General features: G+C 41.6%; 1 protein-coding gene across 1 annotated transcript; it reads right to left on the bottom strand.

Moving 5' to 3' along the window:
• Nucleotides 1-15,431: 15,431 nt before the first annotated feature.
• On the bottom strand, nt 15,432-63,096 carry PDXK (pyridoxal kinase). Its single transcript, XM_030469652.1, has 11 exons — nt 62,931-63,096; nt 44,734-44,788; nt 36,618-36,722; nt 35,469-35,552; nt 33,475-33,521; nt 31,164-31,249; nt 30,311-30,356; nt 27,562-27,673; nt 27,120-27,256; nt 26,471-26,537; nt 15,432-25,765 (listed from the first exon to the last, which is right to left on the bottom strand). The coding sequence occupies exons 1-11, from the start codon at nt 63,021-63,023 to the stop codon at nt 25,653-25,655; spliced, it is 945 nt and encodes a 314-aa protein (XP_030325512.1). The 5' UTR covers nt 63,024-63,096; the 3' UTR covers nt 15,432-25,652.
• Between the last annotated feature and the right edge of the window lie 8,993 nt (nt 63,097-72,089).

The following is a 72,089-nucleotide window of genomic DNA, read 5'->3' as shown; positions in this document are numbered from 1 at the left end:
CTTCTAGGCAAGCATTCATTTGAACAAGTCAGTAATGGTGGGAGCACCACCAAAGCTGTATCTTTGCCTGGATCTGTGGTTTTCTCCTTGAGAAAACAAGAATATGTTGCAACTAAATCAGAAACTTGGAAATGCTTTTAAAGGATAATATGATTTTCTATTCTTAGTTTTGACATTCTTTTTTAAAACAAAATAATTGCAAAAGTCTCTTTCGACACATATTTTTTGCTTTAGGAGTAGTTACCTTTTGTTTTGGTTATTGCTTACCAGGGCTGAATTGAAATTGTAACAATAGGATACAATATTTAATATTAGCTTAGAGTTACAATACCCTTGAAAATCCAGCTGCCCAATATACACCACATATGCACTTGTGATCAGTTCACAATTTGAAGTACATGTGAAATGTAATGTGTATGTTTCATAATTATTCTGCACATAGGGTAGAACTTCAACATGCTTTGCATTGTATTAATGGCACATGGATAGTAGTCATGCCTGTCTGACAAAAGGTAACTAATTCAATATTAAAAATAATCTACAGTATTTTCCAGTAAGCACAATTACTCACTCTGCTTGGTAGTCAGAAAATTTCCAGAGAAAAAAATTCTTTATGGAAATAAAAGAATCATAGAATCACAGAATTGCTCAGGCTGGAAAAGACCTTCAAGATCGAGTCCAACCTTGTCCTAACTCTATTACCCTATTTCTGATGACCCAACACTAAACCTTGTCCCCAAGCACCACATCCAGATGCTAATGAACTCTCCTATCAAATATTTGGAGTTACAAGTTTAATTTCACAACAGTGTGCACTTAACTAAAGATAAATACACCAAAAAGAACATAAGTGTTAAAGTGTTTTTGGCATGAGTCAGGAGACATTTAGACACCTGCACACAGAGAGCATTCTAGGAAATATGAGACAGTTACACAAGTGACTTAAAAGTTGAAGAATTTTATAGAAAATAGTACAGGCTTTATACCTCTCTTTAACCAGCCTACAATCACAGGGATGTAGTGAGCAAACAGGAAATTTCATGAGGCATTTTTGAGTGTGGCCAATTTTTAATTTTTTTTTTTTTTTTTTACTTTTTTTTTCTTTACTTTTTTCCCCTTGCCCTAGGTTTGTAGGTATTGTTCTATTTCTTTTAGCTACTTCTCCTAAAGAAACAATGTTTTTTGTGTTGAAACACCTCACTAGTATTAAAACATGGCTCAGCATTCTCTCCTCACTAAATCAAATGGCAGATTTTCAAGCCAGGTTATAACAGGGCCAGTATTCCAGTATTTCATTTCCAGATAGAAAATAAAATCCACTCAGCCTGTAGCGAGCTCAAAGTACCTCTGTTTCAAGTCAGACATTACAGGGACCTAGAAGATTTAAAAAAAAAAAAAAAAAAAAAAAAAAAAAAAAAAAAAGAAAGAAAGAAAGAAAGAAAGAAAACAAACCTTAGACAAATAGCAGCACATCAGATTTATGCCAAGTGGCAAAGCAATGAACAAAGCCTGTTCCTTTGGAGCTTGAACCACCGCAAGCTCTGTTTGTCCTCAGCTGCTGGCGAGGTTCCTGCAGCACTGGGGCGCTGCAGGGGCATCCTGAGGAGGTAGAGGGGAAACTTTCCCTGTGCAAGCATCTCGGTGTCATCTCCCCTCCACAGGAGCTTGGGAAGATGCTAACGGGTAGCGGGAAAAAGCAGAGATAAGAAAAGAGGGAAGAGGGAGGGAGGGATTGATGAGGGAAGGTAAAAGCACCGCAGATCTTGAGTGGCTGAGCTAAGACGTAGAACTCCGCCTCTATTCAAGGTCCGGGTTTGGCAGCGAAGGGGGGGGAGTTGCCTGCTTTACTCTGAAGGACAGAGCATGAGCAAAGTCACTTATTCAGAACCAGATGAAACCCCGAAAAGCGTTGTTGCAGGCTCTCAGGAAGTTTTTGGAAATACGGTTCCTCAGGAGTTAGGCAAAGCAGGACTCGGCACAGCACTGGACATTGCAGCTTTGGCAGCTGCCAGGTAGCCAAAAAGGAAGAAGGGTGGACTCGGGATGCAAGAGGATGGTGGCATAAATGGAAGCTGTCAAGATGAAGCCTTTGCATTTCCTAGTTAGCAGTCATCTGTGCTCTCCTGCATCTTTATGGTTTACTGAGTGCCAGTGGGTGGGATGGGCTTTGAATGAAAAATAAAATAAGGAAAACACTTCTGAGCACATTGAACAGAAGATATTATTTAAATACCACTGGAAGTCACACAAAAAAAGCTGGTTTGAACCTATCCAGACTGTGGAATTGTAAAAGCTGCCAGGTTTTCACAGTGCTGTCTTTGCAACTGCAACCACCGCTGGCAAGCAGAGCCTCTGAACCTCGCTCTGGGCAGCTTGGCAGTCAGGGACAGTTCCTGGCAAGTGAACAAAACTTGTCATTGGCAGGCCTCTATCATGACTCTGGAAGGAGAGGTTATAAAAAGATGACTGTTTTCAGATCAATCGGGGACAAGGAGCTGTGCTTGCAAACGAGCCCCTGGTTGCTTGGCACTGTGGGCGAGCTGCTTCCCCAGGGCACTTGGCAAGGGATGCCAGTGGGAGAGGACTGAGACATCTGCTCTGTGTGGAGCAGGGACAAAGTCATCAAGGGTTATTCCTAGAAAAAGAGAAACCCGACATGACTCTTCCAAAGTAGCTGATGTGCTGTGAAACTTGTTATGAGAGTGGTTGTGGCTGTCTCCTACAACTCTGGTCTGGATATGGCAGTGAAGAAAAGACTGAGAAGTAAAGCACCAAAGGGATCAAGCTATTTGCTATGACTCGTCCACCTTTATTCACTTACAACCATCCCTTTTATACCTATCCATCCCCCTTTTCTTTATCCCCTGATGTTTGATGTTCTTATCTATCTGTATGCAAGCACGTACCAAACATATCAGTGACTCTTTTCAGTCCCGTCCATCCAAGCCAGCAGTGTTCTGCTTCTTTTCACACAGACAAGCAACCTTTTATCTATGACCCCAGGTACATATTTTTGCTTTGTTCTTCTAGCTTACTTTTCTACTCTACACCAGCTGGATAATAAATCATGCCTGGATAATAAATTAGTCTATTTGATTGCTGACAGTTTTATAACTTGTTAGTAGCTAAGCATTCCTCTGCTATCGCATCCTGCCTCAACAGATGCTACTCAATATGCAGCATCCAGTTGCTCTGTTCTCCCACAAGCAGTCCTCATTTCCTATGTGTTTCTGCAACAAAGCCATTTACTTTAATCCTCTCATTTTAAAGTGCCTGGGGTAAAAAAGAAGGTCTCCCAAGAAAAGCTTCATTTAAAATGGATTTTATGACAACTCCATTGGGTATTTTGGTCCAGTTAGCTCCTTATAAAGTGAGATGATTTCCAGTGACACCTGGATCCCTTTTTTCCTCCCTTAGGCACACAGTGGCCATTCTGTGCTCTTGCAGTAAATTTGGAGCAGGTTAAACACCAAAACAAAACACCTACAAACTTGTGGGGGAAGAGGCAATCTTTGGTTTAAAACCAAATAATTTTTTTAAACAGCAGCCTTTCCCTCATTAAAACTTGAAATTTATTAATGGAGGTCCCTGTCCTCAGCTGGCTCAAGAATCCCTCCTGAGCACTTCAGGGCTCTTATTCCCACCTAAGAAGAATTTATCTGTCTCTACATCATCTTCCTAAAAGACATCAGAGGAAAGGCCTGGGGGTTTTTTGTCACTGAGTAAAGCTGACAACTATTAGGCTTCCAACTGGATCTAGGACCTGTCTTTTTTCCCCATTCCTTTAAGAATGGGATCAGTTGAAGTGCTCAGGTTAATCTAGTTGTGAGAAGAAACAGCAAACATTACCAGATGGCTTCAATGACAGCTTCTTTGTTTAGAAGACCACACAAAGTCCTAATTTGATGGAGAAATTGTCAAGCTTTCCTGCTAGCAATGTTAAATCCCCCCTAGCCAGCCTTCTGTCTTGTCCCAGGAGGCCTCTGCTTTTGATTTTGGGTTTCAAAAGCTTATTCACCCTATATAAATAAACTCCTTGTCACAAACATATGCACATATTTTCACATCCCATCACCCAAATAATATTCAGCTAAAAATAATTTTACCCAAAGCATTAGATTCCTTGGACCAAAACCAGTTTGCCCAGTAAACTCTATATAACAGTGTTTGAATTCAACATCAGCAATGTATTCAGTCTTTAACAACACTAAAGACAAAAGGTTTAAGCCCTCCTCTGAGCTTCCCTGTTAATGAGCACATGCATCAAGAGGCAAAGGGGTGGCTCATGCTACCTGCCAGACTGGTTGCTAATGAACAGCCCTCATTAAAAGCTCTTCTTTTCTGTCCATAGTAGCATTTTGAAGGAAGTTCCTCTAGTAAATTAGTCTTGAGCAGAATGATCATTAGAAGGTGTAGGTCGTTAGAATATATCAGAAAGCTGCTAAAATACGGGCAGAGTTGAAAGTAGTTTTAATTAATTTAATCCCACACAGCCCCTGGGATGTCAAAGCGATCTGTCCCTATTAGTCCCCCTCGCCCTCCCCCCCTCTTCAGATTACACCTGCAAGCAGGAAGTCAGAGAGGCATCGGGATTTATCAGATAGAAAGTGTCAGGAGGCAATCCCCCTGCACCATTTCTGAGGGAGGTTGAGCAGGGAGCAGCTCAGGCACTCAGAGCATCCCACAGCGGGGATGCAGGCACTGACAGCGGGGCCACCTCTGCTCCGGTCACCACAGGATTCTCGCTTCAAAGCCTCGGACTTACATCCAGGAGGCTCCCAGGGGGCTGACAGCACTCACTGGCCCCTTGGATCAGCAAGAGCAGCACGGAATATGAGAGCTGGAAAGCTGCGGACCTGAGACCATCCGTAGGTACAGTGTAGGTCTAAGAAATGTGGACGGTGGTGCCAGAGCATCGTTCAAAATATATGCAAAGCTTTAGGAAACAGGCGGCATGGGACGTATAGATACAGAGGGGAAAACCAGCAGGGAAAACGTAGGTAGCTGAGGAAAAGCCCCACTCCTGCTCCAGACCATCCAGGGTGAGGTCTGCACACTGGAGCTGCGGCTTTCCATGGGCTGCACAGGCAGAGAGAGCAGAGTCACTGCTGTCCTGAAGGAGGTGACAGGACAGTCACCTTATATGCCCTTATATACTGATTTGGCTGAACTTCTCCCCATGGAAAACCTGGGAGATGGGAGAGGGGCACCTGGGAACCACTGATCATAGAATCATAGAATCGACTGGGTTGGAAGAGACCTCAGAGATTATCAGGTCCAACCCTTGATCCACTACTGCTGCAGTTACCAGACCATGGCACTGAGTGCCACATCCAGTCTCTTTTTAAATATCTCCAGGGATGGAGAATCCACTACTTCCCTGGGCAGCCCATTCCAATGTCTGATCACCCTGTCGGTAAAGAAATTCTTTCTAATATCCAACCTAAACTTCCCCCAGCACAACTTAAGACCATGTCCTCTTGTCTTGCTGGGAGTTGCCTGGGAGAAGAGACCAACCCCCACTTGGCTCCAACCTCCTTTCAGGGAGTTGTAGAGAGTGATGAGGTCTCCTCGGAGCCTCCTCTTTTCCAGGCTGAACAGCCCCAGCTCCCTCAGCCTCTCCTCATAGTGTCTGTGCTTGAGTCCCTTCACCAGCTTAGTTGCCCTCCTTTGGACCTGCTCCAGGACCTCGATATCCTTCCTAAACTGAGGGGCCCAGAATTGGACACAGTACTCAAGGTGTGGATCAGCAAGGACTGAGGGGCTTCAGTGCCGGGCTCACCCTGAGGGGCGTGATGGAAACAGGAGAGAGACCAGGGGTAGAATCTGTGAGGTTTCTGAACATCGAGGCACAGGGCTGAGACAAGGCAGGAACGAGGATCCTTTGTTTGCCAGGGAGCCAGGATAAGGCAGTGTTCCACAGGCTCCATGGGGAGCTCTAGTGTTCAAGGGGCAGCGAATGGAAAGGTGGGAACTCAAACTGGCCTCTCATTCCTCAATGTGGGCAACAAAAACCTAACTTCTCCACACAGGTACAAGGGGTAAGATGGGTTGGTACTGACTCTAGAAAGTTAGCTCCTTGTGCATGATGTGTGTTTGAGATCTGGAGGAAGAGTGATAAAAATTACTAGATTTTTTTTTAAAAAACTGAAGAAAGTAGCTCTGGTTTACAGTGGAAGAGTCTGGGAGTCTGCCTGATAAAAGAAATGTGAAAATAACCTCTTCCACTGCAGGCAAGTGGTAGTCCTTCACCCAGGTAACAGATCAATCATTCCAGTTTTTCAGAGCAGAGGGAATTCACTTGCCTTGCACTGATTATTTAGATATGCTAATATGTTCTCTGTCATAGCTACATGGTTGCAGGAAGCATCTGAGACCTTCAGAACTGCATCTATAAAGCCAGATGCTTAGTTAATGAGGTCTTCAAGAAACCCAGCTAACAGTAATTAAACAGATAACAGGTTTAACATTTAAAAGCACCAATTACTTATTTCTTTTCTTAGCAAATTATTACTAAATTAGAAATTACCACTGCTTTTCTCTGTGGGTATATTTTAACTCAAAGTGACAACTGGGGAAAAAGAAGGAGCTCCAAAAAGCTTTTGCATGTCACAGTTTTCAGTGTGGATGCAGAGCAGGGGAGGCAGGACAAGTAAACATCACCCAATTTTAAGTAGACTGATGAGTGGCTGGACATGGAAAAGATGAATTAAGAAACTGCAGGAAAGTATTGAAGAATTACAGGAGGATTGGGTGGTGGTGACTCAAGGAGAATAAGATCTAAGTGCTTCTAATGGGAATTACCAGTGTCTGACCAAAAAAACACCCTCACCAAGAAAAGGTGGTGGCAAAGAAGGAGAAGTTAGGGATGTCTGTGAGGCTGGAGCAGCAGGGAGGACAAATTCTGCAATATGCATTGGTGGACTTACTTGTTATCAGGGCTTCAGCTCCCTGCTCTGACATACCCATTTCCCACGTCACCTCAGGCAACTTGTGGACCCTCTCCGATTCAGAAAGCAGCTTTGCAAAGGAGAGGTGATCCCTTCTCAGCTCATTTCTGGGGTGCCCAGGTGCCTTGGTAAAGCAGGATAGCAAGTATGGGAGAGCAGGATTATAAGAAATTAAAAATTAAATTCCAAGCATACCAACGTTACAGGAAAACAGAGTGGCATGAGCAATATTCCATATAGACAGATCAAAGCAAACCCCAGAAACACAATTTAATTTTTTTTTTCCCTATTTCACTTTTCTAGTATTATTGGTACACCACTGAGATGTGATTATACCACTGGGGACTACTACTGGAGACAATAGTGAGCCTGGGGAATTTTGTGAATGAGGGAAGGTTATGCTGAAAAATGGGTTGGCTATTTTTTTCCTACCAAGTTTCCCATAAAGGATGAGACACCTACCTGGGAAAAGGAAGCAAGGACAGGATTCCTCAGCCATGGCCTCCAGGATTCCTCAGCATCTTTCCTGCTTTGTGTGGCATGAGTCCCAGCTGGTCAGAGCCAGGGCAGTGTCGGCAAGAAAGTCCAAAGATTTTTGTGGAGCCTCAAACAGGTAGATCAGTCAGATGAAAAGGAAAAGAGTTTCTTGTGCTGCCCAGTTTAGATCTTGGCCTTCCCAGCAGAAACAGCAACCAGTGCCAACCACAGGACAGGGAGCAGGTGGAAGTGAACATCAACCAAGAGGGACCAAGTGCTATTTACCTTCAGTTTTCTTTTTTTCAGTTAAGAAAATAAATTATGCTAAAAGCATGACATTCAATAAAGTAGCATTTTTTGTAGAGGGGCAGATGTTAAGACTAAATAAGGAGAAAAAAGAGAACCATAAACTTGTTCTAAAGTTGAGCAACTCATTGTTTGGCAGGGACAGAGCTGTTTATGCAGGGTCGTCTTGGAGAACCAGAAAGGACTGTATCTTGCTACTACCAGTAGTAAAATACTGAGAAAAACTCCTTTGCTGGAGTAGTCTGTCTAGAGTTGGCTACCTCAGTGTCATCAGTGGAAGCTGCCACTAACTGTGGGGAAGCAAGGCTGAAGGGTATTAATACCTTCACCTGGTATTGCTAAGTACTCTGCCCCACTGCAAATCTAGACCACTGGGACCATCATTAGGCCCTCTACAGCTGCTCATGTTGCCCTGTCCTAGAGGCTACATGGCCACCACAAGCTGGTTGTCTACAAGAAAGTTTGACCCCAAGTGCCCCAAAATGCATGAGTTTCTCTCCATACCACTTTAGTGATGCTAAGCATAGACAGCTACAGCTACTCACCAGCACTCAGCAACGTGGAGACACACCAGCTCCCATCAGTATGTGAGAAACAGCAGAAAATTTAACTGGAGTGAGTTTCAGCAGGTAGGCAGAAAACTTGGGCCAGGACAGATTGTTGATAGAATACCACTGATGAAACATTTCTACTTAAAATACTACCTGTGGCACTGTATTGATTGTTTAAAGTGAGAATTGTCTGGTGTTGAGGATGCTCTGCAGCACAGCAGGTCCAGGTGCTAGCACCCAGCTATAGTCACTGTAACTCAGTTATACTTCTCTGCTCCCCAGGCTCTCTGTGCCATGAATAACTCTGCCCTGAACTTCTTTAAAACTCCTGGTTCACACATGGGGCAAAACACCCCCATCACCTGATAAGCACATAAGAGCTCAGCAAATGGAGAGAGCCCTTGCTCCTGTCCCAAGGTCAGCACCTGAACCACTTTCAGGTGTCTGAGCAGAGCAAGAAGGAATGAATAGCAGATTTCTCTTCACTGGACATCATCTGAACAGCATTATTGTAGCACCTGAGCTACCTGAGCTACTTTCTGGCTGCAGCTGCAACATTTCCAAGAGGTAGCACCAGAGGTACCTTCCATGTGAGATGATGCTCACTGTCCATTTCTGGCTACTCCATCTTCCCCCCAGGGGCTTATAAACAATTTCCCTCAGCTGATCCCATGGTTCTGAGGTGAGGTAAAGAGCCCTTAAGAAATAGATTAAGAAAACCTCAGTCTTTTAATGATGAATTAAAACCAAAATCAATTTATAGTTGTTGAGGTTGTGAGTTAATGCTGCGGATTATGAGTCATTCCTTTTTAAAATGGAAATCACCTTGCAATTCTCTATCAGCCTTTCCTTGGTCTTCTGCAAGCCCACACAGTCTGTATGGCATCTAATTAAACTGGAACTTTGAGATGCAAAAAGGATAAAAGGACTTTCTACAAGCCAACTTTTGTAGACATGCTAGACTACAGCTCAAGAGAGCACACAGGACTGTACTGTGTCCTCCAAGTTGGTTCTTTAGGATAAGGTCCACCAATTGCTGAACCACAGCCTGAACTTGACTGCACAGCATCCTCAAGATGCGTGTCCCTGGGCTGACACAGCAAGCACCAAGTATCAGGATTTTCCCTGTGGGCTCAAGCTTTAGACAATGAAGTGCATGTTTTACACAACAAGGTCATATTTGATAGATAAGGGGACTTGAGGGAGCATTCTCAAAAAAGGGGGAACCTTTTACTCTATTCTAATTTGTCCTGTTTTTCTACATCTCAATTACAATGAAACTTGCTATTTTTAGATTAATTTTATATAGTCTCAGGCAATTTCCTCAGTCCCTCCCCACCCTGTTCTCTAGGACTGGCAGGTGACCTTCAACAGATACAGAGTTTATCAGCATCACATCAAAACAATTAGTCTGTTCTTCTCATGATAACTCTGGAGAGTAAGCTGTGGGCCCAGGCAGTACTAATTCCCCCTCATGCACCAGAATTTAAAGCTTGCCCAATTTATCACTTGTGCACATTCCCTTAAAATGTAACTTCACCAGAAAGTTATGAAAGTTAAGCAGTAACTGAATAGCTATAAGAGCACCCAGCTTGGTCTACAGCCAAACTGTTTTTTCTGCTGAAATCTGAGGGCCTCTCTGACCTTAAAGGAATTTGCTGAATATTTTGTGAAGGGACACGTCATTGTGTGCATATATATACCCACATGTTACTGAGGTACATGAGCATGCCAAAGCTGTCAGTACAGCTATGAGAGGCAAAGTGGACAAAGAGATCAAAATTCAAGGCTACAGAGTTGTTACCATAGAGCAAGAGACAGTCTGAGCAAACCTCCCTGAGTCACCTAATTGGGGTATTAAAAAGAGGACAGGCACAGCAGCAGAGAACAGTCCTTGACAGCAAGCTAGTCCTGTCTGGTCCAAAACCCGTGCCATCACAGCTGTCCTCTGTTTGCTGTTGTCATAGAATTATAGAATGGTTTGGGTTGTAAGGGACCTTAAAGATCATTTGGTTCCAACCCTCCTGCCACAGGCAGGGACACCAGACCAGGTTGCTCATAGCTCCATCCAACCTGGTCTTGTTTTAGTGAGGGAGACCAAAACCTGTGGAGGTGAGCATCCTAGCCCCTGACAGATCCAAGGAGGATATCCCAGGGCTAACCAGCTCTGATTTCTGCTCTACAGCTCAAATAAATGTTCCCTTTGACTTCGTCAGGCCCAGGGGACACTTCACGAGCATGTTAATGATGGCAAAAGGATTGACTCTGGGTAGGAGAAACCAAAGCTGGGCCACAGCTCTGCAATGCTCAAAGGGAGGCAGCAAACAGCAATTTGCTCTTTCCTCCCTTCTTCTGCCACCACTGCTCTCTCTGCCCATCTGTCCACTCAACCTCTGGCACTGTGGGGTCTGAAATCTGCACAGATGCAGCAAGGTGTCCATCTGGATCTGGTTGGTGGCTCAGCTAAAGCCTCTCTCCACATCACCAGCAGGATAAACTCACCTTTCCCTGGCTTCTTCCCACTTGTTTCTTCTTCTAGAGCACGACAAATGGCCCTCAACCTACTGTTCACTGACAAACATCTTGGTCAACAGGAATCAAGCAGAGCGTCCTCATGTTTTTCAGCAGTCAAGCAAAAAAAGCAAACCAAGGCTCAAGAGCTGCCTAAGCTCCTGCTTGTCCTGGTTTGAGCCAATTTTCTTTTTAGTAATTTTACTTTCAGTTAAGTCTCTGTGAAGGAGCTGCACTTGCTGAAATTAACAGCAGTGTCTGCTCCTAGGACTGATAACACTCAATGTTTGTAATTATAGCTAGAGAATGGTATGAGAACCAAGGCCACTGCTTGGTTCTGAGAAACATCTTATCCTCTGGAAATAAAAGAGAGGAAAGGGGTCACACCTGCAACCTTCCTGTAGGGAGGAGCAGACCAGACAAGTGAAAAAAATTGACTAAACGAAGTATTCCATCCCATGCATGTCATGCTTGGTATAAAACTGAGAAGTCATGAAGGTCAAGCTCTCTTCATCCACGGCCAGTGTTCTGGAAGGACTCCATCTGTTCTTCGCCATGGCAAAAGATAAGTTGAACATTTCCTACTTAGCTAAGGATTTAGTAGCTGCATTATTTCTTAGCTATTGCATCATTATTGTTTAATGCCTTACTCTGCTCTGCAGGAAACCATTTAACAGGCAATAGAACAGTCCCTGGGGAGCACAGGGGTAAATCAGCTCCATCTAGGCTCTCGCACAATATTCCCAAAGGCAGGGCCTCGGCAACAAGTCACATCCTTCCTTCTAGGTCCCCCCAAAATCACCACACCCCTGGCCCCAGGGAAAGCAAACAAGCCACATTTTTACTTCATTTACTCGCCTGTACAAAGCCAGGATTTCACTATCTGTTACAATGTGAAACACCAGAATCACTGCAAAAAGAGCCTTTACACCCTGAGCTGAGTCTTTATCCACTGCAGACTCAGGTGAGCTGGGGAGCCCACTAGGGCACAGCCTGAGGAGCCCTCCCTGCTTAGGGGAGCTGGGGGGAGACTCCCTGCTTCTAAGGCTGGGATGGAGAAAAGACTCTGAAGAAGACTCAGGCTCATACACCACAAGCAGCTGGAGGGCAAGGGACAGGCACCCTGTAGGGTGTTCTCCTGGGCACCTTCCAGAAAAGTGTTCAACAGCTTGATCCAGAAGATGCAAACAAGCCTCTCAGAGATGCTCTGAGGACAGGACCACAAGAAGTTTTTTTAAATGTCTGATGGGTTTACTCAAAGACCTTCATAGCCACACTGATTATTTTGCCTTCAATAAGGATCTCTCCTCCTGGTAGCAGGGTGGTTTCTGATAATTTTTCCAACATTCTCACGTGTACCCTACTCATCTGTGTGGGTTGATTTCAAACTTGGTAATGAAGGGAGTAAGGAGGTGTGGAGTGGCCTTTGGTTAATGAAAGCCAGGAAAGAGCTCTGAGAGGAGGTCAGGTAGCAGGTGGCACAGCTCAGCAGCATCAACCTGGCTAAAGCCTGGGGCACCTGATGTGATGTGTCAGTCCCCACCAGTGCCTGGATGCTGGGGTCAGTCCCCCCCCCCTTGCTGTCCTTCCACCCCCTTGGTCCCTGCCCTTTCATGCCTGTGCTGCAGCAAGGTGCCTCAGGGAACTGGTCCAGCTGAAAAGAAAACCCATTTTTTAAGTAGAGAATGTTTTCAGCAGGATCAGCTCCTTCAGCCAGCTCACCATGGGCTTCCTTGCCAGCTCTGGGGGGAAGGTGGTAGGGTGGCCACAAAAGCCAGACAGCTGATTTGAACCATAGGCACTGAATTAGCAGAGCACTTGAAAAATCCCACACACACCTGAAAACCTTTGCCTCTCACTGCCCACACCACCCTGACCCCTGCAAGGGATGGCTGCTTGCTTAGATACTGCAAGAACCTGAATTGTTCCAGTGGGGTAAAAAGCCAAAACTTCAAGAACTATTCAGTTCCAGTGACCAATAAAAGTGGACCTTAGATTATTTTACCATGTTTCCTCCTACTGACAAGGGTATGTGTTCTTTTCTAGTAGTAATTTAGCCAAACTTTGCTTAAATATTAAACACAAAACAACCTTTACCACCATGAGCAGCGTGTTGGGTTTTTTTTTTTTTTTTTCATTCAAACAGGTTTGCTGGATCAACACCATAGCTTAAACCAAACCCAGCTGTAGGAGCCCAAGCTGGAGATACCTGAGTGGCTTAGGGCTGTATTATCACCATCAACACCTGGGACACAGCCATGAAATGATGGACTTTGGGTACCAGTGGAGTGTTAAATTTCTCCCTGGATTTCCTGCGGTTGAGGTACTGCTGAAAGCAGAAGATTTAAATTGCCTTTGTCCTCGAAGGTGCAGCTAATGAGCATTATGAATAATGCCATGGCTTTCCAGCCCTCCTGAAGCCAGGCACCATACCTGGCTCATAATTCAGTTCAATTTGAAAGGCTGATGATGCTGTATATTAACCTCCTGTTCACTTTTGCACCTTTTCTTCTCATCCAAGCTGGTCTTTGTAATACAAGGAGCGTGACAGGGTGTGGAGGTAGTGGCAGCTTTTAGTACTTCATTATAATCTGAAATTCCTTGTGGTTATGTGGGCTGCAACACTCTTCTGTTCTGTTTGAAACAAATCTTATCAGAGGAAGAAGGAAAAAAACCTAAAAACCATGTGTTTCTGTGGCATCCTGTTCTGGGTAGAGGGCTCAGCTTTGGGCAGCCATGGTTCATGGCTGGAACAGCAATGCCAGGACTCCAACCCCCTTCATCCACAGCAGCACTTCTGGGGCATAAATAGGATGAACAGAGGTCAAAGGCAAAAGGTGGCCTTTCTGTAGCAGTTAAACTTTCTCTTCACAACCTAAGTTACAGACAAAAAGATCTGTCTGTTTCCTGCCAGTGTCACACACCCCTCCTATGGATTCTCCTGCTTTTATTTTGTTCCTCCTCTCTGCCTGATCCCTGTCACAGCCTCTATGCACAGCCAGCTACACTGCCCCCATCCAGTTCAGCTGACTCAGGTGATGAGCAATGGGATGACAGCCATCTCTATGTCATGACATAGCATTCAAACCCACAAAGGAGGCAGCAAGAACAGCATTTTCCACCTAACTCTCAGCTCCCTGAGCTGCCACCTCACTCAGGGACAGACGTGACTGCCCTGGTGATCTTCTGTGCAGGCACTTGTTTTGAGAGGATGCTCCTTTTAATAGGACATGTGAGGGCAGTATGTCTTGCATCTGCCACACAGATGTCCCAGGGGTGGGCATGCCCCCACTAACCCCCAGAATGTATTACTGGACCTGCTGAAGGCTCTGCTAGATCTCCCAAGGAGGAGGCACCACTCTTACAAAACCTCTCCTTCAATTATTCTCCTCAGCAAATTGCAAAGGACAAGAAGAATATGAAAGAATATGCTGCTCATGACAGGAGGCAGCCCCAGCTGGTGTGGTGCCCCATCTTTGAGGACAACAGGGCTATGAAGGGGACAGCAGCTTCGGCAACTCCCCATAAAACATCTGTTCAGATTGCTTTTCCTGCCCCTTCTCTGGCATTCCTTGTCTCTGCTCTCCAGCTGCCAAATTGGGCCATGCTCCCCTTTTCTCTGTCAGCTGGGGATGCCACTCAGCCTGGCCCAAAACACTGCTCTTCCCAGGGCTGTGGGGAAAGGCTGCTGCTGTAAATGACAGGGTAAAGCCTGGGCTGCTATGGAAGGGCTGTGAGGCAGCAGTGACAGTGCCCACAGGGGCTGCGCCTGCTTTGGAGAGGAAGCATTTCACCAGGACCCCCAGGGTTTGGAAGGCTGAAGTTTTCTGGCTGACTTAGATTATAGCATCCCTGATGAATGCATACAAAAAGCCTAACATTTTCGTTTTCTCCTGTGAGGATGGATTCAGTCAGATCATCATCAGGGCATTCAAGAGCACACCTACACTTGGGATTAACATCCACAAAGTGGCTGGAGTAGCCATGTATGTCAAATTGAGTAAATCAAGGCTGCTGAGATGGGACCAGTAAGACAGGCAGCTGTCACCATCCCTCTCCTCCCAGCCTGCTGTTTATGAGACCTAATCCAGCTGGAGCCAGCAGGCCATCCCCCCTTCTGACACCAGCCTGAGATCTACTGCCCATTCTAACCACATCAGTCACAGACGAGGTTTATTCCTCTAAGTGAGGTTTCAAAGTGTCCCAGCACAAGCAAGATTAAATGCTTTCCTTCTAAGTTTTAGGCATTCTTCACAATAATTATTTGAAAACAGACAGAGCTGCAGGAACTGGGGGGGCAACTGGGAGTTAATGGCAAGACTGCATCAGGGAGTGTGATTTCCTTGTGCAGGATTCCTGGGGGGGAATTGCTCAGGCTGCAGAGGCCACTGCCCTGAGGCTCCTGGAGGTGGAAGGCAAGCAGAGGAGAGACACAGCAGGATGGCACAAGGCTCAGCTCAGGGTAACTCCTAGGAATCATTTGAGAGAGAGGGGGAAATGCCAGCACGTGAATCCCAGTCACCATCTCTGGTAAAGCTGGGCAGTGGCAGTCCCAGTTAACTAGGGAAAGAGAAACATCACCTGGAAAAGAAAAAAAAAAACAAAACAACAAAAAAACAAGCCCAACAACAACATTTAGGAAAGGAAAAGTATTTTATTGAAAAAAAAAAATTACATTTCACTTATACACCATGAAAATACTGAGTTGTGTGTTATTTTAAACAGAGGAGGTTAAGACTTTCACAAGAAAACCACATTCTTTACTACAGTGTTACTCCACGAGATGAGGTTCTGGTGGCATCTGCACTGGGTGTTTTCACTAAACAGTAGAGCAGGACTGTATGTGCTTTGGGCAAAAACCCTAAATATTGGCCTCTTTCCAGCTGCTACTCCCCACTGAAGACATAACACTCACTTGGTCAATATTGAATTACTTCTGAATTAGAGACAAATTTCAAGTTTTTTAGAAAATTCACTGCTATCCCTTGCCTCCATTTTTAATGATTTTGATTCTTACTTCCCATTCAGCCAACTAAAAGCATGTGAAAATTGCATTTAGGCAGTCACCCTCCCATCTCCTGGTAAGAAAACAATCCTGAGAGGGATACATTGCATGAACAATCACTGACAGCAAATTAGAAGATGACTGAAGGGTGCTAAATCCTTCAGCGTTTCCTTCTGTCATTGTATTTCCAGCAATAAGCCCTGCAGTTTTCTTCCCTAGCAAGGCACGAGAATACATGTGCTGTATGAAACACAGGCCACAGGACAGCAGTACCCCCAGTGTCACCTGTCATAGGTGCATCACAAGAAGCTTGCAGTGCTCCAAGCCAGCTGTGACAGGCTACACTACACCACCTGGCAAAGCACCTTCTGAATATCCCTTATGAATGGGAAACCTTTGGTGTGGTAATTTCAAAAAATCTCTAGGAAAATAATAAACATTAATGCCACTTAAATTCTCAGGTTTACTTCTTTTTCCTTTCCTTTCCTTTCCTTTCCTTTCCTTTCCTTTCCTTTCCTTTCCTTTCCTTTCCTTTCCTTTCCTTTCCTTTCCTTTCCTTTCCTCCCTCCCTTCCTCCCCTTCCTTTCCATCCCTTTCTTTCTTCATTCATTCATTTATATATTTATGTGATTCCATACTGAAAGGGGACAGGAAAGAGAAGATCCAGACCTGGACAACTGACTTCATGCAAATGCCATCAAAGTGGGCTCTAAACTTGCTCCACCTGGATCTTCGAATGTTCTCTAGTTAGGTAACTGCTTTATTCTACATTATTTTCTACTCTGCTAGGCACAACCATCACTGAAATCAGAATGAACAGTCACACCAAATCTTTTAGTACTGCTATGTTTTTGGGGTCCAGGGGACAGGCTGGATTCACAACACAAAAGTCAGATTACTAGATCTGCAGCTCCTCTTTCAAGCTCGTAGCTGACAAGGACTTAATTTTTTCACCACTAGCAGTGCAGCTTTGCAATTAGGTTCTCCTCACGTAGCAGCTCACTGCCAGGAAAAGAGGCAACCCCCTTCTATTCTCCCCCATTTTGTTCGGATGCATCTTCCCAACCTCTCCTTAGGGATTTGGGCTGGAAAACTTCCCCAGGTTAAGCTTCTTCACTCCTGTTGGGAGCAGACAAGTACCAGTGCCCGTACAAGCAATGGGAGAGGAAGGTTAAAGTGCAGTTTTACGGTGCAGCTGAGCTGGATGTTCTATTATAACAGCTGGTAAATCTCTACTTCTCCAAAGCATACCCTAAATCATCTGAATAAGTCTCATTTCTCTATGGCCTATTGAAGAAACCCAGGTAAATCACATGGCTAAAGTCGATCCCTGAAACAGGGAGGAGAATGAATACCCTGGCACTTGACATGGCAGCCACAATGTGCTGCTCATCATGCCTCTTCAAGTGCACACAGAAAGAATTGTGCTAAGCCAGAGCTCTGGTACAGCACTTTAAAATGAACAACCCAACAACTTCACACAGACTTCATCTCCCTCCCGCTCAGAATAACTCCTCCACATTTCCCCCAAGGGAGGGTACAGGCAAAACAGTCACCCTGACACCACCATGGGTACAGAGCACCCACATATTCCCAGGGGAGGAACACACAGGCACAGTCAAGAATGCAAACCAGAGCTGTTCCCTTCCACAGCCTTTCACCCTGGCAATGCACTATTAATCTTGATGATACTTTTCCTGCTTACTCAGCAAAGCAGAAGTACTTTTCCTTCATTATATCCAGAACTCGGGAAATCTTGGGAGAAAACCTTTTTGATAAATTCTCCCCTCCTTTTTTGCAGCAGTGATTTATTGAGAAGCACGGTGGGGAATCTGCCATGGTTTTCAAAAGAGACATGATTGATGGTGCTCAGTTTTTCCACATCACAACATTCAGTGGAAGGACATGCTCCATAAACTGATTTATGTTGCAGACCCATGCGCTTTCTAGAAAGCTCCCAAATGACAACCAAAACAATATATAAAAAATGGAGAGTCGTGCTTTAGCCATAAGAAACAAAGACTCAACTAAGTACTGCAAGATGTAAAAATCATGCTCTGTTTTTCAAACATGCTAGCAACTTGCTTTTTGACTGAATGGGATTTTGTTGGTAACTTGACTCTTCCGAAAGGTAATATATTTATGAATTTAAATTCAGATCACTCTACTAAAATATTTCACTTATTACAACTGACAAATTACAATGAAAATGTCCTTGGCCTTCTCCCATGTAGCCTACTCACCTATGTGTTACACGTGTACAGCACAAGCTATGAAGTCAGCTCAGCCAGGTTCATAAAATGTGAATTAGCTGCTTTTGTTCCAGTCTCTTGGCTCATCTGCTCACATGCTGCTAAGACACTATAAGATCCCTCAAGTCTTATTTTATTAAATCAAAAAATCCCTCACCTATTTTATCCTGCTCTAGGTCTATTTGATACTCCATCCCACTGTAAAGTTTGTCAGGCTTAGGCCACAACTTATCTCATTTTGCAATGGATAAGGTAGCAATATTTAGGGTTTTCTTTTTAAACAATGGTATCTACCATCCTACTGCCTCTCTACAAACAAGCACACATGCCATACTGCAGAAAGAATATAACTCGTAACTGCCAACCAGAAAATACACAAATACTACAAAAAGCCTACAGTTTCATCAGAAATTAAATAATTTGCCATTACACAGAACTTCATTGTTTTTCTGGCATAAAAGTCATTGAATTACTACATACGCCTCGAGGACAATCATTAAGATGTGTAAACATGTAACAGGTCCACCTAGTCAGTACAAAGCACCACACAAACTTTAAGTACATAGAAAGTTTGCTCATAAATATTTCTTTGTTTAACAATTCAGCACTAAAAAAATATTACTTAAAAAGGCATCTTTTATCAAGTTATTTCAGTTTGTCCAGGGCTGGTGGGGTTGTACTATCCCTACTATATTACAGCCACCTGACTTTCTTTCCATAACATTTTACTTTTCTGGAAGAAAAGGCCATGTGTGGCTGGGACCCAAAGCTTCATCACAATCTATAAAAATATAATTCTTTAAGACCTTCTGCTCACATCCTGAAGGCCTACACAGCCAGCCCCCAAATTGTTTCCCACCCCCACCACATTGCAAATAAAGCTTCAACATACACACACACACACATACACACACAGAGTACATATATTACTCTTCTACGCACACATTTTTTTCTAAATAGCAATGCAACCACGAGGGCAACAGGTAAGGAGTACACGTGGGTTCAGTGGTAACATATGGCACTGCCTTCTCATATTGCTGGTTTTCTCTCTCTGAATTATGTGCTGCCTTGTTCACTGCTCTGCACATTGTGGATTTATTACTATCACTTGCACTGTGGAGGCACTAAGTCAGGAATGCGAGCGTGCTTGGGAGCATCCTCTTTGCCTCAAGGTCCGCTGCTGCTGGAGAAGTAAAAGCACCAAACTGGAGGCACTGGGGCCTGTCACCTGGCACTGGTTTCCTGGTGAAGCAGGCGGGAGCTTTTCTAGGCTGTTGAAAACCAAACTGCAGTCTCCCCTGCTGGAATGTGTGAAACCTAGCTTGGGCTCTCCAGACTGATGACAGCAGCTCCCTTGCATTCTGCAACCAACTCCCCTCAGCGGGCACTTTGGGCACACTCCTCCAGCTTCAGATTGAATTGCATGGATTTACCTTAAACTTGCTCCTGCACACATGTATCAACTCACTGCTTTACTCATTGATTCAAAGGGAAATAGCTATTTTGGGGGGCTGTGATTGAACGCCTCAAAGCTTTGTTTCCATGGTTTACATACATCTTTAACTGGCATGTTCTAGAAAGGTACAAACTTGTTCACCAGTAGGCTCTCACTTATTAGAAGCAAACACCTTGCATGAAGAGCAGCTGTCTGAATGATCTTATCCTGTGACTCTAACAGAAGTTCAGTGAGCAAGAACAGGTTGTGTTCCCATTGACGAAGAAATATTCTGGTTTTCCAACATTTATGTCTCAGCTTTTAAAGGCATTATTTAAATGGGCAGGGACTTTTACTCAGAAGAGGTGCTTTTTAGTATAAACATAAGCCTAACTTCTCCAGTAGGCATAAGCATACTGACATAGCACCTTCTCCAATAATTAATGATCTCATTAAACTGGATACCTGCTCTCTTCCTTTGGCAAAACACTGCTGTAGCAGTGAGGCTGCAGTACTGACAGAAGCACACGTTCTGACATGCAGGAACAATTGTTTCTGACTGTACAGTCTTGTATGCTCTAACCTATGCAACAAGATTAAAATTGCTCTGTGGAGGGCTTCACAAGAAATGCTGTAGAAGAAACATTTCAAAAATGAGTTGTGGTTCTTATTCCAAGCCCCTCTTCTCACCTTATATGCAAGAATATAGAGCACAATACAGAAAGATCCTACATGTCCAAGTAAGAGGCATACAAGGGCAGTGGCAGAGAATTCCAGAAGCTGCCTTCTCACAAAATTTCTTAAAAAAAAATAAATCAAGATGACAAGAATGTTACTCACTTCCACACAACTACTATCTTGCAGTGAGATTATTACAGTTCATAAATGTGCAGTCTTCCATTAATTGGCCTTTTTTCTATACCAGTATATAACTAAGGAAACCTTTAACTACATCCACTTTATTCAGCAAGACTAGGAACTGTTCTTGTTCTGTTTAATTCCAAAATAATGATGAACATATTCAAAAACAGGATCTAACAATTTGTGTGTGCACAGTATGTTAAACGCCGATGATTTTATTGCAATCGTCCTTGCCACATAGTTTAAAATAAAATAAATCAATGCAATCACCATAACAGTCTCAGACAACAAATTAACACCATCCAATCAAGATACAGTTAAGATACTCAAAAAGGCAGTATGAGTAGCTGGAAACCTTGGTCCTCTGATTTTTTTGTGTAACACATTGATTATTTTTCCCATCTATGATAAAAATCAGCAAACAAACATTAAAGTTAAGGATTCATCCCACAGATTTCCAAAATGTTTATATTGAATGTGAATAGCACTGATTTTAACACAATGTACTTATGCATGTCTCCTGAAGAGGTATTTCAGAATTTTAAGAATGTAGAGACTAATCTGGGCCCAGAATAGAGCAGAACATTTAAACAGCTTCTGGTCTCTCCTGCACAAGGGCTCTGCAAAGGCAGTAATCAAAATGGCTGACCACACACACTGCTCAAGTTATTCCAGAAAAAAAAAAAAAAAAAAAAAAAAAAAGAGATCCAGCACAAATTACCTTCAGTATGAGATAAGAAAGAATGGTGGGAGAGTCAGCTGGACACAAACACAGAGCATTTCCCACTGCCACGTGCACAGGTCCCTCAGCATTAAAGCTGCTCCAGTGCTGACTTCACACAGAGGTGTGGGAGCTCCAGTGGCACCCCAGTGAGCAGTCCCTACCTGATGAATGCTGGACTGGGGCATTACAGACACTTTCCATGCTATTAGGATGGTCGTGGGAGATTATCCTTTAGTTATTAACTCCACCTGCTGGGCTAAAGTGCTCATTCTCCTGTAGTCAGACCAAAACTGGTTTAGACTACTAACCATTTTTCTTTATGTAAGGATCTGCAAGTTGACCAAACAACCCTGATGTCTGCTCCAAGCCCTCAAATTTTGGGCAGCTGTCTAATGCTGAGACACTTCTCAGATGCACCAGAAAAACAATGGGAACCCAGAAACAGATACAAGTACTATATGCAGGAGGTGAGGAGGAAATAGAAAGTTGGATGGGACCGTGTTGAGACTTGGAATTTTGCTCTGCAAACTTTATGAGAAAAGTGCTGTGTAACTCTGAACAAAAATTTTTCTAAGTATGTATACACTGACATTCAAAAATCCTTGTTAACCTGTTGTGATTACAAAATATTAGCTACAGAATATATTTACAGATAATTTCTGATATAAGTTGCTGGCAAGAGATGTTAAACCCAATTCTTCACTGAAGACAAATCTAACCTAATTTAGATCAGGTCAGTGGGAGCTTAAGACAGATACCACATGAGCACATCCTGGGGACTCAAGCAGAAGCAGCCAGCAGCCCATTGCTACAGAATCCAGCTACTCCAAAATAGGAACTTCTGCATATCGAGCACATTAGGACCATTACTCTTTTTTGTTGTTTTTTTGTTTGGTTTTTTTGTTGTTGTTGTTGTTGTTGGTTGGTTTGGGTGGGTTGGGTTTTTTTGTTTTTCTGTTTTGTTTTGTTGTTTTTTTATGTTTTTTGTTTTCGTAGCATTAGTATGCCACTGATTCTAAGGAAGCTGTGAATTACTGGAATTCCTGGGCTGATTCTTTCTTTGAAGCACTGGGAGAAGATCACACCTGACAGGAATTAACAGCTCTGACAAACACCTCAGTTCCTCTCTTATGGCAAGATCAGGGTTCACTATGATTTACAGATGAAACCTGGTTCGTAAGGTAGCTTTAAGCTTCCTAATTTCCAAGCTGCTTTATTTCAGAGAAAACCATCCTGCCTTTCTCTCAAATCCCTTGTGAAAGTCTGTTTTTAGAGCCCAAACCAGTTGTGCTGCCTCATACTTGACAGCGAATTTTGACAGTGCTTAATGCTGCTTTAAAAAAAAAAAACACAAAAGCCAATTTGCCAATTTTAAGCTTGTTGCTCCTATTGATACCCTTATGTGAGGAACTGAAGAACCCCAATTTTGCACAGATGAGATGCACTGCAGAGATGGACACCATATGGCTCTCAATTCAATTCTCATGCAGCTCCCAAGCCAAGCCAAGCTATGAGACAGGCAATGAGGCTGATGCTGGTGCTGGGGATGCCAGGCAATCCACAGCCCTGGCTCTAGACCCACCAAAGCTCTGTGCTGGAGCTATGTTAGGCTAGAAAGCAAGTGCCACTTACTGCATGTGGATTGCCCCTGGGATTTATCTAATTCTTGGCAAACTGAGAGACACGGTAGAGGTTTTAAAGCTTGGGCATCTGAAAGTTTTTGTATGTGTCCGATGGTAGCTGCAAAACTGGATACAGCTGGGTTAGGGTGTCAAGCATAATGCCACAAAGTTGACCAGGATAGGTAGAGGCAGGGAAGTTCAGTATGTTGATCCCTTCTTCCCAAGAGGGTGGTAGGGATTATATATTCCACATGAAAAAGTCAAATACAAAATGTCTGGAATATGGCATGCAACACTTCTCTAATCAATGCTAGAAACAGATAAAATCCTTTTGTGTTCAACTGCTGAAATGCATCACCAGCTAAGGTATTTAAATATAACTGCAGAAAGCAACTATCTCAAGAAAGGCAATTGTATTCCTGGCACAACCACCCTGTTAAAAAGCAGCTTATATAAAAGAGGGGATATTATTAATGCTGAGCTACTTCCTAGCCTATCTGGAAGCTTGTGTCTCAGGAACAGAAAAGAAAATAAAAATATTTGCATCAACTGAAAAATGCAGAGCTGCAAAGAAAGGCAATTCATGGTACTTCACAGAATCACAGAATGGTTGAAGTTGGAAGGGACCTCTGGAGCTCATCCAGTCAGACCCCACTGTGCAAGCAGGGTCAAGTACAGCAGATTACTCAGGATCATGTTCAGTCAGGCTTTGTGCATCTCCAAGGATGGAGACTCCACGATCTCTCCGGGCAACCTGAGACAGTGTTTGATGACCATCACAGTGAGTTGTATTTTTTTTAATGTTTAAATGGCATTTCCCATATTTCTATTTATGTCCACTGCCTCTTATGCCCTTGCTGCACACCATTGAGAAGAGCCTGGCTCCTTCTTCACTGCTTCCAATCAGATACTTATACACACTATAAAGATATTCATGTCTTTTTACATGTTGGATTTTAGCCATAAGATCATCTCTGTTACTGACTGCTAATTTTAGCTACTGTTCACATCAACAAAATTATTATTGCTATAAAGTTACTTCATGGCAGTGGTTGCTAAGGATTGTGGCAATAGAGTCGTGTTTTGTAGGTGATTTCTGGGGCTTTTTGCCTTAAAATTCTCAAGTCACAGGAATATTTTTTTTCATTTTCAATGTCAAATGCAGGAAAGGAAATAACATCATTATTAGTTGTTGAAAGTGAAAGCCTGAAGTTTGCCTCTTAGATTTAGTGCAAAATATATTCATCTCTTAAAAATTTCATTTTCTTCAGAGATACTGAAAATGAATGTATCAATTATGAAATCTTACTCTATGAATAAAATTTGTTCAGTTAAAAATTCATTTCAAAGATAAATTACTCTTCTACTAGGTGAAACCAATTAATTGCAATGGCAGAAAATCCACAAAAAATGGTGTGACAAGAAAAGACTTCAGTGGCCAAGGCTATCTCCAAGCCAGCTCTACTGGAGACCCCCAAGCTATGTAGGTGATGCTGTAAGTTAGGCAAGTGTGATGAGGAAGGGGAAAGAAAAGTATCTGGGAGACATCCAGGAGTGAGTTTCCTGAGCATACTCAGGTATTCCAAGAAAAACTCATCCCTTCCCTCTAAGGCAAGTTTGCTTCACACCACTGCAAGTAGAAATACAATTTTAATCTCCCTGTGCCTTCTGATACAACTAAAGTTCATCAAATGAATTTGGATACAACAACACATCAGACTTCATCTCGGGAGAGACAAGAACCTCAGTCCCATATGGGAAAAGTACAAAAGCAAGAGTGGTAGTTCCTATCTGCCCTACTGGTACAATATGTGCTGTGATGTGTAGGGCACTGAAATGGTTAAGAATCCCATTTTGAAGCTTTGCAAAGCAGAATTTTTAAATAAAGATGCATTAGTAATAATGCTTTTCTATCATCTCTAATTAGTGTAGGCTGCAGAGGCTTTCATTATGAGCAAATTAAGTCTGTGTTTCACTTTGTTTAGTAAACATATGTAACTTACTAAACCTTACTAAACTAAAAATATTACTTATACCATATTGCTTCATTGATAAGCCTGCCAATAGTGCTCACTATTGTTAAGTGGAAGTGCCCTATGTGGCTGGTAAATACATTCACCCATGAAGAACAAACTAGGGTAGACAGCTTTCAGGGCAAGAGCTTGCTTTCTCTTTTGTCCCTACAGAACATTTGTCTTTAGTTAAAAACTAAACAAAGCATCAAACCTGGCCTCAGAGGTAGAACTACAAACTTCTACTGAATAAAGATAATATGTTACTGATGAAGACCTTTCTGGAGCAGCTTTTGGAAGAAAATTATGTGAGTACCTACAGACATTAGAAACAAGCAGCCAGTACCTGCAAAAACTGAAACTGTGCAGCTGTTCATAGACAAGAAACAGGAGCAGTTATCAGTAACATGATTGACACCTCAAGGTCACTTCAGAGTACTTAAAATGCCAAACATCTTTGAAGTACTTCTACACACAAGCAGAATTTTTTGTGTAGTTTTAACCCTGCTTAGTTTCATAGCAGCAGAGATACTGAATACCAGAGTAGGTAACCAGATATCTCCAGGAAAAGGGAGTGTGGAGCCAGCTCCATTGGCACTAGATGCCATCTTGAAATCTATTTTCCATTCAGTCAAGCATTCCATTACCAAATTCACATATAAAGTCTTTGGCAAGGCAGAAACATTGTACTCTCTTGCCTGGGTAATTACACAGACTAGGTGAATTTGACAGCTATTTTGATACCTGGTATTACACTTCAATGCACACTGTTTTGTTTTTAAAACTGAGCAAGGCCAGCACATATGTTTGAGAGTGGATATCTGCCTATGCTGGGCACTATTTTATGAAAGTCAGGTTTCTGTCACAGATCTAAGGCAAATATTACAATTTACAGGAAAGAAATGAGGACATCAATACATTGTGCGTTATTAGAGATGTACAGCCTTTATAACACGGTGGCTTTCACTATGATCTCTGGGTTTTCTATGTCCTTTTTGCTTTGGACCATTCTTAGTTCAAGCTGGGCTGAGTTTGGTTTGTTTCCTTCTCCAGCTAGTGCTGAAAAGATGACACCAGAATGTCATTAAAAACAATAGTTTAAAAAGAAACAAGTTACAATGCTCTGTTACCCCACTATTTTTTCTACCCTCCCCCCCTTCACCAATCTCCCTTAGTACCCTCTGCTAAAGGCTTCCAAGGTGGTCAAACCAGGTCAGCGCTGTAATTTCTTGTAACACCTATTCTGCTCCTCTGTCCAGGAAAGAAAAATAGCTCTGCTGTTATTAGAAAGTTACACAGACATGCTCTAAGAACCCACAAATCTCATCTGGATCTCCTTAGGAACTGAAAGTTCAACAAACAAACAGTTTATTATTAGGTGACAAACCCCTCTCAATACTAGACATGCATATACAAAGGCAAAGTGAGTGAGCTACTCTTAAAACAGCTCTCTTGAACGTCAAACCCATCATTGCCTCAAGGTCTTCCACCACTGTTTTTGCAAAGCAGTCAAGTACAGTCAACATGACTGTAGTCCCACTGCAAGCTGAACAGTGACATCTTCAGTCAGGTGTTGTCAGTAATAGGATTGGAAGACAAAGTAAGGAACATGCACTGACAAGACTACCAAGCTATCATTCTAAGATTTCTCTGGCTGCTTCTAAAGTGGGGACTACCCTTAGTCAGGAAACCCAGAAGGCTCTCTGAATGTTTCTTCTGATACAAATCCAGACAGAACAAGGGAGCAAGGTTTGAATGAATTACCTTTTGCACTCTTAATGGTCCTTTGCAGAACATGTTGCATGGCTGACACAGTCTTTTCACATGCGACCTGCATTAACACAATACATACAAGATTTAGTAAAATTTCAGCTACCTGCAGTTTAACATTATTATTATTATTATTATTATTACAAAACCACTGCTATTTTAGAGGCAAATATCACTGAAAAGATGCAAACATGGTAACTATTTAATATGGTCTGGGAAAAAAATTTAGATTCTCTTTATCTTTGCAAACACATATTAGAAACCATACGCCTGCAATGAAGACTCTATGTGCTTACGTGAAAGAAACAGAAAAATAAATCTCATAAATGATCTTCAGTCCTTATAGTGAAGTGAGAGTAAAAAATATAATTACAAACATGGACACAGTCTCTTTCCCTTGAGAGAAAAACATTTTATTTGGCAAAACTACAAAATCCACGTAACTGAATGTCTTAATGTGAATGTCCAAAGCTGTATAAGCTACACAGTTGTATAAGCTAAATTGAGAAAAACCTGCTTTTCTTCCTCTAAGGTGAGGAAAGAGAGCCAAAACAGAGGAGAGTCTTAAATAAAGTCTCAGATTAAAAGTAATTAAAAGAAACACAGTCTAAACTTGCAGAGAGACAAAGAATTTCTCCCACACCTTCAAATTGTTTGGATGCTTATGTGTCCATGCCAAAAGCATAGCAGCAAACAAGTCTCCAGTTCCAACAAAGACAGCATCCACTTTAGGAGACTCCACTCGAATCCTCTGCGTTATCTTGGTGCCATCTGCTTTAGCTGCAACACAGACAGACAGTTAAATAACAGATCCAGCAAGTAATACAATAGCAATTACTGTAATTGAAAAATTATCACTAGATTTTAATTCCTTTGTTGTTTGGAACATAAAGGTGCTAAGGAACATCGTAAGCTTTCTGCCAGCTCTTTTAAAAGGTGCAACTTTTCTAAACTTTGTCAAGTTGGGACAGTGTTTGCAACTGACATACTGTATGTACTTCACTTAAGAGGGAGCAGGTAGTGTGACTGAAAACACACAACAATTTAATAGTAACCACAGTTTAAGGAAGGAGTTCATGGCTTACTTATTCTGTGGCTTCCCAGAGCAATCAGGTAGTCATTTCCTAGAGGTGCCTGTAGATCTGAGCTGGTGATCACCACAGTCTCTGGTCCCATGGCATGAAGCATGTCCATTACCTTTCCATGTGGCAGAAAAGGACAGAATCAGTGACTACAGCATGTGTTGATTAAAGATAATATCATTCATATTACTAAGGATTTTTGACAAGCACCTGATTTTGGCATCTTTACTAAAGAGTAAAAATATTTTCCACTCAATTCAATGGAATAAGGGGAATTACTTTGAAATAGGGAAATGAAAACATCTGTATTTAAATGTCCACACTTGTTAAAATACACAAGCACTTCTGTTAGTATTATCTTTGGATGCTCCTCTGAAAAGAATACTGTTTCAGCTGTGATTAGATATTTTATTTGCAGCATGTTTTCAGAACACATTACCAAAAGAATAAGAGAATAAATATACAGACACATGCACGTGAGCTGGCATCTTGAATCACTTGCTAGAAAGACAGTAATTCCATGTCATGAAGTCTTACCTAGCTACTACTTCAAGAGCTAGCAAAAATGAAAAGTTAGAGAGATAAATCAGAGGCATATCTGTGCCTGCTTCAAATTTCTTTTTTCATTACATTTCAAACCCCAAATTATACCTGTAAATTATGTACCTTTGCAGGTGCACTTCCACTGTGTGTGTTCCTCACCTAAATTCACTAATACTGCACTTCTGACATCACAATTGGTTGAAAAGAAGCGATTTTGATTTCACATTAGAAAGAATAACTTTAATAATGAGTTTAGCATAAAATACAGATAAAATTTTAATTCTCCCTTAAGAGTTTAACTAAAAAGCCTCTCAGGCTAGCTATGACTCATGAGCAGCTGAATGATAAGGATTTATTTCTGCTATTTTAAAATTATCTACTGCTCTTCCTTCTTGTCTAAGCCTCCACGTTTCTTCAACTGTCAGACCTCCTTGCACAGACATTGGTTGGGTTTTAAAGAAGCAGTAAATCCATCAGCACATTCAGACATAATCAATCTGCAAAGTAATACTAAACTAATTTTCATTTCTACGTCAAAATTCACCCACAACCTAATCACCAGTGTTTCTAGTTGTAGGGCTTAGCTTTCTACAATACTATTACCTTATAATTAGTCTATATTAGAAGATTATACAGTCGTCATTAGTCTTGCTAAAGAAATTAATGAAAGCATGTCACCATAGAAATTGATGCCAGAGTCCCTACCACATCCAAAGGGGACGAACTGCAGCACTGGGTATTACTGAGGAGGATAAATTTATACATGACACACAGCTGGGGTGACAGATTAAAATATAATATCCCACAAGCAACTTTAAAAAAATGTTTCCATTCCTAAGTATAATTTCATCTCTTTACAAGAGCTTTTAATCACTCATCACAAGTAAGAGCTAGCACATGAATCAGACTGTAAGAAAACTAACTTGCAAAACTGTTTAGGACACACAGCTCATGTTTGCAAGTGAAATACACAAACCTAAAACTAATGGCTGCTGAGCTCACAGTGTTGCTCTCAAGACTGTGGTTCCACTAGTGAGGATGAGAAGAACTGAGGTGTAGTTAGCAGCTAGTGGCATGAAGCACAGTTCATCACCCTTGCCCAGGACACAGTAAAACTAGCAGGGGCAAATTAAGAGATCTTTGGAGCTGCTTCCTGCCCTGAAGAGATGGTAATCAGTGCACTTAACATGAGTTGCTAGTGGAAAAATAAACAACAAACATTTGGGCAGACAGACCCCAGCTACTCTCCAGGATGCCACTGCAGCTGCTGTTTATGTTTAAAGATTTTGTGTTCCTTTGAAGTTCAAAACAAAATTGGAAGAAATAATATCAGTCCACTATGAAAGCACTCCACTAGCCAACAAAACAAAGAGCTCAGCCCTTTTCAGTACACCAGTAAAACCATGTTCCTATTTTGTTCTAAACTGCCAAACCCTGCAACCTTTTTATTTTTTACACTTTGTGTAAAAAGGTAAATCCCTCCACCTCAATGCAGTATATATGCAGACCACCTACCATATCTGTACACCAGTGGCAGCACTACCAATGCTGTGGAACTGTCTGTCTTTCACCAGGAAGGACCCAAAGGTAACCTCTACCAATCTCATTTCTCATCTACACAGCCTATCCTTTTGCAACCCATCTCTCATCCTCTACGAGTCAATTTAAGTGAAAGAAACAGAGCACCAGCAAACACTGCCAGGGAGCGATTCCGAGTGGATTCAATCAGTCCTTCCTTGTAAAAGTTGGCTTGCAAGCTCTCTCCCTTGCAGCCGGTAGGGCGAATGGGAAGCGGCTGCCCCAGCCCTCAGCGTTGCTGCTGCACGACTCGGATGCGGACAGCAGAGGGAGCGACTCACGCAGCTTTCCCAATGCCCGGGGTCACCGGGGGATCTCAGCCCAACCAGGGCATTTCCACAGCACTGACAGTGTGTGGGTACTTGCCACTGCTGCTGCTTCCCTTCTCATACTGCGGGAAAACAAGCTCACAGACTCATTACCACCGTAATTCCTTTATCTGTGGTTCTGTCAGGATGTTTCTGCACGAGTCTGGCACTAGAACAGAAAGCCATTTGTGCCTGAAGTACACAAGCTTTAGTGATAAACTGAGAGAAAGGACAGAGGCCAAAGAGACTTCAATGCTGAACTCCAGCATGGCAGGCAGGAATACAGAAAGAGATCTTACACATCCTACCCCTTGCCTGCTTACCTCTAAAGCTTCTTTTTCTGTGTGAATCTTCCTGCCCGTGAGTAACCTGAAAATGAAAACAGAAATCTTAAAAGAACCCAAGTTCTTCAGGAAAAGATTGCTTTGTTTACTCTTTGAAAAGAGAAAGGATTGGACTGCACCACAAAGGACAAAATGATTTGTAACTCCATGGTCTGTGATATCAGACCACTGTCTCTTAAAAAGTTATGAGCACATACAGAGTGGTCCTGGAGAACCCTCACACCAGTCTTAACCTGTTGCCTCCTATAGAGAAAATTCCCTTGCAAATGTTTTCTCCATCTCCCATGTAGGTGCTTCCTTCATTTAGACGGACAGACTGTAATGTAACACAACAGATTATCCCCTGATCTAAGAGTCACAGCTACACAGATGGGGCAGGCAGTTAAATTCTTACCTCCAATGACTCTGTGTTGCCACAGTAGTATTTCTGAACCTAATTTTAGGTGTCCGAGTCAAATTATTTCAGTTTTGATATTCTGACATACAATAAAAATCTTCCTAACAAAGGCTAAGGACAGGGAAAGAAAGAGAGTAATTTTTTCACCCTGCCTTAGATATAGCCCTCTGAAGACACTGAGAAGTAATCATGAAAATGAGAAAACAAAGAAAATAAGAAAAATCCTTTCCTCAAGTAACTCCCAGATTTTTATTGGTTTCATATTGGTTATATGTAACAGTTGGAGGTTTGCTGGAAGGCACCACTTGCAAATAACAGCTAAAAACCAAAACCCACCACATACATATGCTTCTGTACTGAGACAAAGAAAAGGTATCAGTCTCCTCTGCTTTCATCTCTATGTTTATTTAGGTATAAAATGAAATAATTACTTACTCAGCTTCAAACTGGTTAGGAGTAATTATATCAGCAACAGGCACAACTTTGTCCCTGTAGACTGGGAGGAGATCCTTGGGCACATACTAGGGGAGAAGAAACAGCATAAAATGTCTGCAGCATCAAAGATGTGGAAATGCAATTCTCCTTCCCTTCCAGCCACTGAGTAACCTGAGAGCTCCCACTGTATGCAACAGGAACTACAGTGGCAGTGCATCTTCTAGCTGCTGACAGAACAGCCCACGTATTGTCCTCCTTCTTCCACTGGAGGTGATAGGAAGCAGTGCTAAGCAGACAGCCCTAAACTGGTAGCATTGAAAGGAAGTGGTGCCTGGACAAAGAACTTTTTGAGGTCCCTCTCACCAAAGTGGCACAGCAGCATAAGAAAATAATGTGTCCCAACATGTGGAACCCATTCTTATGTCTTTACCTCCTGAAGAGAAACTACTTTGCTGTACCCACAGTACAGGGGACCTTTGCTGTACCAGTACATGTCCACACTGATCTTGTTGCATTGTGGGGCTTAGGAAAAATAAACATCCATGCTATTTTTTATTTTTTCTCCTTCTTTCAGTGTAGTATTTCTAGGGTGTACTGCACATTAACCTGGGTGACCAAGAATCAAATTTGTATTTGTTCAACCATACAACTTAATCTAGAAAGCAGTCCTGGTAAGTACATTTAAAATATTTTACTTGTGTTGCACCCAAGTCTAACAAATTGCAAGAACACTTCACTGCCTGCAGAATCAGCTCTTCAAGTAACAAGGGCCTTTTTTCTTATGTGTTCCATCTCTATACCATCTTCCTTAGCCAAATACTGCCCATTACCAAAGGGAGCTGTCTAAACAGCTGACATGCAGTAGGACTTAGAAGGAGCCCATCAATCTGTATGCTCTTCAGAGTGGAAGCTGAAAAACATCAGCTGTTTTGGCACACACTGGAGATCAAAAAGGAATTCTTGTTAGATGAGTACAGGGGTCCACCTCACCTTCTGCAGTCCTGCTGTGACTCAACTTAACACAAACTTTAATAAAATTCATTGTTCACTAACAGCTAATATTCTTTGCTAGAACTGCATTTGCTAAATGAGGATTAATTCCTGCTTTCATCCATGTTTTATTTTCTGTTAGGCTCATAAGATACCCAGGGCTGGTTGCAAATATATATGTGCCATGTGTTACTGTCTCCTATCCTGATTTCATCAGCAAGAGGTACAACCCCACCACAGCATTGACTACTGTGTGTGCCACCAGAACTTCTGTCATACTGATATTGAGCTTACTCATGAGAAATGATGGTCATGGCAACTCTGGGATGTCACAGGGATTCTGTCTTTAGACAGCAATGTAAGGATAGGTCACTCCTAAACCAAGGGGTTTTATATAGTATTTTTACTACTTTCTATGGCTGGAATTGCTGTGTTTTCAGTTAAATTCTGTACTTTTCTTCCAACTACCTTGTCTTCCACCCAAAAGACACAGGTAGGCCCATGGTTATCACGTCTTCCAAGAGCTAAGGGCTTGCAGGGTCAGCCACTAAATCTCTGCCTTGTTATAAAATAGACAAGGATAACAAATGTTGCAATAGACATAAAATTAAAGAATAGAACACAAAAGCAATGGTAAATTTATTACTAAGTGCTCTTTCATGTGATGTTTTTCAAGCAGGTGAACTGTTAAATGTCCAAGGACAAAGAAAAATTCATAGTGCATGACTAGCTAGAGGCAGAAGAACACCTAAAATATCATTACTGCTGTTATCATTACTGTCTTTCCACACTATATTTTTTACTGAAATTATTTATTAGTTTAGATTAAAAAAGAATGTTTCTTTATCAGTATGCAGTCTGGTATTGGCACACAGAACCATTCTGTCACTGATCACAGCCCAATGCCTAGCAGCTATTGCATCTCACGTCAAAAATGTCATCTGCATTTAGGTTCAAGTGGTATGTGAATTCATACAATTTCTGGCAATGCCAGCCAGGCAACAAGCCAAAACAGCGCCCTTCACAGGAGATGAGGGAACTCCAGTGAGACAAGGAGGGGTAGCAGGAGGATATTTTTCTGCTTACAGGTGTGTATTCCCCCTGTTGACTCAACAGAGAGAAATAATCCCATGGCTATGCAGTCATCTTTCTTCCCAGATAATTTGATTCTTCAGTCAAATGCAGGAAATTCAAGTACAAACTTACTTGATGCTGGAATCCACAGCAACACTTAGGTAAAGTAGCTTAGTTCTGGTGTTTAAAAATTTTTTTATATAGCAAATATTCACTACACAGAGAATCCAAACAGGTAAGTACTAACCATAGAGCCTTCTCCATTCCATTTGTCACCCATCACTGGATCGCATACTGTAACAGAATAAATCTAGTTTTAGAATGGGGGGCAGTCAGAGAGAAGACCCTCGTGGGAGGGAAACATTTTAGGTAACAGTAGTAGCTATGTAACAGCCCTGAGCACTTGACAGCTCATACACTCACACATTTCTTGCAGCACATTCAACCAGAAATTTACAACTGGTGTCTGCCAATTCTGAAAGAGTAGGCCGTGTGCTACAAACAGTTGTCAGAAGGTTGTAGTCAACCTCTAAACGCTTCCATGTTGCCATGTCTAAAGATGATGAGGATGACAGGGTCTGACTGATGCAGGTGAAAGGGCTTTTGCTATGGAAAATGCAGAGAGCCCTCCTCTTCATTTCCCAACATAAAACTAACAGCAGTATGATGCGTAAAAAATGTAGAAGCTGATCGCTGTAAAAAGAGTCCTATTTTTATTTTAACATTTAAAAGATACATGCCAAATATACACACTAAAATGCTATGTGTGCACATGAAAAAATATGTGTATAACAATAAAGTGAGAAGAAAATCCATGCCAAAGTACATACACTCATATCTGGTGTAATAACGTTAACGTATCTTTGGCACAGGTTCCAAATCATCAACTGTATTAAGCACACATCCCAAGTGCCCTCAGTTTCATACTAAGGACAGAAAGAGCCTAGCCTTGTACTTCAAAAAGGAACATACTTCAGTGTATTAAAAGAGCTTTTAACAAGATAAAAAGATACAAATCCAAAGGTATCAAATCAATGTCCAATCACTATTTAAAGAAGCCACTATGAGTAAAAAAGACGGTAATTTGTTCTACATTTTTAAAGTATTTTTCTTACATTGTGATCTAGTTATTAAAGGATCTTAGAAGCCTAGCTGTGTTCTCACTATCCGACTACTTACTTCCTTCCTGTTCTATACAGCTAGATGTTCTGCTCATATTCCAACAGTTTTTGGCTTTCACTTACTAGTACAAGTAGTAGTACAAGTTCTCTCTGGAGAACCCGACAATACATCAGTGCTAATAAAGGCTAAAAAGCAACAAAACTTGAGGTCTTGAACATACCTCTGCTGTATTTTTCCAAAGAACTGTGCTTTGTTAACTTTAGGTCATATCACAGTTTGCAGTACTACTTTGCAAATCCTGCAAAGCATTCCAGGTGTTTCCTGACCATACAGTCTTCTGGGTGTGAAGATGACAGCATCAAACCATTATTCACAGCTTTCTATCCCACTAAATCCCCACTGACTTTGCCCTGTCACTCTAAATGTTTTGCTCAGTTTTAGCATATGGGGATTATGTTTAGAAGTCCCAAACCACTCATGAGTATGGTGACTGCAAGTGAAGAATCTTCTCTCACAGGTTTAAGCCTGGCGTGACACGTTAACAGCTGCTGGAGTCTGATGCTCTGAGTGCTTCCAGATAATCTTAACAAAAAGGCCCCAATTTAAAAAAGCTTTGGAGCTTAAGCAAAATTATGAAGCCTGGAGGGCACAGCAAGACACTTTTTTCTGGGATGTATTATGAGACCACAGCAGGGAATATGGGAGAGTCTATCTTGCTTTTCAGTGACTGGGAAATGGAAGAGGTGCTTCAGCTACCAGCACTTCCAGCCTACACTTCTCAACTACAAAGAGCAGCAACTGACTGGGATTTTACAAGCCTTTTTTCTTTTATACAGATGATCAGTCCTCAAGGTATGTACCTCATTGTAAGGCATAATGCAAAAAACATACTGAAAAGCATAAAATCAGAATGATAAAAAACCACAACTTCCTCAACACTGAATCAATGCTGGAAAAGAACCCAAACTTCATTAAAGCATCAGATGAACCCAGCCAGATCAGAGCACAAGATGCTACTGAAATGCTGGGTAACATCAGATTAGCATTTTCATCCTAAAACATGCAAAGGATGGGCACATACAATGGCAAAACAGAGTAGATTACAATACAAATCCTTACCATATACTAAGTTAGAATTCTGTTGCTTCAACTCCTGGATAATATCCACCACCATTGCAAGAAACGATGTGTCTCTTGTATACCCTTTGGGGAAAAAAAGACTCTTCTGAAGTATATTTTGTTTTGTTTTTAAAAAAACCCTTTAAACCAGAATGGATGCTTTGGGATTATAATCCATATACTTAAGTTTCCAGTTTTCCCTGTGTATAAAGCACTTTCCTGCATAAGGAAGCTATGAAATCAATCATATCTGGCAATGTATTTGTGTTTAGCTTAAAAGGTGACTGTTCATTAACCTAAAAAAATTGATACTGTAATCTAAACCAGATACTAAGGTGAAACTTGACCAGTAATCAATATTTGAGAAGTGGCAATTGGATGAGAAGCAGATTTTAATAAAAACTGCTTATAGAATCTCTTTCTTTTCTATGAAGCATTCAATAAGAAACTCTTTTTGCCTATATTTATGAACACTTTGCACCTAGGGGCCAGCAGAGGAAAACACTGCACAGTCATTATGTCCTGCAGAACTGTATCCGCTCAGATTTACATAGAAACAAGAGCAAAAAATTCAAGAGATATAACAGAGTCAAAACCAAAATCCAGCCCTACTTTGCTCTGTATCCAAAGCACTACTCCTTAAAGATGAAGCAAAAAAGCAAGGACAAAAAACCGTGTACAAAATCATGCTATAGTATGCATGAAGTACTATATGTATGTATATGTATATATGTACTATATGTATATATATGCAGTACTATGAAGTACTGCACGGAGTGCTAGTGCTTCAAATTTAGGAGAAAGGATTAAGTCGTGCCTTCATAATACATTTTAAAATAATACTCTGCCATTCCTCATCATTTTTTCAGGCGAGGCACTCCCAAAACATTAATTAAGCCTGTACATGACTGGCCTGTAAAAGTCTGCAAACTACACAAGAGGCTCAACTTACCTATTATTATTATTCTATTACAATGTTTGTGGAGGAGAACCTTAGGTGCTTCAAACTAATCAGCATGAACAGCTGTGACTATAACACACAGATGAAATTGCAGGAGGAATCAAAGGAGGGAAAATGTATCATCTCTTTTATATATCTTTACTTTTGTAAAGGTGTCATGGGAACTTGGAGGAAGAAGTTCCCCTTACCTGTGAGTACGTAATCATAGCGGTTGACCTTGTTCAGCTTCAGTCCTTCATACAGCTCATGAAGTTCATTTGAATTTAACACCTGACCCTTCCAGTGGGAATAACCTGCAAAGTAAATGTGAATCAATTTTTCTAGAGCTACATTTTTCTATTTAGGATCACACAGACTATACACTTGGAGGGACTGCATCAGATATTAACACCAGAGAGCATTTCCACCTCCTCTTCTGTAAAAGACCATTGCCTGCTGTTGCTGGGTGAAAGCTGCTGTCAGCAGAAGAGTTAACACACTCAGCTTCTTCTTAGCATCTCTGCTTCTCAAGGGAATTAGAATGATTACAGTGGAGTCTGAGACTGTCCATTTATCAGCAAATCAAGCAGAGCAGACAAACTGCTGCCATGTGTTCCCATGGAGCCTACTCAACAATCCCTTTCCTGTGTGGAGGGGGGAAAACATATGTTTTAGACTTCACTGGAGGAGGGTGTCAGTAGAATCTATTTTTCTTATTTTATGTTATTAAAAAAAAAAAAAAAAAAGGAAAAGATTTGACAGGTAGATGACAAGCTTAAATGAAGTTGTGGATCTATCTTGACACAGACACGGTGTTCACTGGGACCTGCATATAATGAATAGAGTGACCACATCCATTGTCATGGATGCTCATTAAATTTACAATGTCATCTGTCAAATTTTCTGCCAAAAATACCACAATTTGAATGTTGAAGATCCCGGAAGAGGCAAAGGAGTATAAAAAAGACACTATAAGCAGACAAATAATATCCATACACACTTATCCTTGAATGACCTCTAATAATTATAAGTGAATGTTCTTGGCTGAGAAGTAGGTGGAATATGAAGTTATTTGGGAGAAGCTTTACTGATTTCAGCAACCAATGGACCAAGCCCCATGGCAGCTGATTTCAATAAAATAAAATGCGGAGATAAATAAAAAATCTTCCTTAATAGACTCTAAACATTTGTCAAAACATGTAAATGCACCTTGAACCTAACCTTTCCACCTAGACAGCAGCCATCACTCCCATATATTTAAGAGCAGGGATTGCACCAGGAGATTAGATGAAGCACCAGTGCTTGAACTCTCCAAACCTTCATAAATTCAGAATTTGTTAAAAAGCTTTTCTTTTCATCAACTGGAGTTAAGAAAAGTGAAATGTTACATGAGGTATCTTCTTCCACATCATCACTATGTGAAAACAAAGTATTTTGTTTGTTTTCATTTCTACTCTTGGAGCAGAAAATTCTGTGATAAAAACAGTTGACTTTGATTATCGCTATAAGCTGTGCTATTAAAGTAACTGTCAAAAGGTGCCTAGAGCCTAGGATAAGCACATTTTTCAGTTTTCCTTCTTATAAATGCAAATACACCCACAGTAGGGTGAGCAGATGGATCATTTTGTTCTCCTCGGCTCACAAAGGCCTCGCCTCTAAAACACAACTTGCTGCCAGCTGGCTGGGGAACTGAGTCACATCAGCCACTGTGATCCCCTCCCCAGCAAATGCTTTAAAAAGTCTCTGCAGAAACCAAGTGAGGGATTCCAGTATGTTACAGACAAACTGAGGGATTCCAGTGTGTTAGGAGTTCCACTCTAAAATATAGGATTCAAAACAGAAATAGCTCATACATAGGCACATGCCTAGCCCCAAGTAGATGAGGAACCCTTGATGACAACTGACTCAAGTATTGAGCTTATTTAACACAAATATGTAAGTTCATTCAGTTACATCTGCAGTTTCAGAGAAATAACCTGCCTTCTCCTCTTCCTCAAACCTCTGCTTCTTTAAAGTGCTGCAAAGACAGCCCAGCCCATACAGGAACAGAACAAAGTCCTTTTCATTCCATTCTGCCCATCAATGAAACTGAGTGCAGTTTTCACCCAGAATGAAGGTCAGATATAAGATTAATGGTCATTAATCTTACACACAGTCATAAAAACAGCTATGATAGATTGACCAGACCATGTAGATACTCTTAGGAGCCACTTCTCTAGATGGACCCTGCACATTCACTGTGCTGCCATTCAGAGAGACTTAAACAGGCTGGAGAGTTGGGCAGAGAGAAACATGATGAAATTCAACAAGGGGAAGTGTAGAGTCTTGCATTTGGGGAAGAACAACACGATGTCCCAGTATAGGTTGGGGGCTGACCTGCTGGAGAGCAGTGTAGGTGAAAGAGACCTGAGGGTCCTGGTAGACAAGAGGATGACCATGAGCCAGCAATGTGCCCTTGTGGCCAAGAAGGCCAATGGCATCCTGGGGTGCATTAGAAAGGGTGTGGTTAGTAGGTCAAGAGAGGTTCTCCTCCCCCTCTATTCTGCATTGGTGAGGCCACACCTGGAGTACTGTGTCCAGTTCTGGGCCCCTCAGTTCAAGACGGACAGGGAAGTGCTTGAAAGAGTCCAGCGCAGAGCTACTAAGATGATTAAGGGAGTGGAACATCTCCCTTATGAGGAAAGGCTGAGGGAGCTGGGTCTCTTTAGTTTGGAGAAAAGGAGACTGAGGGGTGACCTCATCAATGTTTTCAAATATGTAAGGGGTGAGTGTCAGGGAGATGGAGTTAGGCTCTTCTCAGTGGTGACCAGTGATAGGACAAGGGGTAATGGGTGTAAATTGGAGCATAGGAGGTTCAAGTTGAATATTCGAAAAAATTTTTTTACTGTAAGGGTGACAGAGCCCTGGAACAGGCTGCCCAGGGGGGTCGTGGAGTCTCCTTCACTGGAGACATTCAAAACCCGCCTGGACACGTTCCTATGCGAAGTGCTCTAGGTGGCCCTGCTCTGGCAGGGGGGGTTGGACTAGGTGATCTTTCGAGGTCCCTTCCAACCCCAAGGATTCTATGATTCTATGATTCTATGTCAAGCTGTCTTGAACAGCCAATGCACAGGGTCTGTGTCACACTGACCCTCCACTGATGGAGAGAAAGAGAGAAACAAAATGTCAGGTAGCAGCTCAGCTTAGCTCAGGAACTTTTGTTACCAACATGGGGCAGGGATATTGTTTGAACTGCATACCGATGACTTCCAAAGGTATTTAGAGGATCCTTTTTACCATCTGGAAACATGTGCAATGCAGCCTAAATCTAATCACATGATAGCTGGAGGAGGAAAAAAAAGCCCTAAGGAAGCTCTTGGGGAATCCCCAGTTATTCACACAGAAGAAAAAGGGCAATGCCATCACTGGATCCACAGAGAAATGTGATTTCAATCGAGCTGAATCCAAGTATGCAAAAACAAACACAATCAAAACTGGTGAGCAACATGGAAACTGACAGAAGCCCTTTCCCCAGGGAAAGTTCATGTAACATGATGAACAAGGGGCAAATTCAATAACACTGCACTTATCCTACTCCCTTGGTAGAAATTACAATCAAAAAGCAACTTCTGTAGAGGAGGAGAAGAAAAAACCTGTCACTCATGCTCAAAAAAGTGTTTAACTAACTGAAGGATGGACACCTTTGGGGTCCCAAACAGAAGGAGTGGAATGATCTTCAAATGGGAAAGACAAAAAAAACATATAAATACTGTGTGGTCAAAAAAACACTGAGTAGCCTTGAATTCACAGCTAGATAACAGGGAATGCCATCAAAAAGCCTAAACATGTGAAGTCCAATTGGATTTAGGGAAAAGCATGACAGTGGCTGGAGTTAAGGATGGTAACGAGGAATCTATGTCTTCCTGGCTAGACAAAAGAACTTGGCTGGAAACGAGCACATCTGAAGGCCCAGAACTGCATTGCAAGACCTAAAAGAAAGTCAGCTTTCTAAAAATGTTATCCCTACACCACTAAATAGAAGTAATCTGGGAAAAAGCAAGAGAAAACTGAAAATCTTCTATTTAACTGTCCGCTTACTATAACCCCTACACTGCAGTTACATTTCTGCTCAACAGCTCAGAAGTTCAAAGCAGCTGACTATTTGAACACACTGTACAAAAAACTCAGCCAAGAAAACTAAACAATGAGTTTCAAGTTTGTACTTGGCAAAACAACTGCATCCCATGTGGAGACTGCAGAGCTGGTTAGGCATAGCAGCTGGATAAAGTTATTACTCTTTTATCTTGGATATTAAGGTGAGATCTTGGCTTGTGTCTTCCACAGAAGAAGAAAGCTGAGTGTTCCTTGTTCTGGTTACAAAACTTCTAAACAACTCCCCTCAGTGCCAGACTGAGAGAGCATTATAAAAGAGGATACAGCTCTCCAAAACTGCACTTGGCTCAGACTAACCTTCATTAGTTTCCCAGGTTAGTAATAATTTTTGAGTATACAGATTAACATAACAATTTAAAAACTTTTATACACCTTCTGGGTATCTGTGTTACGGCCTTTTATGGCAATTAAATGTTATACATTTGATTTTAAGTAGCTAACGGAAAGACAGGCCACGATATGATGCCTCTTGTCACTTATCCCTCTAAAATGATAAACATAATTCATTAGTCTCTAAGAAAATGTCTTTCTTCATCTGTATGAAAAGACAAAAAAACCCCCAACAAACCACAACCAAGAGAGGCAGATAATACTGTACCCAAGATGCACTTAGATTTTTTTTTTTGCCTTCCTCCACTAGTACATTTTTTTCTCTTTTGGAATCAATTTATAAACCTCTTAATTACTTTCAAAAACAAGGAAAAAAGAATAAAAATCCCAGGCATACCAGAACAAAACAAAACAATAACAAAAAACAAGCTATGATTTAAGTATAGCAAGGCACATAAGATTTCTTTGTTTTCCAGCCCAGAACATTCTACTGTGAGATGCGAGTTCCTCCTGTGGTGCTCCTTGCGTAATTCTTGCAAGTCATTTCAGTAACCAAGTATTTCACATGGCAAAAAGGAAGAAAAATCTTGTGTTTGAAGCACATAATGGGCAGGTAATCTGGTCCCAGCTGTGCCACAGATTTTCTATGCCAACTGTGACTGGTCTAAACACAGGGCTCAATCTTCAGACACCAGGAGACCTTCAACAAAACCAGAAATAGAGTACCAAGTTCTCCTAAAGTGTATTTTTACAGCTGGTCAGTGTGAGAGTAAAATACTACCAGTGACAGGCATGAGTGGAGATCTTTTCCTTTTGTTCCTCACTATCTGGGTGTGAATGACTGGGTATGGGTGGCAGACTGTGAAGAATCACATCAAGATATAATTACAGCTTCTCGTGTATTAAGCTTACCAGCCAACCCAACCACCCACTACACATCCACTAAGTGGTAGTCGTAAGTGCTTTGCTTAAAAACTAAAAGAAAAGGAAGAGAAAAAAAATCAATAAAACCAGTCTGTTTGTTCTGGAGCAGTATCAAGGGTAGGATTTGGATGGCAAAGTAAGACCATTATATGCTTACCATTAACCTACCAATAAAACAAAAATTCAAATCACTGTAGAATTACAAATGTACTCCAAATGATCAACAATATAATAAAAAGCCCTAGGTTCTTATTTTTGCACATCAGACAACGAGATGCTTCTGCAAACAACAGAGTAAAACAGAATTAAAAGCACAGAACCTTTGTAGGTTGCATGACAGCTTCTTTCATTTGAACATGAAGCATGACGCCATTTAAGGGTGAGTCACTCTAATAAAAAGTTCCTCACCATGCAACATGACACACTGTTTTCCCAGGGGGACTGATTTTAAGCACATTTTCTGAATTTCAGGATTATCAGAGACTAAAGAAAGATGAATTTTCTGAGAAGGAGTCAGCAGAAATAGGCCCATAGTATCTTGCTAATTTGAAGACAGGGCAAAAAAAAAAAAGCAAAAGTGATTCACCAAAGAAACCCTGTTAGTCATGAATTCCCTTTGAATTTTATCTTTTACTGACAAAGACCATGTTTAAAATGGGGGATGGGGAAATATCAAAAAAGGAAGAAAGAATACCACATCCAAAACCTCACACACTTGGCTATCTGTGTCCCCTCTGGTATGTCACATTCATCTAGAAACTGCAGCTCACAGATTCTGAAGGAAGATTTTGCCCATCAGCTTCTATAATGAACACTGAAAGCCTTCTCTTAAGATCTTGTTCTTGTAGGAATTTCAAGTTATCTTCACCAGTTCACCCACCATCATTCCCATGTGTTGCAGCTCTGCTCCAGACACAGGCCACAGCCTAGCAGGGCAGTTTCTGCTCATTAATCCCTGCAGGGGCACAGATGGCACGTACATTGATTTGCAGGTACTACTGCAAATTTTGTGTGCTTCCTTTCTTCTTTGTTTCTTTTGTGACCCTTTCCTCTTTCAGACAAATTACCAATACTTTTCAAAGTAATCTTCTTTCACTCATGCTTGGCAAGTGCCAAACACACTATTGTAATTTTTTTCTGAAAGCTCTGCTTTCTGAAGTCACGAGGTTGTTCAGCAATCTACAGAAAGAAAAAAAATTAATGTGACACCTAAACACCAGGAGACAAAATACAAATTCCAAATATATTAATGTGTTATTTTGGAGGTATTTTTTTGTTTTGGGATATTCATTTAGGCCTTCTTAGACGGAAAAAAGCAAAAAAAAGCCCCCATTAACTTGTTCTTTCTACTATCTTCATTGTCTGTCAAACCTTGACAGAAGCACTGGTAATGTTTCTCCAGCTGTGATACTATTAAAAAATTACAATCTTCCTTCTTTTATGTTTTAGGAACCTAATCATCCTATCGGTCATGTAATTTTCCCACCTTCAGACATATTCATTTTATGGTCCAGTAACACCTCTATTGAGCTCTTTTCACGCCCTATAAAGCTGATTTAATCTTGAAACTGAAAGCCAACAAACGACAGGTGCTCATCTATTTTGAGTGCTGAGTTATTTCACGTGAAAAAATTGTTTAATTTCTGGAAGATTACAGCAGTTTTGCCCAGCTAACAATAACTGAACAATAAGAAATCCTGAACTCCAAAACTGAATAAACTCCAAAAGTCACGTATAACTATCTATTTAAAAACTAAAAGAACCTTTGGTCTATGCCAAAGGGTACAAACAAAATAAGCAGCATTTTGCCTGAGCCAGGAAAGAACCCCCCACCTTTTGTTCAATTATTACTTCTATCATGCCTTTTCTCAGCAAACAGAGATGACTTTCTGGCTACCCTTGAAACATTCACATCTTTTTCACAGGATGACACTAAGTTCCTTCCATGCTAGTACATCTTATAATCATTTGAAAGCTGCATGGAGTGCGACATAGTAAGAGGACAGAAGCTTTCTGGTCTGCTCTGTTTCAAAAACTTAGCAGTTTGTTAATAGAGCTGTACCTGTGAGGCACTAGGGAACTATCACCACTTTTGGGTTTTTTTCTTTTTCAGAAATAATTTTTGCTCTTTTCCAAGATGATAAAGTCAGAATTTGTTCAAGAATTATTTTTTTAAGACTTTTGTAGAACTTCTTCATCTAGAGTAGATCTCTCCTCAAACAACCTGCTACCACCATGACAGTAGATGTGCCTCTACTGGTCAAAACCAGCAAGTCCCCTGGAGCTCCTTCATGGGTGAAACATATTTCTAACATGAACAAGCATTTCAGCTTTTTTTTTTTCAAAAATAAAGTCCTCTAGCACTGTGAGTGTTAGGAACTCAGAAAATACTATGTGAATGCATCACATTTAGGCTTAGAACCCAAGCAAAAATAGACTCAAATGTATGAACACTCTCTCCAGAATGCAATTTTTAGGATAATTGCTAGTCATCTAGGTAGGCACATAGAGAGAAGACACTGAGTCTAGCCCAGTATTCCTCTGATGTTTGGGGCTGGTAACATGATTATGAGTGTCACAGGGCCATAATGCAATGAAAACAGCACCGAAGACTCCCCAAGTATAGATGGCTCTATTTGACATTTCACCACCCAAGTTAATTAGATTACTGACTAACAAAAGAAACTCATGCTCTGAAGTAGCAAAACAGGACATTACCACATCATATCATGCCCTTATCCCAAATACAGACTTCTTTGAGACTTGAATAAAAATATGAAAATTACATCCTTGTCCTATATCCTGAAAATGTGAGTGAAAATTTAAGACCCTTTTCCCTGTCATGGGATGAGGTGAGCCATATGTTGAGTAGGGCTGAGTGACTGCATGGTGATACCTGAACACACATGAAAATTTTACCTGTGTGGTTTGAGAACTGGACAGAGTTCACCGTATCAACTTCAAATCCCAAAACCTGGAACAGAACACAGAAACATTTCTTTTACTAACACAGCTTCGTGAATATGTTAGCATTATTACAAAACAAAATAATGGATTCTTACTCCCCAGTGCATGTTTAAAAATCTTGGGTGCTATTTTTAAAGTGAAAGCTGAGTAAACATACATGCAACACAAACAAATGCATAGTAGTTTACTTCAGCAGTGTATGTGGAACAGAACAGACATTGGCAACACCACCAGAAAAACAGAGCTCTGGATCCTCAGGCTACAGTTCATATAGGGATAAGTACAGAGAGGATGGTTCAGCAGCAATCACTGAAGCCCTGAAGAAAGCTTGACTAGTCTTTCACAGCAAGAAACACGGTCTAAATTTCAAGGTACTAAATTACTGCTAAAAACAGAGGGAGAATGCTGTTGGTGTTCCAGTAAGCAAATCTTTCTAGAAGGACAGACAGATTTTTAAGGGGATCAGTGTTATGAGCCACACTTGGATGTCACAAGCAGTTTCTTTCCAAATGAAAGAGAATAGAAAGAAATCACTGGGAATTAATTCGAGGCATGATTAGGAAATCAAAGGGAGAGAGGTCTTAAAAACACGAAGTAATAAAAGCCTAAGGCATGCTCCAAAAGCCAGCTGCTACCTCATGTTACCAGCAATCCAGATACTGAAATCTCCAAGAATTTGCTACTGCATTCAATAAACACATTCTTGTTGTCCCCAAAAGAGATCAATATTATGAAAATAAGAGCACTGAATCAGAAAGCTAATGAGGATTTTTAACCTGACAGTAGCAGCTTAATGCAGGCTTGCACTGCTGTTCAAGCCATTTTTAGACATTTTTATCTGCCACAAAAGAAATTCTAATGCAACAGTGACGTAACAGTCTGACAATTAATATATGTTTCCACATCCTACTTGCTCTGAGTAAGAATTCTCCTCAAAAGAGGAGCTGCTATATATGGCTCAGTGAGTCACGCTGGGAGATAACAGCAATGATGCATTGCTGTTTATGATCCATTTTCAGGCAGTTTGCTGGGGAGGGGGGAGCGAACAAACAAAGCCTTTGCCAGTCACGTTTTTCACCGAAACACACGCCTCTCCCTTTTAATCATCAAAATATATTCACATATATTAAAAATCTCTGAAGGTATTCTGGCAGATATTAGCTTTTTCCTTGCACATGAAAGCCACTGAGTGATAAGCCCCTTATTTCAAACCCTGGGCCATTACAAGATGGAGGTACGTGCTGCAATGGTTTTCATAGCTCAGAGTCCACATAAGTCTTCACAGAGTAAGTCTATTTCAATAGCCAATAAAGGTTTCTGTTCATACCTAATCAGAAAGCAAAGTAATCTTATGTTAATAATAGACAGAATGGTGAGTTGTTTGAGCCTGATCAAATAAAAATGAACTTCAGCTTCTACTGTTACCCCAGTTTCTTGTTTCACTTTGGTGGATTGCATTTTAAGACCCAGGAATTAAAAGGGGTGAGAACATGGCAATATTGTGATGTTCACCATGATGTTTACACAGGCTCTTCCAAGACATAAACGAGAACATTGCCTCAAGCCAGACTGTCATCCCACATGCAAATCTCCTTCCTGCAATGAGCAGACCTAAGTTCTTCCTCCCTTCAAACAACTTGGCAACAACTGTGAATTAGTCTATTTCTGTGCAATACTGATAACATCTCACCAACTATTTAATGCCTGACTCTAATGAACACACTTCCTAGGATTCACTAACTAATCAGGTTTACAGTTAGTGCTTGATGGAAGAAGAGCACACACTCAACTGCTCATGGGGAGGGCTGCTCCACAACACAGACAAATACCAGCTGTACCAGTTGTGGCCACCAGTACAAGCACTCCTTCTTTACTGACTCCAACAGCAGTAGTTATCATTTGATTTCCCAACAAGCTTTTTTTGCAGGATTACAGATTTCTGGTTTGGTTAATCTGCTTTAACCAGCAGAGGGCAAAACACAAGGGAGGGTGCCTCTCCTGGAGACAGCTAGGTAACTGGTTAGCTTATTTGGGTGCTGGGTAAAAGAGAGTTCAAAAAAGTGCTCTTGGGTAGTTAAGGAAAAATCAAGACAGCTCAAACTCTGAAAAGGGACCTCAATACTTTGACTTTTGGTACAAAACAGGTTAGAAGGCTTTAAATGTCCCCATAGCAATCACTTCCTTGTGTTAGTCTATTCCTTTGAATAAATGCACATTACTACAATCTAACACACCTAAATCATGTAATTCTCTAGTTCTGATTCAACCCTCCAGATAGAGCACAGTTACTCTACGGAACTTCCTTTTACATAGATTCATATCAAAACTTAAAAGGCATAAAATGTCATTTAAAAAACAAAGTATAAATAGAAAATATAGTTAGTACTACCTTTAAAATGAGAGTTACAAATGTTGAAATCTAGGCTTAGTCTAAAGTATTAAAACAATAAAAATAATTATGAAGTCAAGTCAACACAAATTCAGTATACCTTTGCTAGAAAAGCAAACTGAATTTAAGCCTCAAGGAATTTAATCAGCAGATCATTAATCGAAAACAGTGTTTATTGAAGTCCTAAGAGCAGTTTTTGACAGTATCATCTCTTCCACAGATAAAGACTGTGTCTTAAAATGAACTATACAAACCAAAATTAAGAACTTGTTCACTTACAGTGGATAAAGAAATGTTACCTTCTTCAACCAATGACTGAAAAAACAGTACTAACAGTCTTGTTAAATCTTTTTAATATATTCCCATATTTTTGCTTTCTTAGGCAGAAATAACTAAAAGCACTGATCGTGAGATATTTTTTACTTAAATAAAAAGTTCTACCCAGGCCAGAGGTTAAATAAATCTTAAATGAAATTTAGTTACCTAATTAGAAATAGGCAAGTTTTGTACGTTCAGACCTAGAAAACTGAGATCAGAGAAGACCTATTGAATCAGATCAATCATACATAGTAAAGTCTCTCATATTTGTACAAAAAATTATGCGTTTAGCTGGACATCAACAATTTCTTCAATGTTGTAACCCAGTAAAAATCAACCTTTCCTTTGGAAAATCCACTAGAAAGTGCAAATTCAACACAGGACTCAAAATTACTTACAAGTTTCTTGCTTGTCAATATGAAACACATTTAAATTTCTTATTTTAATTCATGGATTTAAAAATCAATCCACTGCAGTTACTGTTGTTTTTTTCTACATACAGAAACAAATTTCTTCATGTGTTTGAAGTATATACATATATACATGAGCCAGATCAGCTGTCACCTCAACACCTTTCCATATTTCATGAGCAACCAAAACGCTGTAACGCAGCAAGCACTTCACATGAAATGGCAAATAATTATGAAGTGAGATCTATACAGTCATTTTGTGGCATTCAGTCAACAGAGGACAAATACGTACAAGCTGGTAATGGTTAATCATAGTTCAATGAAGTGAGCAGTTGTCTCTGCTCTGCTAAAAAAAAAAATACAGCCGAAGCCCAAAGTAGTGCTTGGCTAGGCCCACCTGTGTGATAAATGCCTTTACTGAGATACTGACAGGTTCGCCTTGTACTCCCTGCTGCCCCATTTTCCCTTGGCTTCCTGAATTTCTCTGCCTCTCAGTCTGCTACCTGTACAACACGACCCCATTTGGGGTTTTGTAATTGTCATTTTTCCGCGTGCTGTGTGTGTATGTACTTAGGTGTTCCTTGCGCTTCTCTGTAAATAAACTGAAGGAACTCACTTCACATGGATTTTGCCTGTGTCACAGCTAACATCTTCAGATTGTATATTAGTACGAGGACTGAACTTACAAAGAAACACACAATAATGCTTAACTTATTGCTTCTCTTTGCCACCCTGTAAATAGTCCGTACCTGAGTTACTTGCCCTGCTCCCTGTTGAAAGAGTCCTGCGTTAATATATCATAGAATCATAGAATTGGCTGGGTTGGAAGGGACCTCTGAGATCGAGTCCAACCCTTGAACCACCGTTGCGGTTGCTAGACCATGGCACTGAGTGCCACATCCAGTCTCTTTTGAAATATCTCCAGGGATGGAGAATCCACTGCTTCCAAGGGCAGCCCATTCCAATGCTTGATCACCCTCTCCATAAAGAAATTCTTTCTAATATCTAACTTAAGCTTCCCCTGGCACAACTTAAGACCATGCCCTCTTGTCTTGCTGAGAGTTGCCTGGGAGAAGAGACAACCGCCCCTGGCTACACCCTCCTTTCAGGGAGTTGTAGAGAGTGATGAGGTCTCCCCTGAGCTGCCTCTTCTCCAGGCTGAACAGCCCCAGCTCCCTCAGCCTCTCCTCATAGGATCTGTGCTCGAGTCCCTTCACCAGCCTGGTTGCCCTCCTTTGGACCTGCTCCAGGACCTCGATATCCTTCCTGAACTGAGGGCCCAGAACTGGACACAGGACTCGAGGTGTGGCCTCACCAGGGCTGAGTACAGGGGCAGAATCACTTCCTTGGACCTGCTGGCGACGCTGTTCCTGCCTCTGGTTTTGGAAATGTACATTACAGCAGATACTCTGCAAAAATGCCCCTCCAGGGCTCCAGATGCCAGGGACACACATCATCTATGCTAATATTATCCTGTTCTGGATGATCACCAGTGGTTTCCACCTCTCCCTGCTGTCAGCCTCCATAAGTATCATTTGCCTGCAGAACTGCATATCTAAACCCATAGCCAGTTTGGGTAAGGATGATAAATGCTCTTCAAAGGAAAAAGATAACTGAGTTCACCCTAAATCTCTCAGCCTCCAGTCTAAGCACATATCAAAGAATGCTTTTCTTAACCCAAACTGAGGTTGCCTGTGTTGCATCATATAGTGACATTTACAGCAATTGAAGTCTCAGAGGAAAATGGGTGAACCAAACATTTACCTGTCCTCAAGAAAAGAAGGCAGAACTGTTACATTTCAAAAAACAAACCAAAATCAAAAAAACCCACAAAACATCAAAAAGGTGGGAGCTTTGTATTTGGAAGGCGTAGCTGGCAGATCTGAATGACATATTCCAGAAATATATTTTGAACATTAAATCAAAATAGACACACTGGAGCAGAACGCATTTGAAGAAACAGCTTGCATGAAATACAACTCCAACATTATGCGTGAGACTTAGTTCTTCCTCAAAAATACCTGAAGGAAAGGGACAAACATTATCCAGTTCCTCCCATAGTACAGAAAGCACTATCCCCAGCCTTGCAAAGAGAAGGTGCATCACTTGTGCAGGCACCTAATCTACAGAACTTTCAGAATTTACAACTTCAAACTAGCAAGTGCTTGAGGGAAAAATCAATATATTAGAAAGGAAGAGACTTCAAAATACATTGATAACTTCCTAAGGTGCTCCTTCTTTTTGGAAAACTTGACAAACAGCCTGGTTTGCCTAAAAAACACACTAGTAATTTAAACATACCCATCCACCAAACTACAAATAAAAAGCCAAAAGCCCCTCAGAGGGCTTTTTTTTTTTTTTCCAAGTATGTGACAGTAACATGAAACCAAACAAAAGCTTGAAGACCCCCCGTATATAATCACATTTCTTACAGAGGATCTCCTTCCTTATCCAAATTTAGACCATAGGTGGCTTTATTGCTGTTAACAGGACACAGCTACTGTAGGGTCCCTATCAACAGGAAAATCACCTTTACAGCAATGTAACACTGACAGATGATGCATCAGTCAGGACAAAGTTTTATAGCATAAAGACATCCATAAACAAAGGGAGTTAAAGAGACTTTAAAAAACACGATTTATGAGGAGTTTTCAAGAAGTTTTGTGGTACATTCACAAATTCATAACTTTTAGCATTGTATGTGTATAATCCACAAGCTGAATTAGCCAGTAATACCTGTATTTTTCTATAAAATAACTGTATCACATACAGAAAAAACATTCCATCCTTCCTGATCTTCCTATCTAACCAAGCTTAATTGACAGTCATTAACAGATTTAACATTAATGCCACAGTGAAAATTACTCTATTAAACAAGGTAATTGAGGCTTTGGGGTTTTTTTGCTAAGTAGTGCCAGCTATACCTTCCAATATGAAAGTTGCTGTATCAGGCCATGAAACATACTATGTATTCACTGTATTTTGCATATACCTGGTGATGGTTATGTACTATAATTTGGAATTTTATTTTACACAGTCACCACTGTAGTTCCAGTGAACATCATTGCTCCACTTTATTCTTCTGGACACTGAACAGAAACAGTTTAAAAAGCTGAATTTCTGCAATCAAATTAATCTAGAGGGGAAGAAAGAAAAAGAACTTCTCAGTTGCAGCCTGCACCTCTCATTGTGTGCCAGATCTTTCACTTAATTGCATCTCCTTCCATTTGACACAGAATCAAAAGACTACTGGGTGTAGAAAATTAGAACTTAAACTCAGTTTGAGAAAAGGAACTTGGAGGAGAAGAGAAGGCATGTGCTGGCAATTAGTGAAGCAGGCATAATTGGTAGTGTGGGTTGATAAACCAAATTCAACCTGCTGCTGACTAACCCAATCTCTTTTTTCACTTTCTGAACTTTTACTAAACCATACCATGTAGATAATGAGAATTCTGTACATATAATATAGCACTATTTTAGTGCAACATTTGACAAAGCACTGCAAGAAAAACCATTAAGATCTTGGAGATATTGTGCAAGGATAAAAATACAAGAACAAAAAAAAAAACCAAACTAGCTAAAGAACAGGGATGCTGGAGACACTGTTGGCAATTCACTAATCCAGAGTCAGGTTCCAAATAGGCCACTTCAGATTCTGAGGTTAGAAACAGACAATTACAAAAAGGACAATTAAAAAAATACAACAGATGACCTTGATGAAAAAAGAAGCTATTCCACCAGTAAACAAGAGAGACACAGAAAACACAGGAAACTCTGTGACAGATATAAAATATATATATACATACAGGTATTTGCATAGTATCTGATACTTATTAAAAGATAATTTTAAACTCTTAAAAAACCCTACAAAGTACGCTATATGAAGACTACACAAACAATACACACACAGAAAATACCCCCCAAAAAAATCCATTTACAAACAGCCTGGTTAGAAATGTTCACACTAAAAATCAATGCTGGAAAACCACAATCCATCATGCCTTTCCCTGCCTGAATCTACCTTTCACTTCAACTTTTTGTACCCTCAACTCAAACTCCACACATTTCTTAAACTGTTTTTATAGTAACAATATATGCTGAAGCCACATCTTTTTGATGCTCAGTTGTTGCTCCACAGCCACAAGTTCTCAGGCCAACAACTACCCCCATATCAGCAAAACCAAGACAAGTCAACCACATTAGGTTGCCTAAGGCCTGTTCTAAGTGACAGTCCTTTTCCACCTTTGATCACCTATCAGTTTTCAGGCTTTAATAGCTGAGCAGAACTGAACACCACAGAGGACTTCCTAAAGACTGGAGCAAAAAGAAAATACCTTCTCTCTTTTAACAGCAGACTGCAATTTTTATCAAAGTGCCCTGGCAAAATTGGTGCTTAGAGAGAACTTGCAGATGAGCTGATCTCGCTGTAACATTGTGACCTTCACAACAGAAAGAACTCAACAGCCTCAGACTGCAGTGAATTTCTTCTCCAGCAGCCTGTTTCTTCATTTTTCTGAGAAGGTTTGCAATCTAAGTACATATCTGAAATGCTATCGGGCCAAATTCAAGATAAGGGTTATAGTGGCTTAAATATGCTGCTCCAAGTAAGCTTTGGAGACACAGGTATGCTTCAGAGCAAATACCACTATTTTACACCTTGACAGACTAATTAGTATGTACTGATAACTATTCAAGGCAAGATACTTAGACAACATGAAATACATGCCTTTATCAAAATTCCTCAAAGTTGTTTTTTGGGGGTTTTTTGGGTTTTTTGGCTGCCCAAACAGCCTCTTGTGCCTGCAAGATGCACATGTTTACCAACATTACTCTATGCATCACACCAGTTCAGTCTGGGATCAACCTGACCCCATAGATTATAGAGGCTCTATTAACCTTCCTATGTGCAGAAGGTCATTCCTGCCAGCTGGGGTGGGACCAAGTGATGGATCCCTAAGACACTGATTTATAAGGGCTAAGGAAAATGAACAACAACGAAATTACAGCTTGTTTTTCCCTTCAATCTTCCCAGTAAAGGACAAACATGGAAAAAATGAGGGTGAGGTGGTGCTGTGGGTGTCTGACTGCTTGCCACCCAAGAAATGTATTTCCCTTCCATCGTAAGACTCTGTTTACTATTAGGTAATAGTGACTTCAGATACTGATTTCAGAAGTAGACATTGCAGTTGACACAAAATTTGCAGGTTCACTGCAAAATTCTGATTCATCATCTTCATGCTGCTTCCTTCTGCACTTGAATGTTATTTGACAAAAACACCATACTTGTCACCCTCCTGCCAACTGGAACCGTGCAGTGCTACACAAGGAAGTTTACAAACACTGAGTAGGAGATGCAGACACACACAGCAGCAATAGATCCAATAGGCAGGGACTGATCTCTTGTTTATTTTGGTGAATGAAACGGAGAGGGAATCCCACCACACATTCTTTTCTTTTGATTTTCATTTGATTTTTTTTTTCTGGTCCTGCTGTTAAAAGTTTGGATAGCCAGCTCTCTAAACTTCAGCCCATTAGCAAGGCATGGCAAGCACATCATGTACATATATCTAAGGTGGAGTTATCCTGCAAGGAGATTTGTTTTATTCAGCACATATGTTTTATTTGGTCTTCTTAGGTAGACTATGAATGGATCCCACTCCCCCATCAAAGCTTTAGGTGTTAAAACTTCAAGGTAACATGCTTGTACAAACAAAACAGGAAACAACCTTCTGAAAGAGTTGCCATGTTACAGAAAGATCACACTGAGGCCACTACAAGGAAATAATGAAGGTTCTAGAGAACAGCTAAATGTCTCATCAGTTCCTTCAGAGCAAGCAGATGTCTTTGATAAGAATCTGTGTTGAAGAATGTTTCCTTCAGCAGATAAGAGGTGCAAGAGCCTGGGGCTTGCTCCTGTCTACCACATCTTAGTTATGCCAAAAAATCTATCTGTAGGGCTGTGTAGGGAACTGGACTGGGAAAGTGACTCACAAGATAAATAAGCATTTTCTTCTTTTCCTTCTTTGTCAAGGTATTTATAACCTGGATGGCTCCTCAGAGCAGTTTACCACATGGCCTCACAAAATTACTTTTCTTGGAAGAGCTGAAGTGAACAGCAAAATAGTGCAGCTGGAAGAACCAGCTGGTGGCAGTAAGGCAAGTGCAAAAGTTTCTCAAGGTCTCTTTGCTACTGAAACCAGCAGGTGGTGAAACTACGCCCTAGAGAGTAAGTGGCAACATAAAAGCTCTCTAATTTCAAAACTAAGTTGTGAGACATTTACTTAGTTATTGCATTAATTAGCAGAGGCACAATGTTAGTTCCATTAAGTACAGTGCAAACAGAAATAACCATCCCAAAGATAAAGCTACTGCAATATCTGACTACAAAAGGAAGGGGTTCTGACGCAGGTTGTACCTTGTGCTGGTCTGCAAACAGCAAGTGCTTAATGTACCATTACTGCTAGCCTCAGTTCTGACCATGTTTTAAACATCTTTTTTCCATTTCTGTTAGCTACTCAGAATATCTGATGTTTTCCACAGGTAATGCAATGCCCACTCCAATGAGACAGGTGCTGTACTTGGCCAGAAAGGTGAGAGAAACCACAGTGAAGGGCTGGCTGGCTGAAAGAAGTTTTACTTCCAGGCTGAACTTGTTCAGTAGTACTCATCACCTACAAAAAAATGCTGTAAAAATATATTAAGGTATGCAGATTCAGAAAAAAAAGATACATTTTTATAAATTGATTAGATTTAGGTCAAGCTTCACTAAATAGATCATCATAAGCTCTGGCATATAATTCTGCAAAAACAGTAGAAAATTTTAAGAATTTAGCAAGCATTTGTTTATATTATTACTTATTTTCTTTTTATTTTCTTTTTCTCTAAGACAGAATAACCTTGCACAGTAAGATGCCAAAAGAAAACAAATATTTTAGTTTTAACAATAGAGAACTTTTAATGGGGATATCAACGTGAAGACACTTGGCTTCATTGGCTAGCAATCTGCCAAGGTAAATGAGAGAAAAAAGTTTTCCATATTCTGATATTATCGGACTGAGCAGCACTTCACTTCTTTGTCAGTTTCAAATATAGAATCACAGAAAGTCAGGGGTTGGAAGGGACCTCGACCTCAAAAAATCACCTAGTCCAACCCCTCACACCCTACAAGAGCAGGGTCACCTCCAGCAGGTCACACCGGAACACATCCAGGTGGGTTTTGAATGTCTCCAGGGAAGGAGACTCCACAACCTCCCTGGGCAGCCTCTCCAGTGCTCTGTCACCCTCACAGTGAAATGATTCTTCCTAATATTTATAGGGAACCTCCTATGCTTCAGTTTATAACCATTGCCCCTTGTCTTATTGTTTGTCACCCCTGAGGAAAGGTTGACTCCATCCTCCTGGCACTCACCCCTTACATATTTATAAACATTAATGAGGTCACCCCTCATTCTCCTCTCTCCAAGATGAACAGACCCAGCTCCCTCAGCCTTTCCTCATAAGGGAGATGTTCCACTCCCTCAGTCAGCTTGGTCGCTCTGCACTGGACTCTTTCAAGCAGTTCCCTGTCCTTCTGGAACTGAGGGGCCCAGAACTGGACTCAATATTCCAGTATGATGACCTAAAAACTGCAGGATGCCATTACTGAAGATTTCTGTGTATTTCCTCCCTTCAGGTTACTACAGTCACCAATAGCAGCATATCCCTTGCTTGAGATCATAGAATCATAGAATCATAGAATTGGCTGGGTTGGAAGGGACCTCAGAGATCATCAAGTCCAACCCTTGAACCACCGTTGCGGTTGCTAGACCATGGCACTGAGTGCCACATCCAGTCTCTTTTGAAATATCTCCAGGGATGGAGAATCCACTACTTCCCTGGGCAGCCCATTCCAATGCCTGATCACTCTCTCCATAAAGAAATTCTTTCTAATATCTAACCTAAATTTCCCCTGGCACAACTTAAGACCATGCCCTCTTGTCTTGTTGAAAGTTGTCTGGCAAAAGAGACCAACGTCCACCCGGTTACACCCTCCTTTCAGGGAGTTGTAGACAGCGATGAGGTCTCCCCTGAGCCTCCTCTTCTCCAGGCTGAACAGCCCCAGCTCTCTCAGCCTCTCCTCATAGGGTCTGTGCTCGAGTCCCTTCACCAGCCTGGTTGCCCTCCTTTGGACCTGATTTTCACAAAGATCCTCTTCTGAGAGGTAAAACATTACTGGACCCCACAGTGGGGAGAAGGGGAACAACCGTGCTCAGCCTTGAAAGGTTCTGCTGGGTCAGGAATACCATTTGCTTCCATTTTTGGAAACCACTCCACCTACGTATCAGGAAGCAGCTCTCCAGCTTTTGCTTTGCCCCAGGGGACTCTTCACCAATTTTTGCTCTAGCACCTCTTCAACACAACACATCCCTCTGGCAAGAGGTACTTTGGATTCCCAAGACAGCAAAGTTAAATCACCATGGAAGGATTTCTGCTCAGCCCAAACCAGTCCATATGCTTAAAATTTACATAGGTTGACAGAAGGTGAAGTGAGGTTTGGTTGTTTGTTTCTTTAATGAACCAAGTATGAGCTTTCTGTATCACAGTTCTCTCCTACTCTATGGGTAATTGTTCCACATGTTCAGGGAACTGGAGCTCAGAGGTGTCACAGGTTAATTAGCATCAACAAATAAAAGTCCTGAACAAGGACTTGAAAAAACTGAGGTAGTGTAGCATAGTCAAAACCCAGTTCAGTAATACTTTTTTGCTATGACAAGCTACACCACAGCTGCCAAGCCACAGCATGATGGACCGGTCTGGCTTCTGTTGGGGCACGTATTACCTATCAACACTGAACTGCTTGACAAGTTTCAAATTCTATCCTCATAATCCATTTTTGCTCTGTGGATTCCTATACAGGCGCACACTATCTCACACAAGCATTTTAGAAGAACGGACATTTTATGTGTCAGGACTAATGTCAAAATGACGTTAACCTTGCTGCACCAGCTCAAGCCTGTTTTCCACACAACACAACCAACTGAAGTGGAACTTCCACTTGCATCTTTTCAGCCTAAGGAAGCTAAAAATACCTGCCTGCCATATGTTCAGTCAGCCATTGATAATTCCATACCTAAAATAATAAAATATGTTCCTCCAAGGACAGGTGGCCATCATTTTGGAAGTAAATAGAAAAAATGGAAAGTAAGGGGCAACACTTTACTAAAAGGGAGATTTTAAAGAACTATCAATAGCTTTGTACGTAAACTACTTTTCTCAGGTGTGTTTCGTACATACAAAGTACATATATACATTTGTACACACACACAAGTAAAGATTTTATTATTTCAAATCACTTTTTTAAACTTCATGTCAGTTTATGTATTAAAATGTACTGAAATGACTTTAAGCTCCCTTTATGAGCTTAATGCATCTTAAAATGTTTCTCTCAGGTTTTGAACTGTAATATACAATATACAATTAGCATTTCTGTATTTTCATGACACGAACATATTTAATATATTGCCAAAAGTGATTTTTAGAAACAGTTATGGCACTACTATAGCATACAGATGATGACAGCCCAGTTCTCTGTTTATTAGAGCCCATGTTCAGTCCTGCCATTTAGTCATCACTAATTCCAGCTGTACTTCTTCCAGGAAGGTTGAAATTACTCCAATTTTTCAAAACTATTGTTCCTCATTAGAACTTGAAAAGTTTTTTATTAAAAGTTTGTAAAGAAATTTGGAATCTCTTAGTTAACAGCTCTACACAAATCTAAACTACTACTGAGATCCCAGCATTTTTCCCAGTTCTTTCCCTCAGTTTACTCTGTCTTCAAGTAATGTTAAAAGCTGCTGCTCCTGAAGACCCCTATCACTTTTTTTTTTTCCAGTTTCAAGGCATTTTCCACTCTTTTGTCCTCCCTCATAGCTGTCCTACTCCTCTGTCAGCTTACCATAGAGATCAAAAGTCCATCTCCTACAGTCTTCTCAGAAATTCAAAGTTCTCACAGTTCATACAAGCCAGAAGAAGAGCCAGAGCCATCTTTTCTTCATGTGTGGCTCAATCTGGAAAAGCACTTCCAGAAAGTTCTGGTAAAGCTTCTTCCTAGAAATCCAGACTGCCAGAAAGGGAAACACCCTGTTAAGACCTTTTGGATTACAAGTCTTTTTCAGGGCCTCACCTTGCACAAGGTATTTGTCAGACTTTTGCAATTACCTATACTGACATCCACAGAATGAGAGAATGATGCTTACATAGCTATGAACAAGCCTTCCCAGAGGGGTTACAGGTTTTTTATTGGTTTGGTTTTGGTTTTTTTAATTCATCTGTCCCGTTTACCTTTCTTAAAAGAACAAATTCCAGAAGCAAGGAAGAAAACCAGGCTTCCACAAGCTTTGCTTGAAGTTGAACCTAGAGCCACCATTATTGTTTCAGATATGTTTTAGGACAATCCTCAGATATTGTGAAAAGCAAATACATTCTTTTATCTTTGTATTTACTTTTTGTTTAAGGATTAGGCCTTTTTAGACTTTGATGTCCAATAAAAATAACAGCTAGCCAGTAAGAGCATTTATTACTGTTACTCTGTAAAGACTTTGATTGATCCTTCTTCTTACTCATATAATTAACACAATAAAAGTAGGTTTTGAAAAACTTAACAAGCAGTCATCTTAAATAAGAAATGCTCTTTATCTCTCTTCCTGCACAGTACTTAATGTATTTGACTAGATTGCTCAAATGAGAGACAAAAAAAAAAAAAAAAAAAAAAAAAGCCTTAAACTAGGGCAGCAGAAAATCATTAAAGATAGGACACTTTATGCACTAAGTTTGGCACCTGGTACATATATTTTATATACCTGTTTTGGTCTCAGCATATGAACGCACCCTTGGCCAAACATTGCAACTCAAGACTACTCATAAGTATTAAAGAAATTATTGTCTGTGCAGACCAAAGATGTTTTCCCATATTTTTTCCAATTAAGAAGGAGCTAAAAATATAGACTTACTTTTCCTTTTATAAAAGATAATTGCTGAGAACTGGTCTAAGAATGAGAACCATCTGCCCTTTTTACCACCTGAACAGACAACTATTAAAAAAAAAAAATAATAATTGAACAGATTTATTTCACAAGACCATCTCATACCGCATTGTAGAATTTGTTTATTATAGTGGTATCCTACAACTAAGAACAGATGTATTTCATTTTCCAGGTCCAATTAATATTATTTGTCCAAGCTTCTAGCTGTCTTCAAGGTAAGCAGATATAAATGGAAGTCAGTAATTAACTACTTGAAACATAGAAAGAATTTCTTTACCGAGAGGGTGATCAGGCATTGGAATGGGCTGCCCAGGGAGGTAGTGGATTCTCCGTCCCTGGAGATATTAAAAAAGAGACTGGATGTGGCACTCAGTGCCATGGTCTGGTAACTGCAGCGGTGGTGGATCAAAGGTTGGACTTGATGATCTCTGAGGTCCCTTCCAACCCAGCTGATTCTATGATTCTGTGATTCGATGATAGACCAAATTTTATCAAATTCTGTGAATATTAGGGCAGATACACACACACACACAAAAAAACCAACCAAAAACAAACTCAAAAACCACCATAATCATGTTCCATTTGCATTATCAAGCAAGGCAAGACAAAGTACAGAACACTCTGGGTTTCACTATTACCTATGCATAAGCAAAGACCAACAGTCTCTGGCTTGCAGTCAGGAGTACAACCTAGCCCAGCGGCAACCAAATGTTAATGTTCAGAGTCCGGGTAAAATCATCTCAGACTTTCTCCTGTCCCTTCTGTCTACTTCAAACCTCTTCTTGGAAACTCATAAGAGTCCCAAAGGACTGAACATACAGACCAAATACGCATCCATAGGAGCTGATATTATGATGGGCGTAGTGTATGAATCTTAAATTATCTGCTTACCAAAATTTTTCCTGATGTTCCAATCAAGTAATTCTGCAGAACAGCATTAGGCTTGCCTCTGTGTATGCATTCTGCCACTTGAGAAGAACTGCTACTCTCTATTTGCCACTGCTGCACCTCATGCTTATTGCCACATTCTACCTACCTAGAAGGTGGAGGAGGCAGTAAAGGTAAGCTAAAATTATATTTAAAACCAATAAATAAAAAGATCTCTCTTAAGGAAGAAAACACATATTATAACAATGAATGTCACATTATACCATGACACATGGTGAAAACATACACTATTATTTTATATCCTAAAAATTATGACAAATATTAGTCAAGTAGGAGAAACTTTCTGGGGTGTTTTAAAACAGTTTATCTGACTGACAATGGCAACCCCCTAAGTTAATGTTCACTTGACTGCTCTTCCTCTCTTTAGCGCTGGACAGCCCTAAACAATTTTCTGATACCAAAAAGTTGCTCAAGTTACATAACTGTGAAGTATCTAATAACTATTTTTAATATAATCCAGAACCACCTTCAGAACTTTTAAAGAGGCAGTAAAACCATGCAAGTAAAAACCATTTAAACGCTTGAGAAGGCCAAATTCAAAGCATAGCTGAGGACAGTTCACTTCCTGTCATTTTACTATCCAGAAAATTCAGGCATATGTATCCTCTAAGATCTATTAATTCATCTAGCATCATAAACTACTTGAGCAAATGTGTTTTAACCTGAAACGGTGTAAAGGGTTCTGGCATTTCTCAGCCAGCTATATTATTTCCATTTTTTTGGAAATCTGCATTTACCACATACATCACAGAAGAAGTACTTCCACACACCTACCTTTGAAACACTTTAAAAATACTTCAGTTTCTAGTGTAATGGAAGCCTGACAAAGCATTATCAGTGGTTAAAAAGAGACTGAGAAGTTCTCTACTGTGCACACTGCTAACCTGCCTATTGTTAATAACACTAATAATGTCACACACTTCCACCAAAAATAATGTCATAGACTTCCACCAATCATTTAAACTTGACTGATGTTCTCCCAGAAGTGCAACGGCATCTGCAACAGCTGATGAAAGCAAGTCTGGTTTCCTACTTGGCTGCTGCTGTCCAAAAGCAGATTCCTGAACTGTTCTATCAGGATTTCAGTCCATCAGGCCTAGCATGTACACACACAGAAATATTTACACACATTTTGCCTTGCAGACTCAATACTGATGAGCTCAGAAGGAAGTCTCATTCAACCATTATTTGTTTTGAACACCAAAGTAAAAAAGAGAATGGGAAATAATATAAGCATGCCTGACACAACTTCATTAAGGGTTATCTACACTGGATTTTCAAGTGCAGCACATATAGTTCAGTTGTTCCTCAACTATCTTCTTCCCCCATCCCAATAACTTCTTTTTACACTATACACCAAGGAACATTACACAGTGTGAGCATGCGAGCCCCCTGAACAGAATACATTTACAACATCAATAGAACTTTTTAAACACAGTAGTATTTTATAGCATCCTTGTCAAGGAACCAAAGACACTTCACAGAAACCAATTTGTCAAGTCATATGAGACGTCCATACAGAGGCTTATATGCACAGAAGGGCCAAGTTACAGAGGAGTAAAGAAAACCTCTGACACAAAATCAGAATGAAGACAGCAGTTTGAGAGACAGGAGATTTCTGGAATAAGTACTTTATAAGAAGAATTTGCCCTTCTGCTACCACAAAAATACCAGGGGAGGTCACAATTTAGAGGTCATTCTGTTAAGAAAGGAGGGACAGTTGGCCTGCAGATCACAACAGCCTTTCAGGCATGGGTCTCCACGTACACAGGTTTTTCCACAATACATGTATTTCATATGTACCTTTCATCATCATCATCATCACATGTATCATTCATCACCTTCACCACATACTAATTTTCAAGAGACTGGGTCACACTCTAGTTGGGTAGTGATAAAAGGGTATGATGCTAGCTTGTTGCTGGCCTGATCTCAGGTACTTAATTTATCAGAGTATACCATCTCCTGTGTGTAGTCAAGTGAGATTACAGCATTGTTTTTTAAGCATGTACCAAGATAACTAATGTCACAACACACTGTGGTCTGGCAAGAGATTCTTAGGCAGCAGCCTCCTTACAGCCAGACCTGTGTCAAGGAACAAAGACCCCTTAATGGCAAGGCCCCAAATTAGCCCCTTTTTATACTGACACTCCACAGGAGAGAACATATTGACGTACAAAGGCTCACCCCAAAGCACACCAATGTTTTCCCACTGTCAGCTAGACCTCCGTAAGCAAATCTGAAGTCAGCACATGACAACCACGAAGGCGAAGATCCAATTATACCCTCAAGCCTCGGGTCATGTAAGCTAGTTTCTCTGGCCCAGCCTCATAGAGTCATTAAGTGGTCCTTACACTCTACTACAGCTTCCTCAAATCCTCAGAATCCTCAGAAGCGCTGGGGCTCTACATAGCTCCACAGCCTACAAGGACCAGAGGGGCTCAGCACAAGGCCATGGGCCCACCAAGCCCACCTCGTTTTCTCCACCTTAGGACAGCCAAACCCAAGCTGTGTACGCCTGTCAAGTGCAGCAGTGCTGCCCTCCAGCAGGAGCCCGAACGATGCCGGAGCACGCACGCCCCGGAGGCAGCCTCACAACACCGCAGCGTGAACCCGAGCAAACCCACCAGAAGCTCTTCCCTCGCCCTTTTCAGCCTGCTCGCCCTACCACAAGCCTGAAACCCGCAGGGAGAGGACATTACGTTAGCGGGAGCCGCGGGCCGGGTCGGGCCGTGCGGCGCAGAGCCGGCGGGAGGCGCAGCCGCACCGGCCCCCGGCTCGCCGGGCTGCGCGGAGACGCGGGACGGTCACAACCCCTGGCTCCCCCCGCTCCAGACCTGAGTTCTGACCCTTGAGAGGGGCGGCGAGGGCGCCTGGATCGGCTGCTCTCCGGACCTTAACCCCGCTGTGCAGGAAAAGGAGGCGGCCACCCCTCTCCTGCTTGCCCCAGCCCGCCGGGCAGCGCTGCCGCTTACACGCCACCTGCCCGGCTCCCCCCCTCGCCGCCCCGCTGAAAGAGGAGCGCCGAGGCGTGCGGCGAAAAGCCGGTCCGCTCCCGCTTACCTGCAGGGGGAAGGTGGCCGCTTTGTTGCCCACGTATCCGCGGACGACGTGGCTCTGGATGGAGAGCACCCGGCACTCGCTCTCCGGCTCCATGGCCGCGCTTGGGCCCGGGTGGCGGTGGCGGCGCCGGCACCAAGAGCCGGGAGGCGGAGCGCGGAGGGGCCGTCACACGCTCGCCCTCCCCTCCTGTCACACACACACACGCCCCACCCCTCCTCTCTTCCCCCCCCCCTCCCTTTCCCTCCTCACTGCTCTCTACCCCCAAACCCCACCCCCGCCGAACCGAGGCCGTCGGGGGGTTCGAGGGGGACGCTCAAAGGGGCCGTCCGCGCCCTCACTGCCCAGGTAGCGCTGCGGGGTAGGCGCCGCGGCACCCACCGGCGGCACCTGATGCCCTTCCCCTGCTTTCCGCCCCCCTCACAGCCCACACCCCACACACCCCCTTCCCCTTCCTCTCACTGCAGGTCCCTCCGTGGCTCCTCCTCGTCGTCAGGCGGCGTGCGCCGCCATTGTCCCCCACCCCCCCCGACGTCCCCCTGCCTCCCGCGCCGCTCCCGTCAGGGCCCGGCGGGGGGAGCTGTGGCGGGAACCCCGCAGGGACACGGCCCCCGACATGGCGCTCACCCCTCTCTGGCACAGGGCCCGCGGTGTCGCCGCTACCACAGCCACCTTGTACCTGCGCGTTCCTTCCCAAACACCTCGCAGGGTACCTCTGCACTGACCAGCCCGGCATGAGACACCGGCCAGCGTTGTCACCTCTCTCCTGCCCTTGCCTACACGACGGCACGGTGCTTGGTGCCTCACCCAGGCTTCAGCATCCATAGGTTGGCTAGCAGGCACCCCATCTGCCACCCAAACCTCCGCACCACCCATCCTGGGTGCTAAACACCATTTGCCGTCCGTGGTCTCCCCACACCAGCCCCTCGGAGTACTGGAAAGCCGAGAGCAAAACACCTATCCCAGCAGTGCTACAGCTTCTCTTCCGCAAGCATCCAGAAAGCCCCGTGGAGCCGTGGATGCCACAAGGAGCCCCCCAAGCAACGCTGTGCGGTGGCCCAAGCTGTGGGCACCCTGCCAGAGCACCCCACTAACAATCGGATTCTGAATAAGCTCGATTGTGTGTTACTGACACACACACACACAAAAAAACCCTTTCTTTCAGAGAGCTGCCAGAGAGTAGAAGATGTATGTGTAGTAAGTGCTACGAAGTATCAAGACCCTGTTGAGATAGGACTTCATAATGTGTTTGGGAATTTCATCTTCCTCTGGCTGTTTGTCATTATTAACCGTCACAGGTTCAGTCAAAGATCACAGCAAGAAGTGATGCCAAATGCCTCTTGTTCTCCTTCATAGATACTTTCAATTGACTCTTAGAATACTATATTTCTCAGCATCATGAAAGAATATTTCCCTCATCATAAGTAATCTGTTGGAAAATGAGGGGACGTACTGTCCTCTTTCCTGTCATCACTCCAGTCAAATCATAGGTCTTGTCCTAGGCTAGCCTTAATACTAACAGTTTTTTCATCACCTATACATTTCAGTATGTAGTTGGATTATACAATTTGGTGCATCTCCGTAGGGTACAGAGCCAGAGAAATGAATGATGTGCAGCCTGTGCACTCCAGCTGCAGTAGTCCTTCCTAAAAAGCTCCAAAACAGCATTTCACACAAGGAGGTTATCTCAAGGGGACACAGATCTGGATGGTAGAGTAAGCCAGAAGAATTAGAGACAGATGTGTATCTTGGGATGTGATCACTCATCTTCAGTCTCTACCTCCAACCTCCTTGCCAGCTTTCCTCCACTCCATGACTCTCCACATCCCTCACAGTCCCAAATCCTAAATTTTCCTCTTCTCATCATCCTAGTATTCTTAGAGCCAAAGCTCCTTGCCTTGTCTGTTACCTCTTTCATATTCATATTCCTCTCTTCTCTAACTCGCTGTGCCAGTCTTCTCTCTTATTTTACCTCTGACATGAGGTATTCTGTTTCCTTCCCTTTCTTGAGTCCATGCCCTTGACTGTCTAGCCTGTTTCCCATGATCACTCTTAACCTACTGTAATGTTGGTTCACCTTTCTCTTCTGCTTTGAACTTCTTGACCCGTTCCCACTTGCACTCTTCCCACGTGTGTTGCATGTGTTCCAAATCAGACAATCTAATTGAGGTCAACATCTTCTGAACTCAGAGGGGAGGAAAAGGGAAGGCTCCACTTGCAGTGCTGAGGCAAGACAGGACACTCAAGGAGTCCAGACTGGCAGCTGCACGTCAGATCTATTTTTAAGAAGACACAACTGAATAATTTAAAGCACTAGCAAATCTTAACACAGCATAGATAATTATTTGTGTGTGTGTGGTTTGGTATGGTTTTTTGGTGTTTTATGTTTTTGTTTGGTTTTGTTTGTTTGTTTGTTTGTTTGTTGATTTTTTTTTAACCTTCACAAAGCCTTACAGAACTGGGTAACATTGGGGCTCTGGTTTTCATAAGCTGAGCGAAATGCACATTTTTTACATGAAAGCACCATCATCCCCCAGATAAGATATCAACTCAAGATACCATCTTTTAAAAGACAGGTTGTTAAAAATACAGGGGGGATATTCTGTATCTCCTGCAAGACTGATTTTCAGAGGTGGCTCTGTTGTTCTAGCTAATATTCTTTCTCTGTCCTCTCTCTCTTACTCTAAAATGAGCCCAAGACAGAAACTTTTTCTGAAGACACTCAAGCACTGGCAAATTTAGAAACAACTCAAAGTAGGGTCTCACAGAAAAAAGGCTGGGCAACTGTAGAGAAGTTTCCAGACCTGTTTATATTTGATGCCCACCATAATAAGCAAGTACATAAGGCATACACTATGGAGAAAAATATATCCATGCAGTAAAGCATATATCACATCTGCCTGCTGTTCCTGTGATGCACATCCAAAGGACACAGCCTGGTGTGTAATACATACCTGTGTGAGATATACACTCTGCAGTTAATGGGAAACCTCATCGCAACTTGTTCAATTCAGGCTGAAGTCCAAACACTGTTTCTCATTTAGTAGCAATTGCTGCGTGTGTCCTGTGCTTTCAAAGGAGTGGCTACTGCAAGTTATTTGGACAAGACCTTTTTGCCTCCATTTTGTTGTTCTTAAGGCCTCCACAAATATGGTGCAGCAAATGCTGCAGTGCTGTTTTTCTGCAGCTTTTATTACACTAAAGAATAAAGTTTCTTTGCCTTCCCCTAGCTTGTAAGATAATTGCTGGAACACAATTGTCCTTGTTCCTGATGCAGTAGGGTTTAGTGCTCCACTTCGACCTTTTTAGTGTATGACAAATGCACATACTGGCTTATGTCCCTTTTGAGGGTGACTCCAGATCTATCTTGTGGGTTCCACAGCACTGTTAGGTAAGACTGAACATCTAATAAGACAGCTGTGCTGTGGCATATATGGTTTGTCTCCGTAGTGCCTACATCAGCTGTATCTTTCCCTTCCTGATAATGATATGCTGTCCAAAGAAGATGCCAAGAAGTGTTCTAGCTTTTATAGCTGTTCTTTCTAAAGACTGTTCAAGCACTGGGGCAAGTTCCTACCCTATGAGAGAAGACATACCTCATACATTTATTAGTGCCCACCCTTAGGTTTTGTACAGCCACTGCACTTAGTAGATCACATGGGCCTTAAGCAAGGAGTAAGCTCAAGGAAGTCTCACTTTGCAGAGTGTAAGTGGTACCAGGCTGCTTGTAAACCTGAGTGAGGAAACTGCAGCATAGGTAGTGACAAAGAGAAGCTTTGTAGGAGGTCAGGGAGGGTTCAAATATGGAGCTCTGCCTTCCTCTGCAGTTGCTGGCAGTGAAAGTATTTGTTACAGGGGAACACAAGTGGAGAAACCTATTCTATGTAGGATTCTAATATTCTGAAAGGTCCAACAAAGGCAAATACAACAATCTTTATGCTTACCCCAGAGGAACATCTGAAGCTTCCTTTTGTAATCTAAGCTGTAAAAAATTAAGTGTTTTTTCTTGTATTGAGGAGTAGAACCTGCATACACAATCAAAAGTGAGCAAGAGGGTAACTCAACATTATCGAGCTCTGTTTTTCAAAATATGGAGGAATCTATGTGTCTGTACACTGAAGAAGTTTCCACAAGCAAAGCAAAGACCAGAAAAGAGTTCTTCTTCCCTTCTAAAAAGCAGTTCATCTCAATGTGAGCAGTTTCCAAGCAGAGGTTTTTTACAGACTTTGCCCTACTTATTTTTTAAGAAATCAGGCCCCTTCCGCATAAAAAGGGGTGTACATGAAGGAAAAAATGAAGATAGATTCCAGTTCCATAGTCATCATGCATTCTGCTGTGTTATCCTTTTCAAGCATATTCTGTTTGAAAAAAAATTAGCTTTCAGGTACACCTCTAAATCTGGGGGTTACTAAGACTATTCAAAGAGCAAATAACCATTCAGTGTGTGACAAAGGGCTTCATTAGGTGAAAAGAAAAAAGGCAGGCCAGGTTAGATCAAATGGAGGCAATAGAGAAGCTTCCTTAAGCTTCCTACTACAGCTGCTGCTGTAGTACTAATGGGATGATATTTCCTGAATACCCTGACCTTGTCACTGGGCTGTGCATGGAGTTTTATAGTTTATTTTTTAAGGTAACCTGCTCTCTCAAACCAATTCTCCTTGTTGAGAGCAGAATGTTCTCTGAAAATCATGAATTTTCAGTAGAAGATTATCATATTTTGATCAAGAAAGAAGATACTCAGAAAGATCAGTTTATCAGCAACTGATAATGTTTCTTTCACAAAAGCTCCTTTTTCCTCTTATGCTCTCCTTCTATAATGCCCCTAAATCCTTTTCATATCTGCTCCACTTGCCTTCTCAATGTGTCAATGCACCAAAAATCAATATACCCTATGACAGACCCAAGCCAACAATACACATGACAGTTGTCCAGCCAGCAGTCCAGGAGGATACATATCCTCACCTGCCTCCACTTTGCTCATGTGTTAACAGAACAAACATCTTTACGGGCCACTTGTTTCACAGGCTACAGTCTTCCTAGATCCTTGTTGCTACCCTTTGGAATTCCAGCTCACTATGCATGAAGAAATCGTGAGATTACTGTGGAAAACAAGCTTAACTTGGGTCAAAAATACCACAGTATTGTAATAAAGGCAGTCACCTTTTGGACTGCATAAACAGACATATAGTTTGCAAGACCTATGAAGTAATGCTTGCTTTATATTCAGCACTGGTAGGGTCTCTGGTGGAGTGCTGGCAAGTTTTTGGACCAGCTTTTTTTTTTTTTTAAATTCAAGAGGTTGTAAGAAGGATACAAGGCTCAGAAAATAAAACCCAGGAGGAAATGGCTTTTTTAGCTAACTGAAAGCTCAACTCTAATAACAGCCTACAAATACATATAACAGAGAGCTATGAAGGACCAGAAAGGAATAAACTGATGTCCTTGCAGAGATCATAATCCTCTGCAAGGGATTATGAAAAGCACAGGAAGAATTTGCTTTGTAAGACTGATGAGGTTTTATCTTTGTTTTTCATAAATAAAGAAGAAATATTTTTAAAATATTAAAAGAATGCCAGGTTGGAAGGGATCTCAAGCATCATCTAGTCCAACCTTTCTAGGTAAAATATAGTTTAAATAAGGTGGCCCAGGACCCTGTCAAGCTGAGTCTTAAAGATGTCCAGTGTAGGGGAATCCACCACTTCCCATGGGAGATTATTCCAATATCTAATTGTTCTCATGGTGAAAAATTTTCCTCTGGAGTCCAATTGAAATCTCCCCAGAAGTAATTTGTACCCATTACCCCTTATCTTTTCCATGTGACTCATTGTAAAAAGCGAGTGTCTATCTTCTTGGTAGCCACCCATTATGGAGTGGCACATGGTAAAATGGCCAGGTGAACATAGTTCAAAACTGGTTTAATGAAGTGAAATGAGGCAACCAGGTGCCACTAATTGCCAGGGAGTGAGCATGAGCTTGTGTCAAGCCCACCTGTGCCTAATTAGGGTGGGCCCCCACTGCGCATGAGCAGGACCAGGGGGCCAATAAAAGGTGAGTCCTGAGACACAGGCTCAGCTCAGTCCTGAGCAAGCCAGCAGAGAGGTCAGTTGTTCTTGGAGCAACAGCACCGATCCAGGCTAGTCGACTCTGAGGGCTATAGGCTCAGAGCACTACTCGTGAGTCTCTGCTGGAACACCTGGTTGGACCTTAAAGCACCGTTCCCTGAAAGAGGTTTGTCTTGCTACAGTTTAATCTGAACCCTGACTAATTTTCTTTCCTCTATGCATACAAAGAGTCAATTTTTTCTTTATTAGTTCTTCCTTCTTCAGCACATCATTCATTCAGTAGTTGTGTAATTCCCCATGAGTTTCTCCCCAGCACAGAGAGGCTTTTCAGGACTGTATGCCCTAGCAAAGCTCTCCACCCCTGCAAATCTTACCTTTCTGTGTCTCCTGTAATTGTCTGGGCATTGTTCTTTTCCTCTAGGATTCTTCCCATACAGGCCAATTTTTTTTTGTTTTCAGACAAGTTGGTTTACTATGAAAGACATGTTAATTCATGGACTTTTCCTGAAGTAAGAAGGAACATGTAAGAACATAGATATTTAAGAACATGCTTGTATGTGGATCTTAGTGTATAGGATGATGCTTCTGCATGAGTCATGAAGTTCAGACTGGACCCTCTTGCTTTCTAAACCTTCTCAGAGAGACCAGGTGCTGCTGGATCTGATCTTAAGCCCCATCTGTGAAGTTTGAAGCCTTGATTCTGCCACAGTCAGTTTATTACAGCTTGTGCTGGGTACCTCCAAAGAGGGACCCTGTTTCTATTTGACTTGTGTTCCTTGAAGCCTAACAATCTGTCCATGTGAAGCGCACACAATCTGTTCTCCAATCCGTCTGCTTAAGGTGATTTGCCTCTTGTTCCTTCTGAGTGCACTTCTGACTTCACTGTTTGTTCTGTCTGCACCTGAAATTCATTGGTTATCTGCTGTCTCCATTAATAATGGTTCCTTTCTTCATTGTCTGCTCCTGGAATTGTAGTTCCTTGAATTCTGGTTTCAGTCAGCCCAATTCCTGCCATGTGGTATTGTCTAACTGGCATGGAGGGCTTGCTTCAGTGCTTTCTCAATATATTAATCTTTCCTTAGTACTTTTCCAGGTCATAGTTTAACTAGAGTTCAACAATAGTTCAGTGAGGCCTAAGGTTGCAATGCCTCAGATACTTATGCTAAGCAAAAAGCAAACAGGGCCCAGTCCAGCCAAGCTCTAAATGTTAAGCTGCAAGCAAAGCTAATATTAATTTTAATCCTCAAGAGCAGAAAAAAAAAATAGGAATTGGGACCTATATTTAGGATTGTCTTGGAATGGGGGGGCAGGCCGTACTAACTACCAAGGTCTCCTGAAGTCCAGATTTTCTGCATAAGCACAATAGAAAAGATAAGGGGCTGCTGAAAGTATGACACACTCAGCTTGATAGAAGACACAGACAAAGGATCTTCAATAAATTTTTTTATAAATTGTATACAGATTCTCTAAGTCATCTTTGACATTGGCAGAAAAAAGGAGGTCAGAGTAATGTAGAAGTTGCATTAATAGCCTTTCCTCAGCAAGTCTTTAAGGTGACAGAATTGGACCAGCACAGAGTACAAGTTGTGCTCTGCCAAATCAGAAAACCACTTGTATTTAAGATACTGATTTTTGCTGGTCAGCTGGCTGTTTGGTGAGACAGATTGTAAAGCACTGATATATAACAGCAATCGAAATAAGAACATTTGATGCAGGATTTTTCTTGCATCTTCGTTTTTCTTGCTTCAGACCAAATTTTCACTCAGCTTGTATTAAAATCACTAACTTTGTCAGCAATCATTAATAATGGCAGAGAAGGAGACATTTTCTCAGCAAAAGAAAGCAGATCATTGAAAACTGATCATGCCATCAAAGCTGTTTTGCATGGGGGAATTAGAAAGGCCATTCTAAACCCTTTGACTGGCAGGTAGGGCTGCTGTTTCTGGTACAAAAAAAAAGTAACGATTGGTGCTGCTTCTCCAAAATCTAGCATGAAATAGAACTGCAAACTAGCAGAGTTGACATGCTTTCAGCTGTGGCTAAAAAAAAAAAAACAGCCTGCAGAAAAATTGTTGGACTTAAATCCGTATTGGCTTCACTACTGACTACAATGCAGAGAATATTATTCACAGATGTCCCAACTTCTTTAAAAAGAGATCTTATCTTTCTTTAAGAAGAGATAAACAGTCCTCATAGCAGCAATAAATAATAAAAGTGGTAAGTGTAATTGTGGACTCCAGATCAAATCATGCAAACTGCTGGGTGCTCCCTTCCCTAATGGTCTTGGAAATTTACAGAACACGGACCTATGCAGTCTCTCTCACAGCCAAGAGTAGTCAGGCACTGTAGCCATAAAAAAAAAAAAAAAAAACAAAACAAAAACCCACACAAAAAGAAAGAAAAAAAAAAAAAGAATTTAATTTTTTAAGAGATGGCATGATCAGAAAAGTTAACACTGGACTATCCATCTTATCTCTAACTCTGACTTGCTGAAGTTCTGTATATTCTGAGCATTTTAGCAACATGGGCCCTCAGGGAGACATCATGCCTCCCAGTGTCAGGCCCTGTCTTGCAGTCCTCCTCATCTCAATTTTTTATTGAAGTGTATGGAACTGCTCCTACTCATAACACGCAAGGGGTCAAGCTGAGAGAAAGGACAACAGTGGTCTTTTTAAAAGGCTGTTTCACTGTCACAGTTGAGCAGCAGTACATATTGTGGCATTCTTGATACTCATCTCCTTCTAAAAAAAAAAAACAACTGCATTTTTTTTTTTTTTTTTTTTTTTTTTTGAAAGCCAGTGCAAGACCAATCTCCTGTGAAATTACAAGCAGAAACACCACTTAAAATCATACAGCTCACAGTAACTGTATACAAATATTCCCACTGGTGCTGTTATCTGACATTTTTGTTCCAGTGTCCATTTAACAAAATGGTTGAAGTTAATGCAGAGGAAACAAATGGCCTCCTTTGCTTCACTAAGAAAGCTACAGTGCTTAGGATCAGCTTGTAGTTTTAGCCTGAATGCTTGTGCTTGCACCCTCAAGACCCAGTCCCATTTGCATTTAGGATGTACCACATAATAATGGCGAAAAGTAACAC

This window comes from Calypte anna, chromosome 1, assembly GCF_003957555.1.
Source record: "Calypte anna isolate BGI_N300 chromosome 1, bCalAnn1_v1.p, whole genome shotgun sequence".
Lineage (NCBI taxonomy): Eukaryota > Metazoa > Chordata > Aves > Apodiformes > Trochilidae > Calypte > Calypte anna.
The sequence above is the reverse complement of the archived record's forward strand: the minus strand, read 5'-3'. Positions and strand labels throughout refer to the sequence as shown.

Bases quoted from the DNA above. Each gene is read 5' to 3' on its own strand.
- PDXK (XM_030469652.1), bottom strand. From the start codon at position 63,023: ATGGAGCCGGAGAGCGAGTGCCGGGTGCTCTCCATCCAGAGCCACGTC. The intron at 36,723-44,733 runs GTAAAATTTTCA...TTTACTTTGCAG, and splicing joins CCAGTTCTCAAACCACACAG to GTTATTCCCACTGGAAGGGT. The intron at 27,257-27,561 runs GTAAGCCATGAA...TCTGTGTTGCAG, and splicing joins TCTGGGAAGCCACAGAATAA to CTAAAGCAGATGGCACCAAG.